Raw genomic sequence first — 60,948 nt, 5'->3', positions numbered from 1 at the left:
TCCTCACTATTGACTTCTTTTTTAAAAGAAATTGGATTCTTATATATATATATATATATGGTACTTAGTTTTGTGCTCAGTAAACCTTTTGATTTAAATGCAAATTCGCATGAGTTCAATAAGCACTTTAGCACGGATTTGTTGCTACATCCCTATAAACAACTGTTTCGATTGTTCATGTATAGATAGTTACATGCATCTATCTATAGATAGTTAGTTACATCTATCTATAGTTTATAGTTTAGTATCTATTCAGTTTGTATAGTTTACGAACCTGTGAAGTTCATTAATATTAATTATCACTAGTTCCCTAGAATTATTTAAAAACGATTTTTCATAAGGTAGATGTTCTCTACCTCCAAAAAAGAGGTATGTAGAGAGAAAACACACCTTTTCCTCTGTTTTATTGCAGCTGTGACAGTAAATATTGTGAGGATTTTTCATTCTGGTAATATGCCCTTTAGTAGGCTAGAAGTCCGCAATTACTGTTTTTAATCTAGAGAGATCGCTTCCATAACTGTTTCTCAGCGATGTGAGCTTGCAATTGGAACCTGGTCAAAGTGTCGTATAAGTCTTGAATGTTACAAGATTTTTTTTATCTATAATTCACGATTTGAAGATATTTGGCATTAATAGATCGTTTAACCACATTAATAGACGTGAGCATGAATTCTGCAACTGTTTCTTGCAGCCTTTCTATTCTGGTAGGTATTTTTAAAAACAAATCTTCTATATACAAGTTAAATTAAAATTAAAATTTGTATAATAAAGAAACTATTTATGATTTCTCCATAGCTTTAATATAGTGGAATAAATAAGCACTAACCAAAATAATATTTGATGGCGAAAAGTTTGGGGAAATAAATTAATAAATAAATAAAGGATTGACAAAATAGAATCCAATAAAAAATCAATCAAGAGTACAGGATCATATGAGGATAGCCAGTGTAACAATCCGGTCTTTATATAAATTTCACTTCACAACTTCATTCAATAAAACAACAAAAACACTTTTCGTTGGTATTAATACTGTTTATAATCTTAGACACAACTGTCTATAATGAATTATCAATATATGGTATGTTATAAAATTCAGGAATTAAACTACGATTAGTCCAAACATTTCGTTACATTACCTTATGTCTCCCCGAGATGAGCTTGTCATGTATCGCCTTGGGCAGCGCCTATATTTCATTTAAGTTTAAGTTAGAATATAATAAAATACAAAATAATAAAAATAATTAAACAAGAAAAAAGAAAATGGAAGGAATATATAAAAAAATTGTTTTTAGAAACAATTAAAGGGTTAAAAGTTTTATTAGACCTTTCTTATAGCCTTTAATGTTGTAAATGAATTTCATTTATTAGTTAAAAATTTATATGAAAAAATTAAATCCATATAGAATATGAACAAAAAGATTCACAATACAAAAAATATTCTTGGAATCAATTGACCTTCCGCTCCCTTATTCTTTTCCCTTAAATCATTTAAACTTTTTGAGCGGCGTAGTAAAATATTTCAGAAAAGTTTTCCAAACAACAAATAAACAACAAAAATATTTACTTACTTCCTTGGGATATGCAGCCATAATAATTCGTCGTTAGTTATAATCTTCGTCATATTTCGATATAATCAACTGGAAACTGCCACTGGCAGAAAACAACTGCTATGACAAAAATATTAAATGATTTCCTAAAGCAGCAGTAACAATGCTAAGCTTATCGGAGGCATTAAGATTAGCGACGCACTCACTGTAGCTCGTCGTTGGCTTTGGAAGGATATTACGCTGTACGGACATGATACAAAACAAAAGCACCTCCATTTTGCGTATCCTTTATCGCTAACAAAATAAAAAATTCCTAGTAGATATATTTGCACACGTATTTGATGTATTTCACATTCTCCAAAAAAAAAAAAAGAAAAGTTTTTTATTTACTTCCTTTTTTGTGTATGAAAGGATGCATAACTCAAACACAAGCGGAAGTTAGGCATATCTCCGACTACGTGAGTATTGATATGTTTGCTTCAAGTCATAAAATTTTATTTCTTTTCATTTTTTAATCTACTTTTTTCAATCTAAACTCACACGTGTAACACACTAAGTCTTGTCGTTCCAAAAAAGGTCGGGGGGATTTATTACCGGAAAGCAAATATTAATTGCCAAATATGAAATGGAAATTAAATTCCAAGAAAAATGAATAAAAATAAAATTTCAAAAATCGAAGTCATTAAAACTTTGTCACATGTTTTAGAAATATAAAAACGTGTTTGAAATACATCATATATGTAGATAAATATGTATACCTATATACATATATATATACCATATATGTTGGCACCCGTTTTTAATTAAGGCAAAAAGTTTGAAAACAAATAAAAATTTTAAAACGATACAATTGAAATTAGAAATTGAGTGCTGGTTTTTAAGGATTTTATGGCATAAAAATATTGCAGGAAAATTAAATATTGCAAATTAATTTTAAACTGCAATCATTAAAATATGACTCATTATGATGTATATATATTGTATTTTATACAATTAGGCCCTATGCTCCACGAGGAGAGAAGGACAGTAAGTAAGTAAGTAACATTATACAACACACTGATTGATATAAGGAAAGAAATCCACAAATATTTTCTCTATTCCTATATTCCCAGTGTATAATACGAAGTAAATAAGGAAATATTATATGTGGCTCCAATAAGATTACTACAATTTGAACATCGATTTTGAAACCGGTTAATTCAACTAGGGATCTTGATTTGCTGAGGATCCTATTGAGACAGTCAGTTATCTCACAACGGTCTAACTAAACTGTCTTTATGTAAAAAAGGAAGCTGACAACCAAACGTACCTATCTAAGTAGGTGGATAAATACGTAGACTACAAAATAAATTAGTACTACTGGGACGATTATCAACAAGCTTTGAAATAAAATAGGCAACCTAAAAAATTCATTTTCAATTCGTTGAACTTGTGTTTCCAAATGAAGCTGTAGTTCATAAGCTCGTTATAATTTAAAGCACGGCAAGTGCTTTAGTCACTATTTAAATAATAAAAAACTGACAAAAAAAAACCTGGAACTAGAGCACTGAAAGTTTGTGCAGTCTTGGCTACTCGCTTCTAATTTAACAGGAACTATTCCAAGACTGGCACTTGCAATCCAAACAAATTATAAACGGACTATAAACTAATTAAAAAAATTGGAATATTTCCTACGACCGCTGATGATGAGTACTTGGCAATATACGAAACAGCGTTGTATGGTCAACCAAATTTCAATATATTAACTAAATTTTTGATTTTGTCTTTTCTTTTCTATACGAACCCTTCTAACTCTTAAAATAGCTTCTTTGTCGTCATAAAAAACGTAGCTTTTTGCCGAATAATTAACATTAAAAAAAAATCTGTTCTACTCTAATAATCTAATAATCTATTAATATTCTAATTCTTGTAATTTATTATTCCAGATATAGTAATCTGGAATTATTGCTATATCTTGAATTATTATTATCATTGTACATAAATATAACATACAATACACACTACATGCTAAGGATACCTCGTTAAATGATTGCATACTTATATTAAAAATATATGTATATAACCAAAAGCTTAAAATAGCTAAGATCTTTCATACGTGGATAAATTACAGTTTATCGGAAAATAGAAAATGAGATAGGTAGACTGTGTATAAGAGTTCTGGAAAAAATGCAAGTAAGAAGCTGCAAAAGAAAAACAAAAAACTGATAAGGGTTTTCACTTTAAGAAAAGAGATATTGATGTTAAAATGTGTTTAACATATCATATTAAAACTAAGGTTCACAGAATATCCTTTAGAAAGTATATATCAATTTACAGTTATACTTCGGTCTTTTTTTTGATGAGAATAAAGCTTACACTTTCCAGACCTTACATATCAAGAAAGAGAAAAAAAGGTTAAATAAGATCTTCAATTATTTATGTTAAGGTTTTTTCTATTTTTTATAAATATTTTCTATATAAATGTCGCTGACGTTTCCAAGTCTAGTGGACTTATTCCTTAGAGCGGAGTGTTATTTTAACTAATTAAGTAGAAAACATATACCTAGAAAGCTATACATAATAAAACAAACTATAATTTTCTACATTAAATTTAGAGTTCAAAAAAATTCTTCAGTAAATACATATCAATTTCAACTTTTGGGATATGATATCTTCTTCTCTTAATTGCAAGCTCACCATTTTATCATCGAGGAAAACGAAAAAAAAAAGGTTTAAGACTATATAAATACTATGTTTCAAGAAAAATTCTTAAGAAAATTCATATCCATACTGATCCCCCGATTTTAAACTCGTGAGCATAGTAGTAGCACCTATTTATTTAATTGAAATATTTCATTTTTTTTAATGTCTTTTATTAAATATCGTTTTATTAACATATGACTAGTTTATTTTACACCTAGTTATTTTCTTCTTCCTTCCTTTTTTAAAAATTTTTTTAGTAAAATACCATAAAAAATATTATTCATCAGGAATAATATTTCAAAACTGGTAAATTTTTTTTATGTAAAAATTATTACCAAGTGAAATAGCAGAGCCAATAATATTGAGTATCCTTACAGGCACTCTTGTAGTTCCAATGAGCTAATATATTAATCGCATTTAATGCATTGGTGTGGAAAATAAAACTGCATACGGCAACTTCTATCATACGGAAAACATTTCCAATTCCTTTTGAGTTTTGCTCATATGCACCCGCTTACACCACTTGTGTTAATCGCTCAGTGCATTTCTGTCTTGTATTGCAGCAACTTAACAAGTTTGTTTATGTTTCCAATGTTCTCGGAACATAAACTGATGATGGGTACATGCACCACAACAGCATTCCAATAGCTGTCAGTGCCACATGCCACCAGACTCCTTTTAATTGAATCTTTTGTATGTTGGCAATTGTTGCTTGTTTGCGTCTTGCCCATTGAACACAAATTGCAAATTAAAATGCAGCCAATTTATTTAATGCCAACGGTTTTATCGACATCTGCTGCTGTTTCAGCTTAAACTGCAAAGCTTCCTCACATCGTTTTATTTTACACTTCCATAGTGTAATTTATTAAGGATTAAGGATAACGTTTACATTTACGTTCACTCTCACATACTGCACTTCAACCGTTTGCTGCTGGAGAAGAAAAATACACATATAAACGAAAATTTACCAATACTTGTGCAGAGCAGCAACTGTTCTTATTTCAAAAAAACAATATTGAAGCAATTTTTTAAAATTGCTAAGTTTAAAAATATGTACTTTCTGCAACATCCTCCCGTTTACCTTACAACAACAGACACTGCTTAAGTTCAATCAATTAATTAGTGCAATGTTGCCAACGTCCTTGTGCTCGAACATGGTGCCGTTAATACTCATTTATAAATAATTAAAATGAAAGTTAAGAGGTATACCGCCAGAAGTAATTATTATCTTAAACCATTATCCTATATGTTAAGGATTTAATGGTGGAGCAGAGCAAATTTAACCGACAACCGGGAGTAGTGTGCACTTTATTCAATGTTTACTAAGTAACGACTAAATTATATTTAAAGTAAGAGTGATAACGTGATAAACTCAATTAAAGATAAAGATAAAGATAATAGATAATTAAGATATGTCATTTCTTTAAGAAATATATAACAAGTATATATCTTTCCTTAAGTAATAAGAACAGAACATAATATAATTATCAGCATTACTACTTGAAGACATCTATTGTCTATTGCAATGCCCTTAAGTTACCAAAGAGAGGCCAGTCAATCAGTCATTGATTGATCATTTTTATTCCATGTACTTACCTTCTTAAATTATTTAGCCCTCCAAATGAACTAAGTCTATCTCTAACTCTGAATAACAGTTCTTTAAAGCAAAAAGTTAAACCTGGAGTGCTCATCTTTATGCAAGTGAACAGATCAGATCACTTTTGCTGTTTAGCTGGGTCGTGGTAAAGCAGATTAATCTACCATTAATAAACCACAAAAATTTTAAATCATCACCTTAAAAAGAAAACTCACCTTAAAACTCTGGTATATCAGAAACTCTAATATTAATACAGATCTTTCTATTAACCCCATCCCCAAGCACCCCAACCCCAGATGATCACCCCAACAATTCTTTAAGTCCACTTAGCAGTATTCAAGTAACGAAGGGAAAATTGTCGATATCCATATTGTTATTGTTTAAGCATAAAGGACTTTTATAATAAAAAGAAATTGTATGCGGCCAGGTTTTAACAGTGTCAATAAAATGAAGCGCACCTAAAGGATGAAGTAGATATGCTTGCCAACTTCATTAAATAACAATTCACAATTCTGACAAGCCAGTAAGGAAACGATCCTATATACAATAAAATCGCTATGTTTGAAGTTCTAAAAAGAAATATAGAAAGTGAAGAACTAACTCCAACGCATTTACTTCATAGCAACTTTTTGAAGTATCGAAACAAGATCACGGTACCATGTTAGCATCTAGAAATCGCAAGCTCCTCTGGTTTGCTAAAACCCAAACATTTTTTTAATACTGCGAAATTTTTTCGATCTTCCACGTACCGTGCGTTACAGATTTATCTACGTTGAATGCTGATTTCTACTATGTTTGTAAACAAACAGTTTACACAAGAGGATAATAGTTGAGATAACGACCTGTTTGCAGGTTGCCTGGTTTATCCGATAATCAAAGGAATACCTTGTGATATTAAATGATTAGTAACCGAGGTTAAACTTTTTATTACAAACCTTAATTTGCCATTCTGAATTCAATTGGTTTCATTACTACCCGACTATGTACAAAGGTACTTACATTTGATGTTCAAATTGTATCAACATCAACAAATCATGCAACCCACATATTCTATACCATTCATACCTTTGGACAGAGAAGTTGTAAACTTTGATATTCAATTCGATAGATATTTCTGGGTTTCCTCCGCACTAATTGACTTAAAGTTGAAGCTCCAATTACTAGTACATCTAAACTATGTAAAGGGCCTACATAAGTTGTCAAAAAACAAAACCCAACAATACGAAATGGAGATTCGTAAGGACCTTATTCTCTTATACCACACATCTTCATCATTTCCATTGCTTCTCGTTAAGATAAATACACTGAATATAAAATTCGATATATTAAATTTATTAAGACGTGCAAATATATATACATATATATGTTAAACTAAAATATACTAATACATTATTGGCTTTTTCATACAATTACAATTTACGTTGTCTGCTCTTAACCTTAAACTAAACACCGATTATTTTAAAAAAATATGAAAAGATATTTTACAACTTTCTGTGCATAATTTTCAAGTACTGTATTAAATGTTCTCCAATATTCTCGTTTATATAAAATGCACACTCCAGATTTCTGGTAGCCTCTTCGCTACCATCTTGCGATTGTAGCATGTCATCAAGTGAATCTGCAGTAATAGTACGCTCGCGACTAATGAATGATGAGTGCAAAAAACTCAGAATGCGTTGATTAGTATAGTCCATATCCTGCATGAAATATAAAATAAATTATAAAAACAATGTGAATATATTAATTTAAACTTACCTCTTCGATATCTTCTTTTTCTCTCGCTACACGTACATAAACTAATGTTTTATCATTACGATCTGCTAATATTTCAACTTTATCCACAGGACATGCAAACAGTAATTTATCCCATTGTGCATCCAAAGCAGCAAACACAGCCGAGGTTAAAAATATATAAGCACGCTGTGTTTTTAACGGGACTAGAAGTGTAACTTCATGATAGGCCAATATTTGATCAGTGCTTAACACGCCTGGTAATAATTTCCAAATTCGATATGCAGAGGGAATACTCTCTTTATTGTAGTATAATGACGACATACGCTGTTGTGGCATTGCATTGAAGCCCACAGATTGCAGCATACCCTGCCCAGTAAGTGCCACCAATTCAGCAGCGCCACTTATTGGTTTTGTAAAAGCGCCAACAATACCTTTGCCAACACCTGTCACAACTTCGACCGGTGAACGAGCTTCAAGTGTATGCCTCGCTATACCACCAACCGCACCAAGTAAACTTATGCCAAAGCCAGTTATACCCTGTGTAAAGCCCTCAGTAAAGCCCTGTGGTCGTGTACGACGTAATGCTTCTGTGCGTTCTAAATGTTCGGTATCCAAGGTAAGTCTATCTAAGTTACGCGCTACTGAGGCTGCTAATTTTGTGACTGAATTGACCGTACCAGCAGTTACATTGCGTAATAGAGATGCAGAACCCTGTGTTATGCCTACAATAAAACCCCAAGGACCACGAAACAGACCTTGCACCGGCATTGATACAAAATCACGCAAACCAGTTGTAAACGAACGCGCTAAGCCACTTGGACTACCTAGTATTTCCAGTGAACCCACAACCCAACCAGCACCGAATATAGCGCCCGATAAATAATGCATACCTAACGACTGTCCGAAACGTAATGGCGCAGTAATAATATGTTCACGTTCATATGTACCAAACGAAAGTGGTGAATGATCCAATGCTATATATAAACGCACAGATGTGTGTACTGACAATAGCACACTTAATGGCTCAATACGAAATGAGCGCAACTGTAAAGGTTCTGATATGCAAATCGCTTGCGCAGCAACGTCACGTGGCAGTAAATTTTCGCCTGCTTGTAATGTAATAGGAAGTTCCTCTGCTGTTGGCACAAAAACACAATTTGAAGGTTCACATTCTACCATAGCATCTAACAAATCATTTAAGTAAGCGTCTTCGATATAAGTTCGTATTGGACTAAAACTACATTTAATCGAGCATAATTTAAATTCGTCGTTGTAAAAATTTAAGACGAAAAGTGCCATAAACGAACGACTTTCAAGATTCCTATAAGTTTGATCCAAGTCATGCACTTGTGGCATAGAGTTGGTACGTTTGTATAAGTCTTGTGCACATAGCACTACAGGGAAGTCATACTTTCCAGAAGTATATAGTTGATTATCAATCTGTAAATTTGTAAATGCAATATTTAGTTGACGTTTATCACTTTCATCCTCGTACGAGAGTAGAAAGTCATCGCCGTACAAAGCGAAGATCTCACGTTTCACATAATCACGATCTTTGGAGTCTGTGTTAAGACAGAAATTTACTTCCTTTATGAAAATTTTAACGTTCGTTGTCATTTTTTGCTGAAGTTCTTCACTAAAATGGGAACACTTTTGATGTATTATGAATAATCCAGAACTGACACTAGAGTTCTTATAGTCTAACATCAAATTGGAATGTTTTTTAGTTTCAGCATCGAGTGGTGGATGAGATGTGAGCAGTCTTGAGCGTAGATCTTTAACAGAGAATTCCGTTTGCTGTAAAAATATTTTTGTATTTAAATTATTAAAAGATATACATAAACTTCTATTTCTTAACATAGAGTTATTAACATAAATTATATAACACAATAGCTAATCTGGGGTATATTTATATAAAGTATTTTTGAACAAGTTATTTACTATTAATCTTTTTAAATAAATTAGGTCATAAATAGAAAATAGAGAATAATAAGGAATAAAATATGATATCATTGTTACAAACGGATAGCCCCTAGTGAAGAGTGATATCATATAATATCATTGTTGCAAACGGATAGCCTTGAGTGATGTTCATATTGTGATGAACATATTTGTGATGTCATATTTGCTGATATTTGCTGATATATAGTAGTATTTGCTGTCTCCAGTAGCCAAAGTTTGATTATAAGACAGGTTTTAAAAAACGTAAAAGCAGATTCTACGACAATAGCAAGATTAAATTTATCACAGACTAAACTATAACGGATTACACACGAAAACTATAATAATGTGTATTAAACTTTCAAGGGAGTTCGGCATAGTCTACCATAAAACATCGTCAGCAAACTTTAGGGACTAGTTGGTTATTGCATATTTACCACAAAATCGATTAAAATATCTTAATAACATTAAAATATCTTAACTTTCACGGGTCTAAAAAGATTAAACGTTTATTGTGTCTTCAAGATAATTCTCTTACCGACTCTTTTTAGACTTATATGTCCCAACTTCCATGACTCTTGTCTCCATGTTTTTTTATTCAATACAATTATTTCTTTGTTAAGTATCTAAATATATCAGAGAAAGAGTAAACCAACAATTTAAATTTGTTATAATTGGCAGAATTATTATTTTCTGAACTAAAGGAATTTATTTGCCCTTCTGAACACATAAGTTAAAGATTCAAGATTAGCTCACCGATTTTTTTAAATAACGAGTAATTCGCTGAAACCCCATGTCAATGCGTGAGTACAATATACTACAAAGCCTTCCATTGAAAAGATAGTGTCTTCTCGACACTTAGCTAACAAAATTATTTCACAAGAAGAGCTTAATACTTATTTAACACGAATAAAGATGTCATCATTACGTATTCAATCTACAGTTCTATGCTGTGTTATGAAGTCTATCTGTTTATCTTGCCTCTCGATATGCATGTAAAACGGATCCTAAAAGATCTGTACTTTCGTTCTACAAATGTTGCAAGGATTCTGAATCTTGTTATAAGTATAGGTTAGAACCTTTTCTGTTCTTTTAAATACTTTTGTATTCCCTTTATCTTATTTTACTTAACCCACAATCCCATCATTTATTTTCATTCTCCTACATTAACACACTACCATATATTTCACCAATATAAAAGATAGTTAAAAGCCAATAATAATAGATTCAGTTTCCAGAAAGTCTACACTTAAGTCAGATTAATCACAAAAGCTAATATTTGTTTATATTATAGTTAAATATGTTATCATATACATATATAAACATTATTTACCTCTGTTATATAATAAATTGAAAAACGTATCACTCTATGTTTATCACAGATTATAATTTTCACATCGCCATGGTTTGGAATATGCAGAAACTTTTCCCAAGATTTATCAGTGCTTATTGGTTTTGACCAACATATTTTATTTTTCTTTATTTGATCTAAAAATAATATAAATAAAAGATATATATATATAATGATCGAAAAATATTATATAAAAGAATTTTACTCACCATCATAAAGTGCAATTGTTAAATTACATACGGAAGACTCAATATCTGGAAAATTTATATACATTTCCGGTGGTGTATAGAAACAGTTACTATGCGCTGGCAAAAGTTGAAACCAATCAAAATGGCGCCCATGATATTCTGACACAGTACTGGAGACTTTGCTGTTTTCCGAAGCTTTAGTTTGTGCAACTACAAAAACAATATCTGTCTGATTGTTAAATAATATCGAGGGTGATATGTCATCAAACACATTTAGATAATGTATGCCATTTTTTTCAATCAAAGTCACTACAAATGGCAATGAATCGCTTTCATTTTGTATGCTAAGGCAACGACGCGTAAAGGGCATCGATAGTGGTATGGGTATTGAAATTTCGGAATCATTAGAAAATTTAATGCAAACAAAATAAACAAATGCAGTATCGTTAGTGCGCTTAGACTTCTTTACGTTCAAATCATAAAATGAATCGATGTTCAGACCAATGCTATGGAAAGTAATAACACTGTTGATTTAATTTGATATAATTATATACAATATATTACCAATTAGTAGCAGACATCACTGTTTTCAAATGTAGTTTCTTGGCGTCCATATCTAGTGTCCTCACACATTCTCTAGTTGAACTTTCTTTGTGATCCATTGCGAATGAGAGTACATAAAGCTCATGTTTAGAAAAATTAGTAATGACATATTTCGTGCATAATTTAAGTACCCTGCGTTCTTTTTCAATTGTGTATAGTAATACAAAATGTAACACCTCTCCAGAACGTTGTATGACAATATCAATACTAGAATTGCTAGCTAACACTGAATGTTTACCGCTACGCACATCATTATTTGCATCTAATAAATAAATGGGTTTTGAAGAAAACCAAGCGGTTCCATTTCTAATATCTATAGTGAAAGCGCCCTTAGTAGCAAAAATCATTGTAAGACAATTCGATTCTAAACTAATACGCTCATTGGTAGTTAAATTACAGAAACCAATATTCAAACCGGTAGCATTGATAAGCAACGCCCATGGTGTTAACTCTAAACATAAAGTACATGAAAAATCACGTGATAAGCCAGCATTGTAAATAATGTCAGCTGTAACACCGCTTTCAGTGATGGTACGTTTAACACGTTTCTCCTCATTATCACTTAGGGGCCAATCAGCGTGCATTTCTTTTCCCAATTCTGTTAAGGCATAATCAATATTCCAAATCTGCTGATCATATTTAAAGAACTTAAACCAATCAATTGATTTTAAACTCAACATATAGCTCGTCGTTGTTGAATTTGTGCTGGAGAAGCTAAATATTTAAAATATATTACATTTAATAATCTAATTTTGATTCTATTACTTACTTATAAATGAAATCCAACTGATGTTCACTTAAATGTGTTGCTGGCACATGTAGTGTATGTTTGTCACCTTCTCCGTTTAGTTGGAAGTTGTCTTTTGTAAAACTCTCTGTAACTCTCACAGGACATGTTAGCATCGAGAGTATTTCAAAAATTGGCCAAATTGTTATTAGCACTTTTTGAGGTTGGAACTTATCTGTTGCTAACTCTGGAATATCTTCACGTAAAACCCTAACCCAATAACTTATGAAATCATTGTTGTCAGTTGGTACTGAAATTATTAATTAATAAAACTTATATTTAAAAAGAAATTAATATTATTTAATATTGTTTTTATTACTTTTAACAAGCCATGGTAATCCTTTATTCGGTCTTAGAGGAATATCACCACTGCGCTTTTTGCTATTACTCTCTGAGAACTTTAATCTGTGAAAATAGCAGATAGAAAAATAATTTTAAAAAATTGTAGTAGCATAGATATATATATATATATATATATATATGTTAAGAGCGTTCTGCTCTACGGCTGCAAAACCTGGCTTACCACCAACAACCTGATTCATAAACTGCAAACTTTTATAAACAAATGCCTTAGAAGAATTCTAAAAATTTGGTGGCCCCGCACTATTAGAAATTCCGAACTATGGTCAAGATGCCGCCAACTTATAGCAAACGAAATCAAAAAGCGTAAATGGCAATGGAGCGGGCACACTTTGAGGAAGACACCAAATGAAATCTGCAAACACGCATTAACATGGAATCCTTAAGGAAGCAGAAGACCTGGTAGGCTCAAGCGTGGTAGGCTCAAACGTGGAAGCGAACACTGGAGAAAGAAATCCAAGCAAGCGGAAAAACCTTTGGAGAAATTAAACCACTAGCAAAAAATCGTGACAGTTGGAAAAAGTTCGTTATGGCCCAATGTTCCCATGGGAACGTACTGGATTGATTGATTGATTGATTGATTGATATATATATATAATGGGAAAATTGTAAAGCAGCACTCAGATTGAATTATGTGAAATTCAGAGATATACTTATATCCACTTAAAACTATATTCAGATTATTAAAAATTATTAAAATTCGACCTTCGAATATCACTACCTTTCTAGATAGTGGCGCAGCAAAAAATAAATTGAATACAGAATGGTAAAAGAAATTTAAAACACGGTACTGGCTTATTACGCCGATACTTTAACAGTGGCCTATACCGGAAAGTGGATTATGCAGGAGTTGCCATGATGAATGAGAAGGAATAACGAAGGTAGACTTTTATTCCCTTTACACCACCTATTTAAGATTTTTCACAGACGTGTGCAGATTTTATAAATTCTCCTAAGCAGCTGTACTCAGACATTTGAGTTATTGATGCGAATGATGGGACAACAGAAGTAACTTCTACAGTAAGTCAGAAATTTGTGGAATAATTCTGATACAATAAAAATGAGAACAAAAAACAAACACAATTTTTAAGTAAAAACCTAAAAGGGCTTGATGTGTTCTTTGTTAGAACTTTTTTTCGATAATACTCAAATTTATTTTAAGTCTCGTTCCAAGAAATCATATCTAAAACTTACGGGACGTTTCCAGAACATACTATTCATATATATGTATATATTATCTTGCATTTTTAAATTTATCTATTTCATATTTTAATGCAATATTATATCGTATTATCGTATATTATATCGTATAATATTACATATATTATTTTATAGTATAGTGCATCATATAATCTACAACATTCTACAAAAAGATTTACTTAATTACCTTATATTAATGTTCGAGTTCCTGCGTACATTTCGGAAGAAAGAAGATCGGCCATTCTCATCTATAATATATTCTTTTGGTTGTATATTCTCATAATTAACACCTTCTTTACGGAATTCTAGACGCAATTTGTTTGGTATCATTGATATCATTTCTATTTGACCTTTAATAAGTAAAAATACTTGTGTTGCAGATAATTTTCGTTGCTTCACAAAAATGCATTTGTCACCAATGCGTATTGGATATTTAATAGAGTTTCCATCAAGTTTCAATGTTATTGGTATCGATTGAGAAGCTTGTATCATTTGAGTATCATCATCGCAAATAAAGAATGTCAACTCCTGATTAAGATATTCACTGCGAAACGAATAAAGATGACATTCTTTAGGTTGTAATTTGATGCGTTCTGTAGTATCAGTTTGGCCAAAAGAAAGACACGAATGTGTACGATTCACTACAATACATTTCGGCAAAAACGTATTACGTATACGTTTTGGATTTTGATCCAATAAATCTTGCCAATGTTGCTTCGAGCTAAGTATTGTATGTATAAAAGAAGGACCAATATTGAAGCGCAGCTTATCGAAAACAAAATTAGCACATATATTACTTTGCTCTGAATTTTTAAAGCGTATATAGCTTTGTATAGTAGTCTCTTCTAGAAAGTAGAGCATATTCAAGAATCCATAATCCAAATACTCTATACTACAAATTAATGAGCTGTCAAGTGCATAGTTATTAAGTGAATGGAAAATAGTATGAAAGCTCATATTTTTTAGATTAAGTACCAAAAATGTTTGACTAATTTCTATTGAATTATTTAGTTGATATTTTTTCAAAAATATTGGTAGCTCTCCAGTTTCCTGTGGTTGATTTTTTAATTGTATGCAAAAAAGATTGCAACTGACCAGCAATTGTACTTTAGGAACACATGCAGATTGAAATGACGTATCGATACGCATACAACCCACTAAGACTTTGGGATGCAAAAGAAACTCAGAATCTGTGCGTTCAGTTTTAAACATATCATCGATCTTAAAGCTGGGTATCTAGAAGAGACGACATTGAAAATTCATATTTTTATTAACCAATATAATTGAGTACTACAGATTTTATACTTACCGATTTTAAATCTTCATCTTCTTCACTATTTTCAAAGCAAGCTCCATTTACTGCGACTACGGACTGCAATATTACAACACGCCAAATGTTGGCACATATTTCACGTTCCGGTAATGCTATCTCTTTCGATACTGTCTCTGACAACCAAAAATCACAAAAATGTAAAAATGCACTGTGCACCTCACTATAGTATTCCATGCGACATTTTATGTGTACGGAACTTGTTATCTAGAAAAAAATTGAAAAAATTATGTAAAAGAACGCAAGTACTAAGGCTGTGAAAGATCTATATTGCTTAGTTGGTGAAGAAAGATACGGATCTACGTGCCAATTGTCACTTTTGACGACGAAGTGCCGGACTGTAGCAATAAATTACACCATTAAGTACACTCTCTCTTTCGATTACAATTATTGTATTCTTCTCATATAAATTTAAAAGAATTTTTACAGAATCTTTAATATTAATTTTAAAATAATTTTCAATATTTTAATTTGAAGACTAGACTCAAAAAGTTGTTTGAACTTACCGCCATTGGCACTGGATATACATGAATTTTAAACATTTTCCGTGGTTGTGGGTATCGCCAACAAATGATGCCATAATTTTTTTTTATAATTTGTATTTGATATGGCAAAGGCAAGAAAGAATCTGTAGCCGTTTCAACAAACTGAAAAGCGCCAGCTCTGTAAAATAAAGTGATTAATAAAATTTAATTGTTTACTTTTTACCAGGGCTATCAACCGATATTCTATCGAAACGGTTTTAAATCAATTCATTACGATTTTTCATTTAAAAACACGCTCCAAAGTATCTTGAAAACATTGAACCGTATTCATTTTTTAAATCTCAAGAGAGTAAGACGGCTTTCAGAAGTACTAAAAGTAACTGTTTTCCTTCATTTGAAATTCGAATACATCTACGTGCTAAGTAGTTACTTGTTATGTATAATAATATTTATCTGCAATGTTTGCCACAATTACAGCTTTAAGCCTCATAATTTTAGGTCCCATATATATTCATTTCCAAATGCACACACTTATTTGAACCGTATTGATTTCCGGCTTCATTCGTTTAAATTCGATAAATTTAATAGGTTCTCTCAAATTATCACAGGTTAACTTCAATTAGCACGCACCTACACTGTCATATTTTCCCTATCCAACACAAAATCCACCTACCTCAAAATCCACCTACCTCACCCCACACCACATCCTTACATAAATATTTGTCTTATAAGGTCTTCCTGTTTCGTATATCATATGTTCACTCAGGTTACAACAGCAACCCATGTGTTTCACTTGCTAACCCATGTATTTGTAATATAATCCTTTTACGTTTTTTGCTATAAAACCCTATCTTATTATAAACATATTACAAACCTCAAATCGTCTTGATAAAATTCACCATGACTAATATCGCTTTTACAATTATCATATTTCCTCAAATGTGCATTATTCTTTAATGTGGGTGCCTTCAGCAATATTAAACGATCAGGTTGCATATCACCAACACCAAACGAGGGACGTTGTAGAAAAAATTCCTGCCAAGCATTTCGATTAAACTCCATAAGTCTTTTATAACCAAGATTTGCTTCTTGCAATTGTAGCAGCTCCTTTATGCCTATATCTGCGTTTAAGACATTGAATTTAACTGTAGCCATTATCAATGGCAGATTATGCCAAGGTTCGCTCAGAAATTCTGCGGATACTCGTACTGTGGTGGGATGTAAGCATATGTAATGATTAACTTCCAAATGGAAAGCAGCAATTCCCAAGTTAATAGTGACTTTTTCGGGACGATTTAAAAATTTCGTATTTGCTTTCAATTCATTTAAGACGAAAGTACAATTATAATCCTTCTCATTAAAAAATTTGATAACAATATTCTCACATTTGAAATGCAAACGATCGACATTGTAAAATTGTTGTCGTATTAAAGCAATTTTAGTGGCACGCATAACTGGTACCGCGGAACGTATAGGAAAGCAAGGATTTTGCAATAATGTTATATAGACTTTTAAGATATTTTGTATTAGTTGCTTGATGAGCGGTTCATTTAAATTAATGATAAGAGTTTTTGATAAGAGCACATCAACTTCGATTAAATTCATTTTAGTGCGATTCTTTTTAATACAAATCAATGGTGGTGGTATACCAGTGGCATCCACATCACCAGGACGTGTTTCAAGTATACAGTCTGTAAATAAATCATTACTTGTTGGAATGAGTGCAGAATCCTTCAACTGCGACAATTTGATATTTAAATCAAAAACTGATAACGTTGTTACAGCATCATAAATATTTTGACAGTACATGAAACTTGGCTGTGATATTGTTATAGAAAACAATGGTATGGGCAACATATCATCCAAATTTTGCTTAACATCAAATATTTTTATAACAAAAACGCCTGCTACTAGTGATACTGTACACGGTACATGTCGAAGCAGTGTTTGTGTGTTGCTATCAATACGTTCTTGTAGCCCAGTGCTATAGATACGTGAATTATTCGATTGAAAACCAGAATCAGTTTTTACAAAATTTTCTGTTACTTCATCGGCTGAATCAAGCACAGATACTGAACCACGTGCTTCTTTATGCAATTGAGCAGATCTTTGTTCACTAACATTCGTACGTAAAATAGTTGAAGAAGTTGAGTTCATACGCGAATACTTGCTATCCATACTTGCTGGTATATATTTCAATGACGCCGACGTCTTACGCTGTGTTGTAACAGAATTGGGAGTTAAACTAAACCAAAAAAAATATATAAATAAATAAAATTAAATTAAAGAAATTATCACAGTTTTACCTTAAGATATGCTTGAAACGTTCTATTAAACAGCTTAAGAGAAAAATTTGATATGTATTGAGTGAAGCAATAAAATCAGAAGCACAATTAAATTCTACCGCCTGTCCACATACGAGTATATCATTATAGGTCATACCAGGTGCAAATGTTGCAATAAAAGTGAAATTATTAAATATTTCCGAAAGCTGTAAAGTGGTCTTTCGATTTTGATTGTTCCATTCAAAAGCTGGATTCGTGCGATAAGCATTATTTGTTTGTTCACGCATGTGTGTTAATATTTCATTCCAATTGCCTGTCACAATCGATATATTGCCTAAAGTCATTTCATACTGGCGATCCTCTAATACTGAACCCGGTGTACCAAGTATACCCATTTGAGCTGCTTTACTAAATACATCCATACGTATTGGATTGCGTTGCAGTGGATTCTCCAAGTTGGGTGTAACTTGTATTTGATCTATCTATAAGGGGAAATAAAAAAAAAATATTATACTGGAAATATATGTTAATAAGTTAATTACATACTCGCCATATCAGCACTGAACAACTTTCTTTGCCCGTATCAAAAGGTAAATATAAAGTAAATCCTTTGCTATTTAAATGTATCATTGGTAAGTCAGCTGCAGTTATTGGCTTTATGATTTCACTTTTTATATAATCAGGATTTTCTTTTTCAAAAGTTTTGTCTGTTATATTTTTAGTATTTGTTCTCTCTCCCACACACACTTTTGCCAAAGGTGTAAGAAATTCTTTTATTACATCTAAATCCATTATTATTTCCAGTGATTCCATTGTAATTAATACTTCAGCTATGTTTCGATTAAGTTCGCCTTTTCGTTTAAAGCCAATTTTTTTATAAAAGTTTTTCAAAGCAGCAGTTGTGATAATCACATTGCAGAATGGTAAATTGGAGCTTTCTCCAAGCATTTTGATGCGTAATAACTCATTAATTATCCACTCATTTTGTTCATTCAGCTTGTAGTAATTAACACAGAAGTGTCCTATTTTGCTCGTATATTTTGAATAGTCCTCACGTTTATCTACCGTTGAGAGTATATCTTCCAGTTCAAGTACAATTTTAGCTTTGCGTGACTCATCATTATTTTCCAATTCAGCAATTATTTTTGTTATTGTCCATTGATAGAATAATGATACCTCGTTTATATCAGCGTATTCTTTATAAAAATAAAATATTTATTAACATATATATATTGTGTGACTATATAAACTATATTTAAAATAATGTTATTCGTTTAATACTATTAATAGTATTGTAATATGGAAATATGGAAAATCAAATTATATCGTCTATGAAATGTAGCGGACAAAGTTGCTCAGAACGGACGACTTAACTTTTAATTCAATATAAAATCAAGGCGCATTAAAAATTGAAATCGTACGAAACAATGTTTTGAATATGTACTTCGAGATATTAGAGCATAATGTTTTCTGATCTTGTATATAGCTGAATTTGAATATTTGACTCATATACTTTAAATGTTCAAAAATCAAGCTGTGCGATGATGCTCAAGCTGTTTGATGGTGCTCGAGCTACTTAATATTATTTTAGTAGCTACATAATATAACTTCAAGCGATTTACTGTACTTAAGCTAAATTTTCTGAACAATTAATTCCTTAACTAATTAAAATAACAATTCTATAAGCTCAAATAATATTTAAAACTTTAGGGAGCCAAAGATCCCTAAATTAATATTGTAATTAATATTTTAATAAAGTGAACTTTATTATTTACATATTAATACAATAATGTATTATATATACAATACATTATATTGTATATATAATCTAAACGATATTTTAGTTATGGAAAATCTTCTATACGCGTTAACGATTTTTATATAGTAACTATATAACATAAATGTACAGTTTTAATGGAAATAAGTTTTGTAATCGAAAACAAATTCATATGAAAATCGTTTCCAAAAAAACTACTAATATTTATGTTTTATTTTATACTTACTCTCTTCTGAATAAAGTGATATTTCCGAATTAGTTTCCAGATCTAAAAATTCTTTAATTTTTGAGTTTTCCTCCGTAGCTGTCAAAATTTGAAACGGGTTTGATACTTTGGCAGAACTACTTCTAACTGGTGAAACCATTACTTTAATTCGATCTAAGACATTTGTTAATACGCTGACATGTTGTTGTAGTATTTTAAACTAAAATATATAAAAGATATATTAATTCCAACCAATTTGATATTAAAATTATAAACTTACCTTTTGTGTAGATATACAAAATTTTATTGGTGTGGTGTCAACATGTAAATTAATTGTATAGATATTTTTCTTATATATTTGGTTTTCACATTTACTATGCGAAATGAAAGGCATAGCTTCGGCATCATTGCTGTTATATATATCCACAATATCTACATCCGTGCTATCAGCTTTTTTCTTAGAACTACTATGACTCTTCTCTTCATTAGAGCTATAGTCAGTGTCTGGTATGGAAGAATTATGTTCAGTTTTACATTTTTTCCCCGACTCTCTCACATTTTCTTTGTTTGTTTTTTTAGTTTTATTTTCATTATGTCCAAAGGATTTCTTTTTAAATTTTTCCTCCTTATGTGTTGCAACAATTGTGAAAGCAATATTTGTGGGTTCTAATAATATATTAGTTGAAGTCGCATCTACATTACTAAGTGATAAACTATTCATTGCTATTGTCCAATTGAGCGTATCTTTTTTATCATCTGCAAAAAGTAATTTATTATAAAGCACACCACGGTTAATGTTCTCCACTAGTGATGACTTCAGCACTGTTTTAGGTAATAGCAATAACGTGTGATTGGAAAGCACATCTTCGGAATTATTTAAGAAATGTTCACATATATGCAATTTACTCTGTGCTAATTCTATATAAAAAACTAAAGCCTTTGAAATTTTAAACCATTCATGCTGTGTCTCGTCCTTGCTGTTAGGCGGTGTTGACACACTTGTTTCTATATCAACTTTCTCATCACGTTCAGAACTTACATGTATTGTCTCTTCAGGTTGTGTTATCTTTTTTGACAATGAATGTCTCGAAGATCGACGTGTTATTGTTTTTGTAGTTGCATTAAGTGGGTTCAGCATAGCACGTGTATTGTTTGGTTTAATTGTTACTGTAGGATTAATTGTTGTTTGCAGTACTTGAACTTGTGCTTCTGCATCGACAGTTGGTTCTTATAAAGTAAATATATTATTAATTATATATTATGTTTAAATATATTGCATATATAAATGTAAACTTACCTTTTTCACCAATAATTTCAAATTCTTCATAGCATTTAAGGAACTCAAGCATTTTATTGTCTATGTAAATGTTGTATGGTTCCATCCAAGCAGCGACAACGGTTTTCAACACCTGTTCACCTTCATTTGTTTCTTCTTCATTAGGTATTTGAACATAGACTTCTAACCAATTACGATATGTTTTTCGCAAGCCACCAGCAGTGGTGAAAACTTTATGTTTCATTTTCTCATCAACACAATTGGCACAGACTACGTCAACATTAAATTCTTCAAGACTCGCATTCAACATATTATAGGTGTGATATTGACGTTGATATATATAAAATTTAGTAAATTTACACTGTAAGTTAATAAGTTTTTCAGTAGCTGGCAATTGCTGCTCTCCGTATTTAGCTAATTTCCAAACCATATACGGATGATATTTCAGTATACATCTCACAAGGTGATCCGTAATAATTAGATCACGTTTGGAGAATTCTAAACTAAAATTCTCACAATTTAAATCAAATTTTCGTTTAGGAACTTCATCTACTTTCCAATGTTGTGGTTGCACCAAGCTACCATAAGTCATTTGCAATTTTGGTAAATGAAGTAATCGCACAGAACTGTGTGAAGTTTTATTTACCAAATCCAAACTAAAATTTTTCAAATCAATCTTATAATTATCATAGCAAGCATCGACTAATACACTGGGCTTATCTGGTAATTGGCAGGTGGTATGTACAAGTTTATTTGGCTTAATTGGAGTTGAGAGCGTACCGTATAAATGTTCGATTCGGCAACTAAAAATTGGTAAATTTTGTTGCATATTTATTGGAAGACGTCGCTGTGTCTTTTGAGTTTTTTGCGGTTCAACTTTGGCATAAAATTCAAATTTAATATTTTTAATATCAAATTTATATATGGAAAGTGGTATGTGTTCCATAAGCGCATCGTAATCTTCCATTTGCGGTGGATGTAATTTTTGAGCAACATTTGAATTGTTAGCATCTAAGGGTTCTGCATAATACGGTGGATAGTCATAAGACTTAATTAAATCATTAATAAGATTGTTAACCTGTTGAAATGTTTGTTGAAATCGGCATGTTATACCAGCGGAGAGTACGCGAAACTCATTAAGGGACTCTATGATTTTACGTCCTATTTGGTTTTCATCATCTTTCTTAGCTGGTTTATACTTAACCACATCAAAAGCCAGCACAGGACTTCGATACATAAGATAATCATCAGTTATACGATTTCGATAGTCATCATATGATGTTGAAATCCATCCTTTATCGGCAATAAGGCAATTTTCATCGAAAAGACTCTTATCGATAAAGGATTTCACAAACTCGACCTGTAAAAGTTATTTCAATCAAATCAGATATTAAAAAAAAAAAAATCAAATAGAACTGAATAACAGGCATACTTATATAAAAATGAATATAGGTAAGAATTTGATTAAAAAATCTTCTATATTTTTATAACTTTTACGCAATTAATTACAATAAAAAATTATTAAGTTTCTTAATAATAGTAATAAGTATATATTACCAGTTCAAAAATTCTGTGACGTCAGTTTGAATAGAACTAATAAGAAGACGTACAATTTTGAACTGCAAACTGCTGGTGTCGAAAGTAATATAAACCCATGTTTTTATAGAACTGTAGTTTAGAATATCTAACCACTTCAGTAATGTATGCAACTCAAACTCTAATAAAAATATATTTCATCAACATTTAATCTAGTAATGTCTAACGCTTTCTGAATTAGACGGAAAAATGTTGACACACAAACCTTTTAGGAGCCCTTAAACATATATCGAAATGACTGAAACAGGCCCATTATATTATAATAACTTTCAAAACTGAATTACGAGAAATAAAAGTGTAACTTTCCGCTTCTAAAACAATTCAGTCTTAAACAATAAAACATGAAAACACTTAAAAAAAGAAAAAATAAAATCTTAAAGATACGAAAATATTACAAGGAGCTTACTAGGAGAATAAATATGGCTAAACACTTTTTACATTATTATATTAAAATTTTTAATACAGTAGGGTCAGATCTAAACTAGATAGACAGATCTCCGGCTGTCAATATAATTTACAGATAATACAGTGTAATACATTATCAAAGAAAATACTTTCTAGTATATTCTCCCCCTTGGTACAATTCAGAAGTGGTGTCTAGCACCTTGCTACATGGTACTATGAGTTAATAATTATAACTTGTAAATATTACAATAATTCTTAAAAATTATTAACTAAACCCACATTCCGTTTAAATTTACAGTTTAAATATAGATATAGCCACCATATGAATCATATCATGTCATATCAGCTTTTTAAAAAAACCTTTTTACACTTGTTAAAATATTTGTGCACAGGTTATTTGTCAAGTAAATAAACTTATTTTCACTTCCAATAATACATGAAATAATAACAATGAAAATAATGGCTAAAATTTACAACAAAATTTATTTTTTGTCTTAAAATTGTATCAACTTTCACCCCAAATCATTATGATGATTGATTTATGATTGATAAATTAACTCTTAATCACTTTGTATGAAGGATGCCTAAACTTCGGTGAAGCCCAATTAATTCTTCCCATTAAATATTCATTCAGTCATAATTATCATCGCTTTTAGCTTTTAGCACTACCAACACTGTAAGTGATGTTACTATTATTAGTGGCACTAGTTATTGTATACTGCCAGAATAATCCCGCCTAATATCTCCCGGGAAGAGCGACCCCTTCCTTACACAGCAACAACTGTTTTAGGGGAATTAAGATCAGAATATAGCCATATGTATATTAAAGAGATGCCTATCTCACTTAATGCGCCAATTCCCAATTTGTTTTTTCATCTTGATCCAGATTAGCTCTAATTAAAAACTCACCCATCTATAATCTACTCTTGTACCCTAAAAATTCTCTCCTCCTTTACACTTCCTTTAACCAAACCATATCCTAGCCCATGCATACCGCTCATGTTATCTACCATATGTATCTCTACTTGCTATTACAACAACAACATTGTAATGATCTATCTCACTGATCTATCTCACTGATCTATCTCACTGATCTATCTCACTGTTTTTTACAATTCACTTTTTTCTTACAGCAACAAAATGTTTAAATGAGCTTCATAGTTTTAGTGCGATTAGAAGTAAAAAGAGTAATCGAAAATTATTTTCTAGCTTGGACCTCCTTCATTTGGATAATTTTTATTCTATTCTTTTCTATAACGCCGCTAGTGTCTAATTTTTCCCTAAACTTTTAAAATAAAATTTAAGAAAAATTACCGTTTCAGTTTCCACCCAAGCCTCATCACTTGGATCATTTGTTTCTGCAAGTGGTACAATGTAAATGCTTGAAAGTCCCGCTTTTATACTGGACCAATCACGCTCCTTTGCCATAACAGCTTCAGCATAAATACCACCCAATGAAATGCTTACAACAGGTAAATAACGTATGCGTTTCTGTGTTCCCATTACGGAATCACTTATTAGTTCTGCATTTTTTAATGTGAAACTAATTTGTTCAGCATAAAATCCAAAATCGTTAACATGACATGGTAGCGCACTATCACAATCATCACCGTCATCACACGTATCAAAAGTAATGGTTGGTATCAAATTCCACGCCCATGTAACATATGAAAGAACGCCATATCCACTTTGTACTTCTGTAGTTTCTGCCTCATCAGGCTGTTCATAGTGTGAAATCTGTGCTCCAACTTTATCATTTTGCATTGCCGATACAATTTCTATTAAGCGCATCACCAACGGAAATTGAAGTGATGATATATTTATATCTATAAGTTTAGTAAAAATGCCAATACGTGTGGTGCTTCTCGTATTTATCGTTCTAATATCGTGTTTACGCAGTATACGACATTCAAGCGTACATCTGAAAAATTATTACACTTAATTTATTTCAATTTTTAAATAAATATATATAGATTATTACCTATACAGAATGGGTTCCATACACACTTCAATTTGTCCAGAAGAGTTACGTTTGTCTAAGCATATAGTAAGATCAGAAATTGTTATTAGCTTTCTCAGCAGCACTTTAATCGGATTTACATCTAACATTGCAGGTTTCCAATTCTCATCCGCAGAGCATACACATAAATATGCAACATTCATTGACAATACAATATCTTCTTCCACGTATTTAAGTATAATATTTTCAATTTCGATTTTAATATTATGCACAATTTTATTGATGAGGCCTGCTCCTGGTGGTTGTTGTGGTGTCTCATCGGTTTTCGGAGTCGGTTTTGGTGGGGGCGGCTTCCGTTTTCGTTTCGGTGACGAACTTGTTGATGAGCTTTCACCACTTTTCAGTTTTACAACGAATTCTATTGTGTTAATATGTATGCGTACCGGTTCTGATACTATAGCTGTCCACGGCACGAATATGTATAATTCATATATGTGACCCGAGAGAAATTCAATGGGTAAATTTAGTTCTTCTTCCAACACATCCAATCTCAAATCTAAATTAGCAAACATAGCTTCACCTTCCCAAAGTGATATCGATGCATCTTCTGGGCGAAAATCTTTAACATATTTGTCAACATGACTAAGAATTATCGGTGTTATGTATGATTCCAGTGAGAACATTTTTGTTTAATTTATTTTCTTTATATTTTATTTGTATTTTACATATATATATATTTACACGTGGTAACTTAAAATTTTGTTCATAATTTCGCAGAATTTTAACCAAACAGAAACGTAAGTAATGTAATTTTTAAATTGAAAAACCTATAACCCGAAATAACTTGAAAATATTTGTTTATTTTTAATCATTTCTACTCTTGTTGACGTGTTGTACGAAATTTTAAAACAGCTGATCGAAATGTCACATTGCTGCAATTTGATTGGCTGAATTTTGCCGATATTTGTAAACAAACTGTCAGTATTACCATTTAAATAAAAAAACGTACTTTTTCGCACTTTGAAAACTGTTTTTAAATTGGAGCGCATTGAAGTATGTGAATTGATTTTTATATGTGAGTTGGTCCAACTAACTCATGTCGCTTGAGCAGTTTCGCATATTTTAGAAGTTTTTAATATATTTTTACATAAACATAACGAATGGTGATATAAAAATTAAGAAATACTGCATTGCACATGCCCATCATGCACCAAAAAAATTTCTAACCAAAATAATAAAATAATTACATAATTTTAATTCTATTCAAAATCAATGGTTTGTTATGGACATAAACATTTTAATTATAATAGTATAATATGACGTTTACACTGGCCAAAAATAGCTCATTTTGAATGAGCCATTTAAAAGTGTTTACATTCGTTGGTATTCATTTGTTCTCATTTCAAACAGCTGATTTTTCAACTTGCTTGTTGATTTGGTTTTTGGCCTGTGTCAAAAAAATATTGATTGAAGGTTAAATATACCTTTTCAAACCTTAAAATATACACTGAAAACATATATTTAATTTCGATTAATTACGTTTTGGGAAATTCTAAAAAGGAGTTCGTTTTCAAGGAAATGCAACCACCAAACATTTGTTTACCTTTTTTTGTAAATATGTCAAAAACAGCATACTATTAATTTGTCTAACACTTTTGTAGATTTGGAAGATGAACTGTTGTCTTACGTTAAAATATTATATTTATTTTTGTCTTACGTAAAAATATTATATTTATTTTTTATTTGTTTTTAGTTATGTTTTATTAAATAATAATAATAATAGTAATAATAAGTAAATGTCCTGAACAATTACTATTTATTAACTAAATTCTTCACATATTCTGTACTATCTTTTGGCACAGTATGTACATAAGCTTCTTAAGAAACTGCCATATCTAAAGGACTGTAGTTAGTTTGCATGCGTTCATTACCCATTCAATTTATGTCTGTTTCTTTTATATTTAAATTTACTTTTACTAAACAAGCAAATCGAAGCTATAAAATCTAATAAAAATAAACAAGTTTTTAAATATATAGAAATTCAATTAATATAAATTTTAAAAAATGGCGGGGAACTTTTGGCAAAGTTCGCACTCTCAGCAATGGATTTTAGATAGGCAAGATTTGATACGTGAGCGACAATATGACTTGCAGGTGCTGACGGAAGATGAATACCAAAAAGTCTTTATATTTTTTGCTAATGTAATACAAGTATTAGGTGAACAATTAAAATTGCGCCAACAAGTTATAGCCACAGCAACAGTGTATTTTAAACGATTCTATGCGAGGAATTCATTAAAAAATATCGATCCTCTACTATTAGCGCCAACATGCATTTTACTCGCCTCGAAAGTTGAGGAATTCGGTGTAATATCAAATTCACGTTTGATATCAATTTGTCAATCAGTTATTAAGACAAAATTTAGTTATGCTTATGAACAAGAATTTCCATATCGTACCAATCACATTTTGGAATGTGAATTCTATTTATTGGAGAACTTAGACTGCTGCTTGATTGTGTATCAACCATATCGACCATTGCTGCAACTGGTGCAGGACATGGGACAGGAAGAGCATTTATTAACTTTAAGTTGGCGCATTGTTAACGACTCACTGCGTACGGATGTCTGTCTGCTATATCCTCCATATCAAGTCAGTCAAATGAAATATATATTAATAAATAAACAAAATAAATAAATATTTTTTTTAATGATTTAGATTGCTATTGCATGCCTGCAAATTGCCTGCGTTATACTGCAGAAGGAGTACACGAAGCAATGGTTTGCTGAACTTAACGTTGACTTGGATAAAGTGCAAGAGATCGTGCGTGCAATAATTAATTTATTTGAGTTGTGGAAGGAGTGGAATGAAAAGGAAGATATCAAGAAGCTATTGGCTAAAATACCAAAACCAAAGCCTGCACCACAACGTTAACTTGAATATAAACCATAACTACTGGAATATGAACAATATATTTTATGTGCATTTTATTTATTATATTAAAGATATTTTCTAATTTCCGTGAAATATATACTTCTTAAGAATATTTTAAATTATTTTTAAAAATTATTTATAAAATCATTGTTTACATAAATTTGTATTTAAATTTGCATATAATTTTTAGTGAAACAATTTAAAACAATTATCAGTAAAATTTATAAATATCTGGTTTGCTCTAATTATCTATTTTATTAAAAGTTATAAGAAAAAATATACATTTATTTATGAGTATATTAAATTGCCACAGCCAAGGAGCACTTAACATGCATCTCTCGTTTTATACAAATAACAGTCTCCACCTCCAAAACGAAGCAGAAATACTAATTAAAAAATATATCTAAAGATATTTCGTTTGACCGCTGGAAAATTTTGTATTCAGTATTTTGGCTTTGTCTACAATTTGTTTCGTTTGATGTTTGTCAATCTTATTCGGTTTCAAGTCTACATCCCGACTGAATGGACGTCGATCGGGTTTAGCTCCCGAAGCTGCCATTTCTTTTTCCTGAAAATATATGAACGATTAAAAAAATAAAACAAAAGGGAAAAAAAATTATTCTAACTCTACAACTTTGGTATATATATTCAGATTATTCGCTTGCCGTAGCACAAACACTAATCTGAGTCCTATCGATTTATGGCTCTACCTAATGAGGTGGCAAACTTTAATTGCATCAACGACAAGTTCATTTATGGCCACACCCATTATTCTACTCCTTATTCTATCTAACTTTTCTATATATATAGTCTCCTTTTATTCATTTTCTGCAAGTCTTCAATTTCCAAATCCTCTCTGCCATTTGGATGTGGAATTGGCATTTAGTGTATTGAGAAGAAAATAAAAATTAACAGGATACCACGTTACCAACGGAACGTGCGCTATGGTCATGGTAGATCTCTAATGATAGAAACTGACTCTAACTGAACAACCGTTTAGAATTTTTTTAAAGATAGTGATCATAGTAAGTGGCCTAGTATTTTCTTCCTATTCTCAATCAAAGGCTGACAGTCACAAAGAATGTAGCTAGACTTTTTATTTACTTCCAAATAGAGACCAGATGATATAGAATCATCAGGTAGACTCATTTTGTTGAGTATACTGAGTCTCTAGAGATATTCTCATTAAGTTCGATTCCTGGTACTTGCAGTCACAAAAAATTATTTACGAATCATTAAATACAAGAACTATTCCAAGACCACTGATGATGGGTATTTGACAATACTCGAAACAGCTGTATGGTCAGCCAAAAATTCAATTAATTAAAATAATATAAAATTAATTTTTATTGTTGTAGTTCACCTCTGTTCGAAAAACCCTCTATTCTGATTAAGGTCATATAAATGCTTACTTGGCAAGCCCATTCGCTTACAGTCCCCAAATATATTTCTTTATTGAGAACCCCAAAAAAAATATTTAATAAACTGTGCCAAAATTTCATTTGGAGATTGGTACGATCTTCATAATAAATTTCTTACCTTTTGCTTTTGTTCCTTGCGTAGTTTCTTCTGATGAATCTCAACGAGTGATTCTTCGCGTTTGTGTTTCTTTTTAAATTTTTTTGCTAAAAGTTCTTGTTCTTCATCACGTTGACGTTCATAGAGTGTTTGTGCATTATTTATCAATTTTTCAGTAGCAGCTTTTGAAGTACCAGGTTTTGTTGTAGAATCAGTACCACTATTTGGAGTCTTTGTCCATTCCGATCTACAGAAAATAAATTACAATTAATCAATATAATTGTTGTGCTCGTTTCATAGAATATCAGATTATATTCTCAACATACCTATCACTAAAATCTGGCTTTTCCTTTCCTTGATGAAATGTACGCTTCATATTTGAAATAGCAGCCAATCCACTTTTAAGTCCTACATCTGGTAATTCTAACATCCATTCCTCACGTAATTTTTGATCGACATTTGTTAACGTATTACCTTCGATGGCCGCTAATTTAAGCTCCAAAGCGCGTTGTTCCAATTTGATTTGTTGTGCACTCATATGCTGTTCTCCACTTTCAGCCAAATTAATTGGCATAGGACCATAACTAAAATAATCATCATCATCATTATCATCATCGTCTTCATCTTTCAACTTTTCTTGTGTTTCCATGGGAATTCCTTGTTGTGGTAAAATGGGCCCGACTATATTTCTCTCCTCGGTAACTGCATTTTGTGCTGGGAGATGTTGTTGTTGCTTTTGTAGTAAATGTGGTGGCAATGCTGGACCAAAAACGTCATCTAAAACTGCAACATTTTCTGATGAATTTCTTGTGATTGGAGGTATCATAATGGGAACAGATCTTATTTCATCAAGTTCTAATTCTTTGCTACGTTTCTTCTTCTTTGACCGCTTTTCTTTTTTCTGCTTTTTATGCTTCTTTTCCGATTTTTTCTTTAGTTTCTTATGAATTTTGTGTCTCCTCGTCTCTTCTGATGTTGAGGACGATGCACTAGTATCTGTGTCACTCGACATAGTTGTTGAATTCTATGTTCAAGATCCGTGCAGAATAATCTACTTCTCTGAAGGATATTCAACTTCTGTGATGGATATTCAACCTCTGTGAATAATGCACAATATTTACTTGTTCTTGTAAGCGAGTCCTTAATATCAGTATTCCAGATATCCTTAAGTGCAGTGTACTGACAGCGCGGGAAACTGTCATTAACTATTAAGTGTGTTCAGTGTAAGCTTTAAGTTTGTACAAAGAACATGAAGTAACGTAATTTATGTACGTGTTTACTGACATGTACCATCAGGAGTTATTTCCTGTATATCCGCATTTTGTTAAATATAAATAAAATAATGCAATATTAAAGTAAAAAAGCAAACAAAAACAAAGGAGTCTGTTTGTTCAGTTAGTTGCTGATGATACTTCTTATACTAATAGACGGTTTTAGTATCTGTAATGCACTCGCTATATTAATAGTAGTGATATTTATGTAAACCGATCAAATGGAAAAACAAAAAATCGCTCCAGAATTATTTTTTAAATACACATTACCATATAAAATATGTTTTATATTATACGTTGGTTATGCACTGAACATTCTCTGAAAATGCAACTCTGATTTTTGCTGTTTTTATTTAATATGACTTCAACATGTCAAATGTATCACATTTCTGCCGAAATTGTGCGGGCATCTGTTATTTATATAATGTAAATGTTGTGATATTAACAATTATTTGATAAAAAATAAGCAAAACAAGGATGAAATAAATATATATTCTGTTGCCGTACGGAATGAAATCCATACTACAATTGTAGAATCAGAAGTAAAGAATATCATTATTACAACAGAAAGTTATGTATTCAAGAGTGGAGGATATTCAATTTCTCTGAAGGATAATCAACCTCTGTGACGGATATTTAACGTCTGTGATGGATACTCAACTTTTGTGAAGAATATTCAACTTCTCTGAAAAATATTCAACTTTTCTGAAGAATATTCAACTTTTGTGATGGATACTCAACCTTTGTGAAGGATATTTAACTTCTGTGATGGGTATCAACTTCCGTGAAGGATATTCAACTTCTGTGATAGACACTCAAACTCCGTGAAGGATTTTTAACTTCTGGGATGGATATCTACTTCTGTGAAGGATATTTAAAATCCCTGAAGGATTTTCAACTTCTCTGAAGGACACTCAATCTCTGCGAAAAATATTCAACTTTTCTAAAGGATATTTAACTTCTGTGATGGATGTCAACTTATGTGAAAGATATTCAACTTCTCTAAAGGATTTTAAAGTTCTCTGAAGAATATTCAACCTCTGTGAAAGATATTAAATTTTCCTGAAGGATATTCAACTTCTCTAAACGATATTCAACTTCTGTGATAGATATGCAACTCCTCTTAAAGATATTCAACTTCTGTGAAGGATATTGAACCTTTATAAAGGATATGCAACATCTGTAAATGATATTTAACTGTAAAAATAAAGAAGAAATGAAATAATTTTAATGTGCTCATTTATGCAATTATTTTTATTAGTATATTATATAAATAATAAAAAATTAATCGTTGTACTGGTATTTACAATTAAATATTAAATGCAATGCATACGTATTGTTAAAAACACGTATTTCGTTATCCTTAAATCATAAAAATTACGCTAACAAATTGAGTAGAATCTATGATTCTGGCAGCTAACAATTCTCACTATGAATTACAAAATAAATAACAACAACTACGAAATGATTCCCTACTTAATAATATATATAACAATCAAATTAAATTTGTCCTAAATTTCAGATACATCAGTAATAACGATTAATTGGCAAATGTCTTAAGAGCTTTCCGGTAGCTGTAGACCACTGATTTAAATAATCCTGCGGATGGTATATTTTTGAAGGACTGCGTTATGCTGCTGCGCCAAACAATATCATTGACCGACATCTGTACAATATCATGTAGGTTGTCAGTTACCGCAAGTTGTTCTATGATATCAGCGTAGCTACCGCGGAAAGCAGCATTTCGTATAATACATTCCTTAAGTCTGCTGGGAACGCGTCGCAGATGATATTCATTAGCCAAACGTGATTTATCTTGCTCAAATTGTACAACACTGCGATTAGTGCCCAATTCTCTTGCTTTGAAATCCACTGCAACATATTTTGCCAATTGTTTTAACGCAGGCTGATAAAGCTCTATGAATTGCTCTTGTTGTGCTTGTACAATGTTATGAACTTTGTTTTTATTCTCTCCGAATATCATACGAAAATCACCTTTGTAACTTAGACTACATATGGCATGTAATAATTGATAAGTGGAAAATCGTTCTGGTAAAACCAGTAACGCTACTTGCAGCGCACTTACAAGATTTTGTGATAAAGCCTCCGTAAGCACCTTGTCATCCGTTGCAGGAACTATATCTTGTACTGGTTTATGTAGACGACCAGCCAAATATAAATATTTCCATTGTTGTAAGTCTTTTAACAAATCATCACGTGAAACAACACCATATTTGATTGTTACGCCCAAGTCTTCGAGCGGCACCAGCGTATTACAATACACACCGGCACCAAAATTTTCTTGATATTTTTTTATATAATCTGCTCCAAGGTGCCGCAGAGCAGAATAATGTTGCGGATGTCGAGCAATGTTCTCCGCATGCCAACCTAAAGTATCTCGCACACAAAAAACCAAATCAATGATATTTTTCTTTTCTTCTTTTTGATCATAACCAAGTTGCTGTTTTACGCCTGAACCATACGCAAATATATAGGATATACCACCGCGGGGAAATCTGGTTATTATTTGTCTATAAATAGTCATTAATAATGCACAATATTTACTTGTTGTTGTAAACGAGTCCTTAAAATCAGTATTCCAGATGTCCTTAAGTGTGATGTACTGGCAGTGCGAGAAACTGACATCAAACGTTTAGTGTGTTCAGTGTAAGCTTTAAGTTTGTGCAAAGCACATGGAGAAAGGGCAACAAAAGTTATACACGAATTTTTTGGTTCATTATAATTTTGCTGAGATATTCTCAGCCTTTGTCTAGAGTCGCTGCAATAAATTTGTATTCACAAGGACCAGACTTCAATTTTAAAGAATTTATTTAAAATATTATTATTTCTTTAAAATAGTATTTTAAAAACAAAAGAAATTAATTATATATAATAGATATAAACGGGGATTATTTCCTGGTTCGGGTGACACGCTAATAGTGGGGGTTGATGCTTTAAAGTTCTTAGTGATCTTTAATCTGATCTTGTAGTTTGGTTCTTGGGATGATTCGCTTGCTCTATGATTACCTGTTTATGAAAAACGGGGAAAGAAATATATATTCTATTTATAGAATATATATATATATAATAGTTTTCAAGGTCGTCGATTTAAAACCGTCTCTGCACTTGCAAATATTTTATTTCTTACAAAAATGCGCCGTATTTTATACGCATTCGCCTGAATCTTTTGTGTAAAGTACACAAAACTTTGATTTGATCTTCATTGAACTTTGATGCAATATTACACTTTTGCACAAAAGCTTTCTTGTGCATGTTTTCGCAGCGAATTGCATACTGACGTTTCTAGCTTATTAATTTTGTTCTGATTTTATGAAAAGCGCTTTTTAAGTGCCGGTGTTAGTGTTTTTTATCGTGTATTTAGTTATTTATATATATAATACATTATTTTTTATTTATTTAAATAAATTTACGGGGATAAATAATGAAGGTATGTATTTATTATTTTATTAAAATATTTATTATAAATCTATTTATTATAAATTTATTTTCTTCTAATTTCAGATTACTTCACGTGTTGTCGTTGCATGCATACTGGGGTGGGTTTCGGTAAGTTGCTTATCATTTAATATTAAATAAAAATTAACAATTTCAGACAGAAGCAGTACAATGTTATTCAGGAAATTGGTCTCTAATATATTACAATAAAAATAAGTTTTAATATAAAAAATAAATAAAAAATTCCGGAGGGATTTATTGAAATCTACGAAAACTTACCTTCGCTGTAGAAAATTAAAGATAACGATTACCATAAAAGAAGTTTAAAAATTGAAGGGAAATTAAAAGAAATTTACCCCGATGCAAATATTGAACTGGTAAAAAGGAAAATTAATAACTTGCAAAGTGGTTATCGGAGAGAGTTGAAAAACACAAAGCGAGAGGTCTGGCGCAAGTGTGTTGTCATCCCTCTGATATTTTGACGATTTGGGATTTGCAAAAGATCAAGAGTCTCCATTTGCAGCAGTGACGTCAGTTTATGAAGTGTTAGACGAAAGTTTTATAGAGGTATGTATTTGCAACTTTAGTAAATAAAAATATGCTTCTAAAAACTAAATATAGATTATATATAGAAAAATATTAACTACTTTGCGTTCTATTAATTCAGGAACAGTCGGGTCTTAGCCGTTAAAAACGACAACAACAAGAGGATGCGACAAATTTAAGGTTGGGCAACACAATTTCGTAAGTTGAATTCCAACCAAAAAATTTATGCTAATAAGATGATAAATGAAGTGCTCTACCAGGGATTTGGATTTGTACTCTTATAAAGTTATATGAGCTTGCGGAACATCATTTATCACAATCATTTTCGCCAAGCTTTGCATCTTCATCAATTAATGCTCCATCACCTCCTTTTTTTACTTCACAAAAGCAACATCAAACATCTATTTACCATCTATATCTCCTGTTCACCCATCGCTATATATTGGTGTATAAAAACAACAGAAGTACTGTAGCGTTTAAAATCTCTTGATAGATAAGGAATTTACTTAAATTAGTTTTAATATTTATTAAAAGTTTTTCAAACAAAATTAATTTAATAATAGATTCGCTTCAATTTCAAAGGTATATTTAAATTCATTTTGTATTTATGCATAATATTTAAATTGATACATTATTTAACTTAATAGCACATTTACTTCGTATTTAAATTTATATTTAATTAATTATTAAAAAAAAACTAAACAATAAATGTTATAAAAAAAATTTTCTTATATTAATTAATTTTTTTATTATATTAATTTTTCTATTTATATTTTTCCGTTTGTATTAAAATAAGTACAAAAATTGTTCCTGGTGTCCTTTGCAATATTCGCTGCCTTGTGATTTTTACTCGCTCGCAGATTTGCTAATGGAAGATTCGTTGTGCTTGGATCATCTGCAGGTAAAGGTAACAGGTACGAAGACGCATATTTTTTACTTAAAAAGTTATGCAAGTAACAGATTGCCATCACAATTTTTATACACTTTTCCGGAGATAGATAAATTGTAGTCAGCAATATTCGAAACCTTGAGGATATCATATCAAATGCATTCTCTACAACTCTACGTGCCCGAGATAATCTTTTGTTGAAGTAAACTTGTTCTGCTGTCAATGCAGTGCTGCTGTATGGTTTCATTAAATTCTCTCTAAGAGGAAACGCATTGTCTGCAACAAATACATATGGTAGCTCTATATCAAAACTGGTTATTCGTCTTTTTGGCGGTATTTGTAGCTGACGATCTTCAAACTTTTTATTAAATAATGTGTTAGAAAACGTCCCATCTGCAGATATTCTACCATTACATCCAACGTCAATCATCATGAATTCATATTTTGCGTTCACCAATGCCATTAAGACAATACTGTGTGACTTTTTATAGTTAAAGTAAAAAGAATCACACGCGGCTGGTTTAGTAATGTTCACATGCTTTCCATGCAACGCTCCTAAACAATTTGGAAAATTCCAGAGGCTGTTAAATTCATCAGTAGTAATTTTCCATTCCTCTTCATTTTTTGGCAACTGTAATTAAAAACAAGTAGAGTTAGTATTTTAGATTTGCTCTGTCGAACTTGGGTATTTCACGTACAGAAATGTATTTCTTTAAAACCTTTATGATAGCATTGCATGTCTCAATCACAATTTTGCTAATGCTAGCTTCAGAGATGTTTGCACAACATTTCAAATCTGCAAAACTTTGGCCTGTTGCCAAAAAACGCAAAGTCGTCGTTAGTCTTTCATGCGGTGAAATTGCCTTCCTCATATGTGTATCTTGACGTGCAATATGCGGCGTGACTTTTGCTAACAATTCTTCATAAGCGCAATGTTCCATTCTTAAAAAGTTTCTGTAATCATTGGATGAAGTTGTTTGCAATTCATGTAATAAATTGGTGTGACACAGCTTTGGTCTTTTCTGAAGCGAATGTTTCACCAATACTCGTCGTTTCCTTTTTTGTTTTTTAGCTTCCTGCTCTTCAATTAGCAGCTCTCTTAACACAACTAGTGTCAATAATTTTCGTTCCATTATACTTTATTTCACACTATAAAAAAGATTTATCAATATTAATCATCAGAACTTATTATATACGTATATAAACTTACCTGATCAATCCTAAACTTCAAATATAAAAAAATAATTTTCCTTACAAAACTACGTATAGCAGTTGCTGTTGACACTTCGACAATCGCCTTAATACTGATGAGTGAAAAATGGTTGTTTTTTTAGGTCTGTTTCACAAGCTACTCGTAGTAAAACTCAAATAAAGTACAAACTGAGAGCGTAACACAAATAAAGTGCCAAATTACGCTCTTTACACAGATTTTCATGGAACAACTTTGTATAAAGTCTAGTGAGAACTCTAGTGCCGCGTAAATAAATAACAGAAAAATTTAAATTCAAACCAAAACAGCTGATTCACACATCAACACAATTTTTACTTGAAATAAAATGTCGCTGTCAAATTTCGACAGGGATGTTACGCTCTCTCAGATGCTCTCATTTACTCGAAAATTTGCCTATGGAACGCACAGTATTACTCAAAGTTACTATAAGTAGCTTGTGGAACAGACCTAATGCCGACTAGTTAGATGTGTAATAGCAAACGATGACATCGATCGCTGACGCGCTTGTTACAAAAAATAGTTGTAAATAGTTGCTGGAATATTTCGAAAAAATTATAGTATATGTATTGTAATAATATTAGAAGCTTCATATATTAAGTTAAAGTACTTTAATTTAAAAAAAAAAACAATTTTGCAGTCTTATGGCGTCAATCAAGAATATCTCTTTTACTTTACGTCCTTAACCAGTTCTATTGTTAGGTATTGTCATAGAATTTTATTTAAACTATTTATGTTCAAGTTTATTTTGCACTTTGCTTAATATTGCTATGAACAAAATAGTTAGTAGAAAACAAAGAATGCATATTTTCGTTTCACGCTGATTATGTTTTTAGCATAAGGATCTGTTTCTTCTCATTTATTTAAAAAACTATCATAATAAATGCGATACTCACTAAAGTTATGATATTCCAAGTTCAACATCTACTTTATACCCATAAACTACAGAGACTACCAACACTGTGAGTGCAATACACTCAAAAATTTACCAAAACTTCAAGCTCCAAAAATGAGATTGGCCGTTAACCATCATATATAACATTTCACATAATTAGTCAGCTATGTTTGAGCTGACATGGATTGAGATTTTATTGATTTAACTTTATTTGTAAGTTAAGATAAGTTTTTAAACTTATTGTATGACTTCTATAATTTGTTTTAATTACAATAAATCTTAAACCGTAGTTTAAATGATAAGAAACGCTGTTTAGTGATTTATAACGAGATGATTTTCAGTTTTTGTTATCACGTGTTAAAATTAGTTACTTATATAATACATGCCCTTTAACTTCCACCAATTAGCTCAAGCCTTCTTAACTTCTGGTTCTTTTTTTGAATCTTATCGTCTATTTCTCTGTAAACCCGTTGAAATTATTTAAGTCTGTCATAGTTATTTTGCTTTTTAATTATTTAAGTCTGTCGTAGTTATTTTGCAAAAACAACCTAACTTCCTTTCCTCTTTCATATAACAATTTTGTTATAAATAAATTTATTATTTTATTGTATATAAAGCCTATTGATTATATTTGTTTGTTTTGTACTGTACGTTGGTTATGCACTAAACATTCACTCAAAATGCAACTCTCACCTTTGTTGTTTTTATTTGATATGAGTTCAATATGTCAAAAGTATCACGTTCCTGCTGAAACCGTGCGGGCGACTGTAAATTGATTTAGTGTAAATGTTGTAATATTAGCAATTATTTGATTAAAAAAATGGATAATCAGAATGAGATGATCACAGAAGAACCCGCTGCTAAAAAAGCTAAGCTTCAAGAAAAAGCGTTAAGTAGCGGTTTGGAAAATCTTTTGAAGGTAACATGTGTGGTTTTATTTTGCTATTATTACGCCACATAAATAAAATATAATCTAAATACGGAAAAACTGTTCACAAACAAATTTAAACTGTCTTTTTTCCTTTAGACTGGATTTCAACAGGTTGTTAAGGCGGTAAAACTTTCGAATGGTATACCATCAGAAGAGGAGCGCAGTTACTATTCAACCTACAAATCATTTAATGACAATGTAAGCGCCCAATCTGATATGGTACTGAATCTTATGTCGCATATTTTAAAATATGAAAGTGTTGGTCTTTCATTACAAAAGTAATTAGATTAAAAAAATAATATGATACAATACTTTATTCATAAATATTATAAATATTTTAAGGCGTACTGATGATGAAAAATTTGACCTTTTGCAACAATGCAATGACGCCGCACTAGAACGTGTAAATTCTAATTTAGATATATACGCAGGGGCAGTACAGAAAGATATTCATCCAATAATTATAGAATCAGAAGTGAAAAAAATTGATATTACAACAAAAAATGCTGGAAGCTGGAATTTAAAACAAGCGAAAGAAACTACAGACAAAGAAACAATAGCGGCACGTTTAATAACAGCAAAAAACATTGCACGACCACAAATTAAATTCAATATACCAATTGATAATAGCAATAATACGCCATTTATACCAAAATTGACATATAAGCCGAATTCATTAAAACCATTGGCTATACTACCGGAATATGATGAGGCAGGCGATGTTGTGAGGTAAGCAAACATTTTGCATTATGGTTTAATAATTTTTACGTTAGTTAATAATTAATTGTGAATTATTTAGTTACTTGCATCCTTATGAATTTGAATTGGAAAAATTTGAGATGCCAGAAGAGGAATTGCAGCAAAAATCGCCTGTGAAACCAGCAAAAGTTGATGTTGTTGAGCTTATGCATGTCGATACTGTTGAGTTGCTCAACAAGGCGCTTGAGGAACTACGTCAACATAAAATGATTGCTGTTGATGTTGAACATCATGCATATCGTAGTTTCTTGGGATTCACTTGCCTAGTACAAATGTCAACCAAAGATAAGGACTATATATTCGATGCGCTAAAATTAAGAGATGATATGCATATTTTAAATGAAGTTTTAACTAATCCCAAAATAGTTAAAATATTTCATGGTGCTGATTTGGATATTATTTGGTTACAGCGTGATTTAAGTTTATACGTTGTGAACATGTTTGACACACATCATGCTGCGAAGTTGCTTAATTTCTCACGTCTCTCCTTGGCATATCTGCTTAAACACTACTGTGACATTGAAGTTGATAAAACATTTCAGTTAGCTGATTGGCGCATACGCCCATTACCCGATATGCTTATTAACTACGCCCGTCAGGACACGCACTACCTAATCTATGTGTACGAAAGTATTTGCAATGATTTGTTGGATAAGTCCAATCAGCACGGCAATTTATTGCGAAATGTATATCAAACTAGCAATGAGTTATGCAAGCGACGTTACTGCAAACCACTATTTAATAACGATTCACATTTAGAATTTTATCGAAAGTCAAAACATATTTTTGATAATAGACAAATGAGTGCTTTAAGTGAAATATTTGCTTGGCGCGATGCGATTGCACGCAAAGAAGATGAAAGTTATAATTATGTTTTACCGAATCATATGTTATTGCGTATATCCGAGACGTTACCACGCGAAGCACAAGGCATTTTGGCTTGCTGTAATCCTATACCACCACTTGTACGACAAAATTTATATGTACTTCACGATATAATATTAAAAGCGCGCGCAAAACCGCTTATTAAGGTATGCTTAACAATAAAATACTATACAAATAATATATAAATATATTAATGTAATTAAATTATTATTTGCAGCCAACGCTTGTAGGTGATGCTTTTAGTCGTGTGGCAACAAAAGGCAGTAAAGATTATGACAATATATTATATTGTCCACATGATTTGACTGTGGTTGAAGATTTTCGTGATGATCTTCCTACTATGCTAAAAATCGATAAAAATAATGTCGATGTTAATGAAATTGATGAGATCGCAGAAAAAATAACATACTTACAACTTCCAACAGTGGATGTGTTCGAAAAAATGAATGCTATTTATGATGTAATTTATTATATTTTCTTAATATATATTAAATTCTACATTGTGTATAATAAAACCAATACTTTAATATTTTTAGGATCCATTGAAAAAGGCCATTAAAGAAGGATGTAATAAATCAAAGTTCAAGACACCTTATGAGCGTTATTTGGCGATATTACCACAAATTGAGAAGGAGAAACTTGAAGAAGCAGAGAGAATTGCTCATGAAAACAGGAGCCGGCAATTATGTCCATCTGCACCAAAAGTAGTGGTTAAAGAAGAGGTAAGCTATACCTAAATGTGAAGGTTAAGTGTTTAGAGCGTTCATTGTATACTTAGATTATTCCTTAAATTTAAAAAATCTTTCAATGTGAGATATTATGATTGTATTTTATCGAAAGTATTGTATTTTAAACAAATGGAATACGTTTGACCAAATTTTACCTGACTACAAATTGATGGAGTAAAAAATTAAAACCACTCTTTTGCGGATGAAGTTCTATTACTCGCAAGATAAATGAACTAACCCAGTTTATACTAAGACTGGAATAAAAAAGAAAAAATATTCCTGTTTCAGATTGATGATTCATACTAAGATCTATCAGCAAATAGTTCTAAAAACTATTTACTGATACACGCTTTGATTTTCAATAATGATTTTTTTCTATAAATCTAATACTTTGAACACTCATAACACCTCTCCATATAATTTATTTATACATATTTTCATATATAATTTTTATTATAGGTTAACACAGAGAACGACGATACACTGAATGTATCAATTAAAGAATATTTAAAACGCAAACGTGTAGAATCAGATGGTCCAAGCACTTCAAGTAAAGTAGCAAAAATGCAAAGCACATCAACACTTGATCAGAAAGACAAACCCAGTTCTTCTAAAGCCAGTTTAAAAAAAAAAAATTCTACAAGTCATAAAACTGATAAGCCACCTATAATAAGTAAAGATGAAAGTCGTCTAAATGAATCAATTGTAACGATAGAGGATGAAAGCGATACTGATGTTATTGTTTCGACTGATGTAGATACAAATAAATCAAACACAAATGACAACAAAAATAATTTCTCATCAAAAGTTAAAAATAAATTTAACAATTTTAAGAAGAAATTTAAAAACAAAAGGAAAAATAAAGCTCAAAAGAGTGGACAATCCTCAAACGTTCCGGTACAAAACAATTTTGATTATAATAATGTGGACTTTAAAAAATTTCAAGGTGGTTCTCAACGTGCTAATGGCATACAAATGAAACAAACAATTCACGGCAAAGTAAGTTTATTAACAATTGTTTTATTTCTTTAATTTGTAATTTATTAATTTTCTTTTTTTTTTTTTCTATTTGCAGAGTAATTCAAATAAAGCTAAAAATAAAAAGTTCAACAAACTTTTTACATTTAGTAATGTAAAAAGTAAAAAGTAATAAAAAGGCGTAATATATTTTTTATTGATACTATCAAGAACATTAAATAGATAAACTAGAGTTCTTAATTGTTCTTCTAAAATTAGTTAGGAACTACGAGGAATATACCACATGCTAAGAAAAAATAAGTGTAATTAATGGAATCTCTTGTTTGAGAGATACAAAAACTTAATATTATAAACATAATATGATCATTGTGTCTCACGTTCCTAATGTTTGCTTTGCATATATATTTATCCTCAAACGTTCTTTTAGTGTTCTTGATAATACAAATTTAAATAGTTTATATTTTATTTCATTTTCTAAATAAACACAAAGTTTAGATAAGTTTTATACATAGTATATATTATTAACTTGTTTATGTATATTTTGAATCGAAAATTTAGACATTAATAAAATACTTTATATTTCTTTAATTTGTGTTGTTTAAAATATTTCTTTTAAATTGTTTGAACAAATGTATATATTATTATATCATTAAATTTCTTATATAGCATGTGTTTGCTTACGATTCGTAAGGCACATTTTATTTTGAACAGAATAGTTTTAATTTAATAATACTTCCAGAACATAATTTATATATCCTAAAGTACTGACATTAATTTTTTAATAAGTGTGCTAAAAACTCACATTCGGATAGAAAGATAACAAGATAAGGCAGAGGAAAGAAAGATAATATATAGATGGAGTTCTGCAAGAATGAAAGTTGAAGGTTAGGGAGACCTAACTTTTGTTAAAGACCCTGGATATCTATATAGTAAGAATTACGAATGAATTTATATGACGAAAGCAGTAGTATTTTATATGGAAAGACTACACTGAAACTGTACCGAAATCCGACTATCACTGGAATTCTATCTATAAAAATCTTACTTTACTTAAAAGACGAAACTTTCCACCAATTTTTACAATTAAAAAAAGTTAAATACATATATATATAAATAAATTAAATATTAAATACATATAATGTATATATATATATATATATGTAATATTAATAATTTTTTAACAAATTTGAAATGAACGTTATTGTATATAAGATATCCATATATCTCTCAACATTTATACTTGGGTATAAATAAAATATACAGGAACTCTTATTTCTACTTAGGCATATTGACCCACAACCCACACTGATATGTAGATAAATTGTTTTGATAGGCAAAAAGATATTTATAAATATTTAAATTAATATTACTAAATACAGTTTATTGCTTTTGAACATTTTCGACAATGTTAATAGTATTTTTTATAATTTTAACAATATTTTCAAATTAATGTAGAACTGTTTAATATCGACTTATTAAAATATAGTTAAATTTAAAATAATAATATAATAAAAATTTGGTTAAAAATTTAGAACTGCAAGCAGTTTTTTTATAAACTTATACATAATGAAAAAAAAAAAAATTAAGGAATAATTATTGACATTTAACTGTCATCTTTGACGATATCGCATAACTATGACTATTTGATTTAAGAACAGACTTAAAATTTAATTGATATGTATTCGGATATTGTGCGATTATTATAATTAATTTTACGTTAAAAAAAATCAAATTTATTATTTTATTTAAAAATTAGATTAAAGCCCACAGTTTGACTAATTACGTAGACTTAGTAAAAATGTGCAATACTAATTAATAATTAAGCAAATTAATTACTTTTCATCAAATAATTCATTTTAAAAATAATTTAATATAGTCCAAAGAATATCTTGGAACCATAAAAATATTTTAGACTGCATAAAATTTTTTATTTCCTATAACCTTTTTATCTATAACTATAAATTTTTAAATATCTTATCACCTTCCTTATCCATACAATACTCTACCACAGCATAAACGACTAGTAGTCGTCTCTCTACGCCTTGTTTGTGCTTATCCGTAATAAGTGGATATAAGGGATCATTCTTTGACAGACGATCAATAATTTCGGTTAGTACACCACCCGAAAATACTTGCAAGCGATCCCAAGTTTCTTTTCGTAATCTAACAAGAAAATCAAATTTATTTTTAAAAATTATTAAAATATGTTAATTATTAATTATACTTACAAACAACATTGGTATAGAGGCGCCAAAATGTCTAAGTGATCTTTGTTAGGGTTGCCAAATGCTTTACCATTATCGACTAGTACAACGCGTTCTTCTCGTGTCTCATAGTGGTGACGATCGCCATTTTGTATCAGATAATCAAATATAGCAACATCGATAAGGTCAAGAAGTCGTATAGTTTCCATTTTAGTCTTAAGGGCTCTGAAAAAAATTAAAATTAGTTTTTAATATTTAGTTGAGGCTTTATATCTATTTAAGGCTTTATGTTTTTACATATAATTTGGAACAATCTTTTAAAATATATATATTGCATTTTAATAATGTAGATTATGAATACAATAAACATATATTGCACAAGTAGTTCCGAAACGATTACGAATTCGGTTTGTATTTATGCAAGAGTTTAGTCGAGTTTTGTTGAGCACATAAAAGCATAATAACGCTCTTACAAAAACTGTGTGAAGAGATTGTGTAGGGAAGTTGTGTAGAATATAGAATGCGAAATTAATAATAATAATAAAATCTAGATAGAGTTGTGGTGGAGAAACTTTGCTAATTCAATGAAGCGGAGCCACAGATCGATAGGGCTCAGATTGGTATATGTGCTAGAGCAAGCGAAAGGATAAACAAAGTCATGGGTCATAGAGCTTAAGTTGGGGTATACATAGAGTATTGTGTTGTTTATGCGTGAACACAGGCCGTTTAGCACGTATCTATAATCGTACCTCAACTGAGCTAAGATGGTTGTTGCTGTACATGGAAGACATTTCACTTTAGTAGTAATATCTCACAGCTTTGGTTTCGGATTTAGTCTTAGAAATGCACTGAGATCAAGTTAGTTAAAGTTAAGAGTTAACTTATCAACAAACATAAAGTCCAGTGTGTCTATAGACCAATTGTAACAATACAGTTGTACGTACCAAATTGTTTTTGATTGCCAAAAACCTAATACATATCTTGCATATGTCATCATTTTAAAATGTTATAACCGGTTATGACAGGTATTTCCACCGATTTGTGATATCAAAGCAGGAGAAATAGAAGACATTTTAAGCTTTATGAAAAACTTGTAAATTAGAGTAAAATAATAATTATAAATAATAATAAATTGTTACTTGATCTTACTATATTGTGCAAATAAATAAAGTAAAAATTATATACATAGTATAAACCGATGTTTCTCAACATGGGGCATACCCCTTACATGGGGCATTTATGACAATTTAAATAAATTGATATCGTTAATTTTGGCACAATGCTTAATAGGAATTCTCGCTCTTAGGATTTTTGTATATGGAAAAGGTCAGGGATACAGTTCGAAAAGATATAAATATATTTTGATCTGTTTTCCCTTTCCAGAAGGGAAAGTTTCTTTGACAGAAAAAGTTAGGAAACTCTTGTCTAAACTATTAAATTACAAATGTACTTTGGAGAGAGAAACTGTGAGTCACCTTTTTTAACTTAGATGTTAAGATTATTTAGAACCACATTAACTAAAATAATACATACTTGCAATAATTCATATCATCCTCCCAAGGTGCTCTTTTATCATCTTTATATGTACGTTGCCAGGGTGAGCGACGTTTGCTTAACGAACCGGGAATAATAAAAATTAAAACTCCTTCGATATTATTATGCTCATCACCACAAACAGTCTCGTCCTCATTACAATAGTGACATTTACCAAATAGGCAATAATGTTCAGTACCATTATCAGATGTTGTGATTGTCATAGTACTTTGCAATTCATTATCACCGTTATTATAGATATCAGTTTTTAAATTAACCACACGTCCCACAACAATGGGTGTCCAACGAAAATCCAATACTGCACCCAAATAAAAAGCATAAACCTCAGCAGCGTGACGATCTTTACCAGAATAAACGGGTCCTTCAATGATTTCACCACGTTCATACCATTGGGGTTTAAAAATAACCTTCTGTTGATTAGCTAATTTTACGAGTAGTTTTAGTTGTGTGCCTTTTGCCAAATTTGTCACCTTGGTGATCGGTTCGAGGTGTAGTGTTTGCAGTAGCTGACCCATAGATGAATCATATAAGGGATAAATTTCATTTTCACGTGGCCACTATAAACATTGAAATAAAATTGTCTTTATTTGTATATTGAGGAAATAATATATATGTATATATTATATATATGATTCATACATACCCAATTTGCGATATCCCATAAGACAGTAGCATTTTCGTATGGTGCTGGCTTATAGTTCTTAAGCAATTTATTTCTATACATAAAAAAACGTGGATTACGGTTGAAATACGCCGGACTGAGGTGACGTATCTTATGTCTTAGTATATTCTCCAAAGCACGTGTACTTGATAGGGGCACATCGTCTGTATTTAGATAGTACATAAAATAGAGATTAGCGCCTATGAATATGGCAACGAGGCTCAACAGAGCGACAACGATAACCACGGTGCGTTTGTTCGTCATCTGCTATCAGCTGTTTTAGAATTCCTGTATCTTTGGTATGTTTTATGGGTTGTAGTCCACACAAGATCGACTATTATTGCTGTTGGTGAAAATGTTGTTAACGTTTTCGCACACTTCATTTGAATTAAGCAACAAATTTGTTATGCATAAAATATTGTTAATAATTGCACTGAATCATATGCACCATACTGCTCTACTGCAGTTTGTTCTCAAGTCAAGTTGTCATTAGCAATCGTTCGAGAGTGAGAAGAATCCTCAACTGCAGCTGTTCTAATTGACAACAATTTACGCGTTGACAATATTGTTGCTGTTGCTGTTGCTGCTGGCACAGAACCACAGAACCCTTCGTATTGGTTTTGTGTTGTTGCCTGATTTGTTAAGAATTTATTTTGTTTATTGTTTAATTAATTTAGCGTTGCTGTGCGGTTGTGTGGCTCTGTCAAGCGTGTTGACCACTCGGCGTTGATGAATAGAAATTGCAACATGCGTTCTTCTTGTTAATATTTTTTTTCTTCGATTTTGTTGTTATTTTTTATTATTTTACAATCACTTATGTGTATGCTTGGCTAGGGCTTTTAGAGAATATATAAATTTCTATAATTGTTTCTGCCACTTCTCTATAGCCCGCACAACCAGTGCCGATCTCTGTACTTAACGAATTCCCGTTGAATGTCTAATTTGTATTTTATTTGACCATTTCTCAATGCTGTTATTTTCTATTGTTCACATTTGTTAAGTTATTTCTGAGGCAATTAATATTATTTTGTCATTTCAAGTTGAAGACATTATTAGAGCAATTTTGTTTACATTCGAAGAGGCCGAAGAGGAAGTGCTCATCGCACTTTCTATATCAGAGGAATGCTGTATCAGCGCAGTTATTGGCAGGCACTGCAAAATAGAATTAAAAGAAACAAAAAAACTTAATTTTGCATTTGCAATAATTATGTAAATATTTCTATTATATTCGTGATAATTTTTGGTACACACTCTTTTATGTTTTTTTATAGCTAAAGAATCTTTCCTTATCTTTAGAATTTAATATGCAACATAACATATATGGCTTTGAACTCTCACTTGAAACAAGTGAAGGAATAAAAAAGACTGATTACTACTACTGAAAGTAGCAATGTGTCTATGATTGGTTGGAAAGCCCTGCAGTATTCACGCAGTATTCCTTTTAATAAGTTCCCAAGACGTGGTCTTCTCATATGACCAGGGATGTGTCTACTATTTACTACTAGCAAGCTGTAAAAAGTAGAAGTAAGTAATTCTATTCATAATCTCCAGGGGAAAATAAGCTGTTGCCCCTAGGGTGTAAACTTAGAGAGGGACCAAGGAGAGCCAAGCCGTTCCAATATCTAGGAACCCAGATGAGAGTGATATAAACAAGTCGATTTAGCCGCTAATCCCTCTACATTCTTAAACTAGCTTTGATTTTATTGAAGAAATTGTAACACCTCATCTGTTCTTAATGTGACAAATTAGCCAAAGCACTAGAACTGTAGTCCAAAAAACCATGGCTTCATCATGTAAAGCCATCATGGTGTAAATTCAGTGAGGGACCAAGGGGAGCCAAACCGATCCAATATCCAGGAGCCCAGATGAGAATGATGTTAACTAGTCGATTTAGCCGCTAATCCCTCTACATTCTTAAACTAGCTTTGATTTTATTGAAGAAATGGTAACACCACATCTGTTCTTAATGTGACAAATTAGCCAAAGCACTAGAACTGTAGTCCAAAAAACCATGGCTTCATCATGTAAAGCCATCATGGTGTAAATTCAGTGAGGGACCAAGGGGAGCCAAACCGATCCAATATCCAGGAGCCCAGATGAGAATGATGTTAACTAGTCGATTTAGCCGCTAATCCCTCTACATTCTTAAACTAGCTTTGATTTTATTGAAGAAATGGTAACACCACATCTGTTCTTAATGTGACAAATTAGCCAAAGCACTAGAACTGTAGTCCAAAAAACCATGGCTTCATCATGTAAAGCCATCATGGTGTAAATTCAGTGAGGGACCAAGGGGAGCCAAACCGATCCAATATCCAGGAGCCCAGATGAGAATGATGTTAACTAGTCGATTTAGCCGCCAATCTCTCTATATTCTTTAACTAGCTTTGATTTTATGATGAAGGATTAAAGAGCTTTAATTGCAGTTTGGCTAGAAATAAAAATGGTAATACCACATCTGTTCATGTGACAATGGCTTCATCATATAGCCTAAGGAAATAGTTAATGTTTATAAATGGCGCGAAAATTACTGTTCCTGCCCCTCAGTCCACTTTTGAGCCATCGCTGAAAATTGATACATCATAATTTGCCTGAAAGTTTCTTCTTTTCGATTAGGTACTTGACGAGAATATTTTTGGAAACTTTCTTTCCTAGTAAATGTTTATACTTAGTATTTATTATTTTTGTACTTTTATACTTATTATACTAATATAAATATTAAACTTATTTATATTTATTACTTATCGTAATAAATTCTAAAAATATGCAGCAATTTTCATCAGTTTTCATACAAAATCAATACAAAAATATAGTAATGAAGATCGATAGTTATAAATACACACAATGTAAGAAGAACTTAGGAGCAGGCAATAAGAACATAATTTATATATAATGTTTTAAAAAAGAGATATATACGATAGAAGTGTTCTGGTTCCATGTACTATATACGTTTAGAGCCATTCGTCATGAATGACCTTAAGTTTCACCGTGAGCATGCAGACTGAGCTGACTGATGCAGGAATGGAGCTGATGCAGAATAGTCCAAGATACTGCTGTATAAGTCATTTATATATAAGGTTTGGTTAAGTTGGAGCGGAAGCGTTCCTATTTTAACCGATGCTTATTTTAGCGCAAACAATCGTATTATTACCTCGGATGAGATACTGTCCAAACGTCAGACCTGAATGATCACATTAAACGCTTAGGTCCAAAATATATGTTGAGTGAACTTCATCGTTTTGGGAAGGCGCATTTCTCCCATTTAAATAGAAGGGAACTAACCCAACAAATGTATCAACTTTGGCGATCTCGAACTTTGACAATACACTTCTTATTTATGGACTTAAAACTAAAAGAACACCCAACCCATTTGACCGCAAATAATGGATCATTGTGAGACCACGAAACGGAGGGTACTGGTCGAACATCAGACCGGTAGGATCAGCTTAAACGTCTAAGAAGTACAAAGCATATTGCTCCAATATTTTGAACAACATTCTTTTGAGAAAGGATCTCTCCCATTTATGTAGAAGAGAACTACACACATATATAATTTTGATATATGTATGAGCTGTGGAAATATACGAAATGATAGTAGTAATAACAATATTTGGATTAAAAATAAATATATTTTGGTAAACTATTTTACGGTTCCTCTTAGTGTAATATCATAAATTGTATGTTAACTTAATTAATAAGCTTTGATGAAAATATTTTATTTTTAAACAATATCACTATACATCACCATACAGAACTATACATACTTATTATTATTTTATATTTTAATTCTATTAAATAAAAATCAATTAAATTCACACACCGAATATTTCACACGTTCACATTAATGTTTGGTTAGCTACTGCTAAATATATTTTACATATCGAATAATTTACCAATGCCCTAAACCTAATAAAACTTTATATTTTTATACTTTTATGTATATTTATAAAAAAATCTGTTCATTTTTGTGCACTTTTATTTTATATACTCGAAGCAGTCGTGTGCCAAACGCACAGATTCACTTTGCGCCTTCCTGGCCAATTTGTTAGTAGTTCTGCCTAATGCAATGCATATATAAAACTGCTATGCATGTGCACTTTAATTAAATGCATTCTGACGAATGCTGCTTTTGAGTTGCAATAAAAAAAAATTATAATTGCACTTTAATGATTTGTACCAATTTATGCGGTTTTAGTTGGTTTGCGCCAAAATGCTCACCCCTTGTTTGTTTGCTTTTATAATTTCTTTGAACTTTGTTTCTTTTACATTATTATTATTTTCTTGTTTTAATTTTTGTAAACAATATCTATTTATAATTTTATATACAAAATTTATTTTTATAACTACATATTTTATTTTCCTTTAAAAACGCACACCGCAGATAACAGCTGATTTTTTATGTGCTGTTGATGTTTTGATTTTTTTTATACGTACTGTACCACTCATTTGACGTTTACTTAGTGTTTTTATTTGTAATTTGAATTTTTATTTAAAACATTAAATCTTCTTCGATTTAAATATTAAATAAAATAATAAACATTGGTTGTATTTTAAAATATCTATTATTTGTAGGTTTATGAAAACAATAGACTTATTAACTTTAAGAAAACTTTAATTAAATCAGGATTTGCTTCACGGGAGGATTTGTGTCTCCTTTATCTGTCACTTAGCAGAAGAAGACTTTCGCATTAATTAATTTCGTATTAATTAAAAGTATAATAACGAAATCTTTACATTATGCGTAAAAATATGTGTAATATGGCTTAATGGGTGGCAAAATAATTAACTCGGATCCGCTTGTATACGACAGCCAGGAATCATTCACCACTTGCAATGATTGTGGAATGACCCAGATTATAACAATATTTAATTTATTTTGAAATGAAAAGTTTAAAGTTTTATAAAAAAATTATATGAGTCTCTAGATGATTATCTGATATAAAAAATTGGCAAGGCATGGAATGTTATATGAAGTATTGTACATAACCATAGACTGTGGGCATCTAAAATACTCATGTAAGCGAATCGCTTTACTGGGATGTGAAACTATTTTATTTGACATTGGTTTACATAAGAAGCATATGATCCTTTACATAAGAAGCATTTTCTGATGACTTCATTCAATTGAATTTTTGTGAGTCTAGGAATTTTTTAGGATGAAGTAAGACTATATTTACCGCTCCTTTAGGTAGACTATCAATCTAATATTAGTGACCTATTGTAATACTAATGTACTCTAATTTTTGAGGATGAAGTAAGACTATAATAACCGTTCTTTTAGGTAGGCTATCAACCTAATACTAGTGGCCCATTCTTATACTAAAGTATTATAGTTTTCTAAAGTATTAAGCATTTTTATGTACTTTGTGACCTCCAATGACTTTGGTTATATATATTTTGTTAATATAAAATTAGGATTTTTTTTACTATAGATACGAATTTTTTTTGTAAATAATAAGAAGTATATATAGTGATTTTTTCAATAGCTGATTGTATTGAGGAAAGAAGTTGCATTAAATTTTATTTATATAATGAAATTGATCAACATATGACAAAGAAGGTCTTCAGAAAAAAGTTAAAGATACAAATCAACTGATGAACAATAATACGTCAAAGAAATCATAGATCTGGTGCACAAACATTATCGAGACCTCTTTGATATTGTTAAGGTTTTATTTAGATCAGTATAGATAATATTGTGCCTGATTACCATTTTCTTCCCAAAAATAGTAAAATCTTGTTTAGTATCAAAGACACTCCATTTTTTGTAATGTTGAGGTGTGTCAAATAATGATTTCTGAGATAAAACTTGAATCAATTAAGCTCGATAGCGTGATAGCCCGAGATTAAACTTGGATCTGAGTACACGACGCAGAAATATCCGACCAATCAAAGGTAAGACATGGCAGAGAAAATTGTGCTGTGTCACGGCAAACGTATTTAATTTGATATAGGAAAACCTCTGTTTAAAATCAAAGTCATGTTAGCAGTTTTCTTTGATTACCGAAGTGTGGTGCATTGATTCCGCTAGGTCAAACTGATAACATATAGTATTAATTCAGCGTTCTGTAACGTTTCCGTGACCCTATCTACAAAAAAGGACTAGAATTATGTCAGACAATTTTTAATTGGTACATACTGCATTGTTTCTTAGATACCATTTTCCAAACTTAGCACCGTGTGACTTCTAGTTATTTCTTAAGTTCAAGAGATCGTTTTGGGGATACCATTTCAATATGATTAAGAAGATAAAATCTATACCGATAATCATATTTTTTCCAGAAGTAAAAAAAAACCCTGTTATAGGTGTATTGAAAAGGGAGAGTGGTAGCTTGAGGGCTATTAAATAAATTCATTACAATAAAGACTTTATAAGTTATAAGCAATTTTATTTAATTTTTTTTAATACATTGCCATAGAAAATTAAAGAAAAATAGTAATTATTATTAGTACTTTAAAGGTGTTGAAATATATTTAGAAGAAAAAATCAAGATTTTATAAATTATAAGCAATTTTATTTTATGTTTTTGACCACATTGTTATGGAAGAAATTTAAGTAAAAGTGCTATTATTATTATTAATATTATTACTACAACTTCTTTCTAGTACTACTACTACTTTTTTCTATTTCTATTAATATGTAGAAGATATCAGTAGTATATCTTATTTTGTCGCTGAATTAGTAAACAATCTTAAGTACGAGTATAAAGGCTTTCTAACAGTTACAGCATTAATACAAACGTAGCTCCTGTACAAGTTATAACAATTGTAGAAAAACTTAATTATTATGTTGAGGCTAGTTGAGCTAGTGCATTTGAGCATTTTTACACTCTATTAACTGCGCTGTTTCTTCATAACCCCTCTCTACGCCTTGACTGGATTATTGTTTATCACTTTATCAGAGTAAGCAATAATTGACCTCAGATCTGCATACCTGCCTTAGGAGTCTGTAACCATTCTGAGATTCGTTAACGCAGTGTTGGTAAGCCGGTTAGTTTTCGTAAATAATTTCAGGGCTCTATCCTTTATGTATTTTTTGATCGGATCAATCTTGAGCGAACAGTTTTAATGAAATAATTAACTTATTTTACATATATCTACACTCGCAGCACTTAAAGTGTATAATGTATAGAACTTTTCTTTAATATCCTCTCTTTATAATTTATTTATATAATTAAATTTTCGCACATATGTTGAGTGCATATTTTTTGGTTTTACAAAATTTTTGAAATAATTTTCTAAATTTAATAAAAAACATACAGTTGCCGCGAAGATATAAATAATTAACATAGGATATATTTCACACATTTAGAGAAACACACGTACGCATGCATAAATTAATAACAGAAGCCAACAACGCAAAGCAAACAAGTCGAGTATAAGTCGGTACCACGGTGCGTATGAGCAACGACGCACGTACCAAAAATTTCACTGTGCAAGTAGCTATGAATAACACATGCATAAAATGTACTTTCAAAACTGTGGTTGCTTGGTTGAAATGGGTGTAGGGACATAACCACTGTAGACCAATTTACAGTTGAGCAGGGTTTCATGCTTGTTACACTTGTCGGACTTTTATTGCAGATATTAAACCAGGACGAGGAGTAAGAAACCTCAACGAATTAGCGCACATTAATTTTTGTGGTTTCTGTGTCTCGGTTGAAGCAGAATGAAGTTGAATGTGCATAATAAGGGAAACCCCCCTCCAAAAAGAGTATGTGTATGTAAAAATCGTAAAAATTATGTAAAAATCAGACAAAAAACAGGAAAACAAAACATTAGATAACGTCACTTGTGCAAATAGCAATAAAGGATAAAATGCACGAATATTGACTGAATGAAGATAATAATGGCGGCAAACATTTCTAACTTGACAGCTACTTGTTTGTAAGATTGAACATATCTATGTGGATATAAGGTATTGCAAGTGTTAAGCATATATGTTTTTGTGTACGAACTCATACAAAGCAATACTAACAAAACAAAAATACCGACAAAGGCACAATTTCATATGCAAAAGCTTATTAAGATACAGCACATGTCGTGTATGGGAATGAAAACATCACCGAATAGCTACAGATACAAATGTATCGCACATGTGGAGCGCAATAAAAAGACACCAATGATATATAAATATGTACTTGTATATATATGTTAGTATATATAGTATAAACATTTGGAGCACATGTTGAATTTAACTTCAAATGCTGACAACTGTGTCAGCACACGATTTGTAAGTTTGTTGAGATACAAAAAGCATTCTGTAAACTCTAAGCTGCGTAGGGGCTGATTGTTGACGTAGGGAGAAAAAAACACATTTCCTGTTTTATTTGGTTAATATAAGTTATTATTTCTTTTGCGTTCATACAGCGTGAAAAATTCATTTCAATGTTATGCTATACTTGGTGTTACTTTCACCCTTTTGAGATAAAATATTTTTACGTTTGTATAAAATTGAATTTGAAAAATTTACACTAAATTAAATAAAAATATTTTCAAACAACGCAATGAATGTGCTTTATAAGTGTGGTAAGAAAATTTTACCTTTATGATTTTATGCTATGTGATTTAATTTATTGCCTTAAGTGTTATTTTTAACACAATGAATTATTTATAGAAATAATTGTTTTAATATATGAAAAGATAAAATTATATTTTATACCTTTAATTTCATTTTATTGGAATATATTTTTTTAGGATATATGCAGCAGCTAATTTTCATACCAACAGATAGAATAAAAAAAGTTTGCATTGGCTTTAGAAGTTCTGCAAAAACTGAACTGTAAGCTGAGAAAACTAATATTTTTTTCGGACAGAAAACTCTAATGGAACCAAACAAATTACTACATTTACAAATAAAAACTGTTTTTGAACTTTTAATTTACGTTTGTATATGTTTTGACAGCCGAAGAGAAGTTCACCGTATAGTACCTAACTATACGGTAATACTAACTATACCAAAATAAACGATATGGTATAGTTAGGTATCTATTCTATCTATTTCTAGAAATCATTATCGTAGACTTCTTCAAAGTTATGAATAAAATGAGTATTGAAGGAAGTGATATATGCATTATATATAGATTTAAAAAAAAAAATCTCTTATGCAAGATTTTGTCATGGCTTCTCTTTATTAGTAAGAAATATTTTAATATATTGAAAAAAATCGAAATTGAGAGACATAAATCTAGATTAAACTACGTATTAATGAATATAAGTTGTAATTTAACGTCATTTCTAAAACGGAAGTGACTATTTTATTTAATAATATAATCTAGTATATTTCATAAAGAGGTTTTTTCGAAATATAATAACCACTTCCGCCTTAAAAATGAATTCAATCACAACGTGCGAATCATGGAGTAACATTAACATGACTTTCTTACTATTACGTTCCTACATTAGGTTCTATACATAAGAAAGAATATATTAATCATGCAACAAATAATGGCTCTACAAAAAGAATAGTATTGAAATTTAACAATTAAAAATTATGATTTCGTTCTAATATAAACACAGCAAGTGAATTTGTTAATAAAAAATTCACTGCAAATTAACAAAACTCTAGAAAAATGTGCAAATTTAAAAGTCAAGTACAGCTTTGGGTCAGTTTGTTAAAGAGCGCTGACTCTAAGCTTTGAATTTGGCAGAGCACAGGTTCGGTTCGTGGTACTTGCAGTCTTAAAAAATTATTTACGAATAAATAAATATATTAAATAATTCTAAAATCACTTATGATGAGTATTTTTCAATAGCTGTAGGGTCAGCAAAAAACTCAATTAATTAAAATAATATAAAAAAAAGGATTTTTGTTGTTGTAGTTCACTACTTTTGTGTCTTTAATCATGAAAGAATAAATTTCAAATATTCAATTTGATTTTGTAAAAGTATTTTATTTTCATTAATTAGAATTTTCTATAGTCGTGATAATTGGAATATTCAATATATATTATTACACAATAGAGCAATTAAATTTCTCTTGGTGGGACCTATGCCTGGCATTGAGTATTCCGACAACACAATAAGGTAATTCATTCAATGTAAAGCGCTCGTTGTCGACGTATTTGAATTCAACATAAGAGGATTACTCACTTACACCACGCATTGGGAGAGCTGTACACATGACGACCGAGATCGTTGGTGGAGTGTCATGCTGGAGTGGTGCATCGCCTTTTGATTTGCATGTATCGTGCTGCACAGATGCATTGGTAAAAGATACCTATCTTCTAGCAGTAAGAGAGCATTAGATGCTGTTTTGTTTGTAAATATTGTAAAAAGTAGTTGTAAGTTATATTAAGGTACTATTAAGGCAGTGTTAAAAAAAAACCCATTAATGTAATCATCGTGTTCATTAACAAATTTTCAAAAAAGTTAAAATTAATGTGATTTGAAATACTATTACTATACAAGAAATAAATAATGCTACTCTTTGGTATATACTAACGGACCTATTCTGTGCACTTGACAGATTTGACAAATTCTTTAAAGAGGTTTTCGAACAGAAGTGAAACAACAACAAAAATTTATTTTTTAAATTATTTTAATTAATTGAATTTTTGGCTGACCATACAGCTGTTTCGAGTATTGCCAAATACCCTTCATCAGTGGTCTTCATCAAATTCTTTAATAAAATTTTTGATTTTTATAAAGCAGAAAGTTTTTTGGTATTCTGGACACATATTGATAAATTTCAAAGCTCAACTACCTAGTGCTTCTCACCACACTATGGTGTAAAGTGTTTTGTATAGAAAACTGTTCGTAATTGTTTGTAACTGTTCGTAACTGTTCGTAAAAAATGCTTGTAAAGAGCGTATATTTTAGTTCAGAATATTTGTCTTGCATGCAAAAAATAAAAAATGCTTGAAAAGAGCATATTTTTATAGTTGTCAACAGCATTTGTAGTATTGACAACTAACAAGGAAAAGAGCTTTTTATTTATGTCACAGAATACCAAAACCTTTACAGCAGTCAATTTTGACAAGTGTCAATGTTTGACAAGTTTATAAAGTGCACAGAATAGGTCCGTAAATGTATATTAAGAACTATCTATAGTATTGTAATTCTAGCTTTATGAAACTTTGTAAAATGAATTTATTCTTTGTATTCTTTGTATAATATCAATCATTAGACATATCTACTACATTAATAAAGAACATCATAGGTAATAGTTAAATATTAAAATAACATATCCCAGTTTATTGTTTAATATTTTCTGTTTCATAAAAAATGTAAAGTTAAAATTCTAAAGTCATCTCTATGTTGTTTATTTGCTATTTTTGCTTATTAATTTATTTTTCCTGAACTTCATATACTTTAGAGAATATGAACCACATTTGAAATTTAATGTAACAACATAATTCCAATCAATATTCATGTCCTGATATTTATATTTTCATTTTAATAATAAATTCCAATTAAGTTTATTGTTTCTTTCTTGTAGGGATTTATCATTCAATCACTGGGGAAATTAGATTTTCCAATATTGTGAAAATTGATGCAATATTTATGCAACACTCTCGTCATATGTATAAACTATATTACACAATTTTAACTAGAAGGGGTTTTTCATATTTCTGATGCAGTAATAAAAATTCTTATTGGTTTGGAAACTTAAAAATTCTGATAGCATTTAATACGAGTAAACAAATAATGTTACGAAAACAACTTAATTGATTTTAAAGTATGGATACATATAATTCCACAAAAAAAAAAAATTCTGATTTTAATTCTATAAAATAAAAAATTAATTCTACACATTCCTAATAAAAATTAATAATTCACCTTTGACATATGTAGTTAGATGTATAATATATTAGACACTACTACTCACCAGCTAGAAATTGCACAGAGCCAGGTCCTGAGAACACTTTTCAAGGTATCTTGGTACATTAGGACGAATGACATCCCCAGGAACCACAAGATTGATCCCATCAAAAAATACATAAAGGATAGAGCCCTGAAATTATTTACGAAAACTGACAGGCTTACCAACACCGCGTTATCGACTCTCAGAATAGTTTCAGACTCCTCGGGGAGGTATACAGATCTGAGGTCAATTATTGCTTAGTCTGATGAAGTGATAAACAATAATCCAGTTAAAGCGTAGAGAGGGGTTATGAAGAAACCACGCAGTTAATAGAGTGTAAAAGCGTTCAGTGCACTGCCTCAACTAGCTTCAACATAATAATATATAATATTTTTAAATTTTACTTTGACAAAACTATAACACACTTTACATTTATGGTAAGATGTATAATATATAAATTTTCTGATAGTATATAGTATAATATTTTTAAATTATATTTTCAAATACGATTTTTCAATTTTATATCACAGCATATATAATGTATATATACCTTCCGTATAAAAATTTTTGATTTTTTTTTTTTTGAATAACGTGCGTATAGATACTGCCACCACTTTTTACCTATAAGTTGGTAGCACTGGCCTGTCTTTTCACATTAAACATGAGTCAGTGTTTTTTTCATTTTTTTTCTACTGTACTTTTGAGTGAGCAAAAGCTTTTATTGAAAATTTTAGTCTATATGTTCAGTCTATGTAGTAGTGTACTGATCTAACATAGGCTAAAGTAACCGTTTAAATCTTTTGAAAGCTAGAGTTATCAATATTAAGAAGACATATTTCATGGATTACGCTTATAATAGAAATATTCGCTAAAGTAGTTGTAGACTATAAATACCTTCGACAATCAATGAAAAATGAAGATTATATAGAGTATTGTATCAAGAATCTGAAGCCAACAAAATAAATTTTTGATTGATTGATGATATTACAATCTCATATTTTGTAGACAGATGCATACATCTAAGCCTATTTTTAGCAATTATTTTATGTGATTGATATATGTTATCAATCGTTATTTTCATTTGTTAAATTCATCTCCCTGAATTTATAAATAGTTATACTAATAGTTCAAAAACTGATGGAATATTTTATGTTACTAAAAAACAAAAGTAAATACATACATACATGCTTAATCTTAAGATTGATTGAATTTATTATGTTTATATTATATGTATGGTTGGTGTGATACCAATCATCAACTTCTCTGTTTCCACTCACAAATATTGTCCTAAACTTCATTTTCTCTTTAGTAATAGGGAGTGTGAAAGCAAAAATTATTATTATTATTTTGCTTGATAGTAAGTGGTAGTGCAATCTAAAGATCTGTTTTAACACCTTCATGGATTCAAAATATTATTCAGAGTTTAATATCCAATCAATAAGGGTATAAGAAACTTATAATAAAAAAAAACTGAACTTAACGTTAATATTTTTCATTATTCTTTATAATTATTTAAAACAAAATTTCACTCTTTGAATAGATAAAAATATTATTTGCATGTAAACCTTGGATGCTTTTCAATTTCGATTGAAGGTTAAAGTTATTCTGTGGTAGACATCATCAGATTGCTTGTTCTTCTCTGATTTTAATTACCAGTGAACATTTTTTAAATTTAAATTCAATGCAATCATTTTCTTTGTATTTTAACTACTATTGAACTGAGACTGTTAATTTTATTTTAATTAAAAGATAAATATTACATTTTTTGCAATAATAAAAAAGAGTATAATTTAAATTATCCGATTGTAAAATTCTTTAAAGAATATTCAATAATATTATAATAATAATATAATATTCAATAATTTTTAATTAAAAAATTGTTTAAAATTGTTAATTTGTTAAAAATTATGATAAAATTTTAATAACGAGAAATCTTTATTGAAATAATTAGATCACTTGGAAATGGTTTTTAAATGGTTTAAATAAATTTCTTTGCATTAATTCATGTGAAACTCAAGTATTGAATGTTTTTCCCTAGTTTGTTCATTTTAAATGATTCCAAGCTGTCATGTACTTGATATTCTCGAGAATATTAAGTAGTTGCAATTATTCCTGCTGCAGTAGTTGCAAGATTTCATCACCTTTTCAAGTGAAAAATTTCCGAAACTGAATTGAGCAGACCACTCCTGGAATCAAGACGAACATGTCTCTAATCATAAATGGTATAAAATTTGTTATTTTTCAAGCGGTTTCCTTGGAATTAGAAGAACATAAATAAATTCAATATTTAATTAAATTAAATTAAATTAAATTAATAAGTGCTGTTTCATTTTTAATGATGGAGTTTTTGTTATTAGGTGCATTTAAGCTCATATTTTGCAGAATTTTTTAGTGAG

At 30.7% G+C, this 60,948-nt stretch overlaps 6 protein-coding genes and 1 long non-coding RNA gene across 12 annotated transcripts; 3 read left to right on the top strand and 4 right to left on the bottom strand.

Annotated features, from left to right (window-relative positions):
• Positions 1-7,174: 7,174 nt before the first annotated feature.
• On the bottom strand, positions 7,175-26,141 carry LOC119683684 (vacuolar protein sorting-associated protein 13B). Of its 4 annotated transcripts, none has more exons than XM_038097484.1 (18): positions 25,331-26,141; positions 24,664-25,270; positions 21,370-22,708; positions 20,353-21,299; positions 20,094-20,292; positions 18,637-19,286; positions 18,112-18,572; positions 16,680-18,050; positions 15,827-15,983; positions 15,300-15,527; positions 14,178-15,226; positions 12,750-12,835; positions 12,413-12,680; positions 11,605-12,357; positions 11,062-11,546; positions 10,835-10,989; positions 7,582-9,357; positions 7,175-7,523 (listed from the first exon to the last, which is right to left on the bottom strand). In XM_038097484.1, the coding sequence occupies exons 1-18, from the start codon at positions 25,990-25,992 to the stop codon at positions 7,308-7,310; spliced, it is 11,409 nt and encodes a 3,802-aa protein (XP_037953412.1). In that variant the 5' UTR covers positions 25,993-26,141; the 3' UTR covers positions 7,175-7,307. The 4 variants fall into 4 exon arrangements, with proteins under 4 accessions (XP_037953412.1, XP_037953413.1, XP_037953414.1 ...); XM_038097485.1 differs by having other exon boundaries at positions 11,605-12,348; XM_038097486.1 differs by lacking the exons at positions 24,664-25,270; positions 25,331-26,141 and having other exon boundaries at positions 21,370-22,368; positions 22,427-22,547.
• A 1,107-nt stretch (positions 26,142-27,248) lies between these two features.
• Positions 27,249-28,483, top strand: LOC119681241 (cyclin-C). Its single transcript, XM_038094371.1, has 2 exons — positions 27,249-27,961; positions 28,028-28,483. The coding sequence occupies exons 1-2, from the start codon at positions 27,374-27,376 to the stop codon at positions 28,241-28,243; spliced, it is 804 nt and encodes a 267-aa protein (XP_037950299.1). The 5' UTR covers positions 27,249-27,373; the 3' UTR covers positions 28,244-28,483.
• Positions 28,481-30,965, bottom strand: LOC119681240 (GPALPP motifs-containing protein 1-like). The gene is made up of 3 exons (XM_038094370.1): positions 30,088-30,965; positions 29,783-30,008; positions 28,481-28,811 (listed from the first exon to the last, which is right to left on the bottom strand). The coding sequence occupies exons 1-3, from the start codon at positions 30,771-30,773 to the stop codon at positions 28,647-28,649; spliced, it is 1,077 nt and encodes a 358-aa protein (XP_037950298.1). The 5' UTR covers positions 30,774-30,965; the 3' UTR covers positions 28,481-28,646.
• A 1,368-nt stretch (positions 30,966-32,333) lies between these two features.
• Positions 32,334-33,670, bottom strand: LOC119683765 (phosphatidate cytidylyltransferase, mitochondrial-like). Its single transcript, XM_038097623.1, has one exon. The coding sequence runs from the start codon at positions 33,575-33,577 to the stop codon at positions 32,573-32,575; it is 1,005 nt and encodes a 334-aa protein (XP_037953551.1). The 5' UTR covers positions 33,578-33,670; the 3' UTR covers positions 32,334-32,572.
• A 706-nt stretch (positions 33,671-34,376) lies between these two features.
• Positions 34,377-35,529, top strand: LOC119682139. Its single transcript, XR_005252565.1, has 3 exons — positions 34,377-34,480; positions 34,555-35,055; positions 35,156-35,529. It is a non-coding gene; the product is annotated as an uncharacterized LOC119682139 (long non-coding RNA).
• A 3,249-nt stretch (positions 35,530-38,778) lies between these two features.
• On the top strand, positions 38,779-42,811 carry LOC119682136 (exosome component 10-like). The gene is made up of 8 exons (XM_038095500.1): positions 38,779-38,965; positions 39,074-39,255; positions 39,320-39,706; positions 39,777-40,767; positions 40,839-41,081; positions 41,158-41,343; positions 41,809-42,348; positions 42,425-42,811. The coding sequence occupies exons 1-8, from the start codon at positions 38,867-38,869 to the stop codon at positions 42,497-42,499; spliced, it is 2,703 nt and encodes a 900-aa protein (XP_037951428.1). The 5' UTR covers positions 38,779-38,866; the 3' UTR covers positions 42,500-42,811.
• Positions 42,812-44,246: 1,435 nt separating this feature from the next.
• LOC119682137 (glycosaminoglycan xylosylkinase homolog) lies at positions 44,247-51,005 on the bottom strand. 3 transcript variants are annotated; one of them, XM_038095501.1, is made up of 5 exons: positions 50,965-51,005; positions 46,729-47,898; positions 46,065-46,642; positions 44,556-44,756; positions 44,247-44,490 (listed from the first exon to the last, which is right to left on the bottom strand). In XM_038095501.1, exons 2-5 carry the CDS (start codon positions 47,008-47,010, stop codon positions 44,283-44,285), a joined length of 1,269 nt encoding a protein of 422 aa, XP_037951429.1. In that variant the 5' UTR covers positions 47,011-47,898; positions 50,965-51,005; the 3' UTR covers positions 44,247-44,282. The 3 variants fall into 3 exon arrangements, with proteins under 3 accessions (XP_037951429.1, XP_037951431.1, XP_037951430.1); XM_038095503.1 differs by lacking the exon at positions 50,965-51,005 and adding an exon at positions 50,567-50,651; XM_038095502.1 differs by lacking the exon at positions 50,965-51,005 and adding an exon at positions 50,511-50,640.
• Positions 51,006-60,948: the final 9,943 nt, after the last annotated feature.

The sequence above is a fragment of the Teleopsis dalmanni genome, chromosome 2, assembly GCF_002237135.1.
Source record: "Teleopsis dalmanni isolate 2A chromosome 2, ASM223713v2, whole genome shotgun sequence".
In the NCBI taxonomy this organism is placed as follows: Eukaryota; Metazoa; Arthropoda; class Insecta; order Diptera; family Diopsidae; genus Teleopsis; species Teleopsis dalmanni.
This window is presented reverse-complemented; position numbering and strand designations above follow the sequence as displayed.

Coding starts and splice junctions, on each gene's coding strand:
- LOC119683765 (XM_038097623.1), bottom strand. CDS start 33,577: ATGACTATTTATAGACAAATAATAACCAGATTTCCCCGCGGTGGTATA.
- LOC119683684 (XM_038097484.1), bottom strand. CDS start 25,992: ATGTTCTCACTGGAATCATACATAACACCGATAATTCTTAGTCATGTT. Junction 21,300..21,369: donor TGAAATTATTGGTGAAAAAG/GTAAGTTTACAT, acceptor TTACTTTATAAG/AACCAACTGTCGATGCAGAA. Junction 12,358..12,412: donor CAGTTGGATTTCATTTATAA/GTAAGTAATAGA, acceptor TTAAATATTTAG/CTTCTCCAGCACAAATTCAA.
- LOC119682136 (XM_038095500.1), top strand. CDS start 38,867: ATGGATAATCAGAATGAGATGATCACAGAAGAACCCGCTGCTAAAAAA. Junction 41,082..41,157: donor AAATGAATGCTATTTATGAT/GTAATTTATTAT, acceptor TAATATTTTTAG/GATCCATTGAAAAAGGCCAT. Junction 42,349..42,424: donor AACAAACAATTCACGGCAAA/GTAAGTTTATTA, acceptor TTCTATTTGCAG/AGTAATTCAAATAAAGCTAA.
- LOC119682137 (XM_038095501.1), bottom strand. CDS start 47,010: ATGACGAACAAACGCACCGTGGTTATCGTTGTCGCTCTGTTGAGCCTC. Junction 46,643..46,728: donor TATGGGATATCGCAAATTGG/GTATGTATGAAT, acceptor CAATGTTTATAG/TGGCCACGTGAAAATGAAAT. Junction 44,491..44,555: donor CCTCTATACCAATGTTGTTT/GTAAGTATAATT, acceptor TTTTCTTGTTAG/ATTACGAAAAGAAACTTGGG.
- LOC119681241 (XM_038094371.1), top strand. CDS start 27,374: ATGGCGGGGAACTTTTGGCAAAGTTCGCACTCTCAGCAATGGATTTTA. Junction 27,962..28,027: donor TGCTATATCCTCCATATCAA/GTCAGTCAAATG, acceptor TTAATGATTTAG/ATTGCTATTGCATGCCTGCA.
- LOC119681240 (XM_038094370.1), bottom strand. CDS start 30,773: ATGTCGAGTGACACAGATACTAGTGCATCGTCCTCAACATCAGAAGAG. Junction 30,009..30,087: donor AAGCCAGATTTTAGTGATAG/GTATGTTGAGAA, acceptor TATTTTCTGTAG/ATCGGAATGGACAAAGACTC. Junction 28,812..29,782: donor GCAAGGAACAAAAGCAAAAG/GTAAGAAATTTA, acceptor ATATATTTTCAG/GAAAAAGAAATGGCAGCTTC.